Genomic DNA, 72,089 nt, shown 5'->3' with positions numbered 1-72,089 from the left:
GCCCTTGAGAAGGTGGTGGTGAGCCACCTTCTTGAACTGATGCAACCTGTCTGAATTTGTAGCGTATATTTTATAGTATTCCTCATCCATAGTCTCCATAGGGTGAATTTCCCCCATGCTGCTTTTGGGGTCTTTCACATGGCTATGACCAACCGAAGAAGTACATCTGTAATTTTATGAATATGCTGATTGCATGTAAGCCATTGCTCTGATGTGGACCTTGAAAAATCCTTTTCCTCCTGATAGGGATAATTGTAGCCTCTCCCTTAATTCTGCAGTGAAGTGTCAACCTAGACTATGTGCTCAGAATTCTGCAATGGGTTTTTTAACCCGTGAGGTAGAATTTTAAGGTCCCCCACCAGCGGGTTTGCAGGTGGGTTTACGGGGGAGAGAGACTGTATGGATGGTCTTCCTATCCCCTCCCACCTACCTTGGCCTGTCTGCAATTTTACGGTGGGATGGGTGAGCTTAGGCCTGCCCGTCTGCCCTTGCCCCCATTGATGCCCTTAACTGGGCAACCAGTGACCTCTTAAAGGCTGATTTGCGTCCACCCTAATTTTGAGGCAGGCAGGAGGAGTTCAGGAGCTGGGGGGGAGCTAGAAAATCGGCCTGCCCTGGGCTTCAGGCAGGAGTGGGGGTCGTGCCTCCTTTAGCAGTTTCCTTACCACATTGGGTGCACCTTCACAAAGTCTGCCCCTGCAGGAATTCCCTCCCCCACACCCCAGCTTCTTCATCAATACCTGCGCCCTTCTCTCTCCTCATTTCCCCAGGCTTCACCTCCCGTCCCCACAGTGAGAGCACCCACACATACCTGACCTGAATTCTGGGTCTTTGGGTGGAATTTTTACAGACCCATGGCAGTGGGGGTGGGACCATAAAATGTGACAATCCGTTCAAAACCCTATTGGGCAGAATTTTCTGGTCGGCAGGTGGGTGCAATCGGCCCCTGACTGCGATTTCACGCTGGCTGGCCAGCGTGAAGCACTCGCTAAATTGCTCAGCGCTACCAGGGTGGGGACAAGAGGATGGTGGGCGCTGACTTAAGCGCGGGTGTGGGCGACCGTGGAATGAAAGTTCCCTGAAGGCAGAGAGCTGCCCCAGGGAGCTGAAGACTTCAAAAGTATTAAATAAATGTTTTAAAATCAGAACAAAAATGTCCAAGCATCATAAACAGTCACCTGATCATATGCATTCTAAAAATCCTGTCCATAGACTTTTTAAAATTTAATAACAGAAACGTCATCCTGCCCTTGGATGAGGTTTCATGAAAAATGCGAAGGCCAGCTGGCCAATTTGCCCACCCGCCAATTGTAAGGTTGGATACACCATGAAAAAGCGGGGACAATTACAACTTTAATAGACTAAATTGCCCTCTTAATTGTTGGTGGGCGCGCTTCTGACTCTTGTGCATGCCTGCCAACTGAAATATTGTTGCGCAAGTGTGGGATGACGTTGGGACACTTACTCAACGTCATTATGTGCTATTTTACGCTCGAGCAGGTCGGCTGCATGCCTGCATGCTGACCTGAAAATTCTGCCCATCGACTTTGGCAGGAGCATAAAATCTCATTGGCATAAAGTTCCGCCCTTTGATTCTGGGAGCTGCTTGTAGTCCCAGTCTTGGCCACTGCTGCTATTGCCACTGTTGGGCCTACAGAACTGCTGGCCAATCAGGTGTCCTAGCAGGTTTCTGAGGCAAGCCTCTTCCCCCAAGTGAGATGCAGAATTCCCTACTCCACCCACTTTTGGGCAAAATTTTTACCTCTGCTCAACTGCAAAAAGACGTGCGTTGACGTTGGGTGAGCGTCAACGCACAGTCGTGCGATATTTCGGTCGGTGAGCACATTTCCAGGTTGGCAGCACACCCACCAACAATTAAAAGGCCTGTTAAGGCCATTGACAAGGTAATTTAAAAAATTTTTGCTGCCTGATCAACCTAGTGGTTGGCGGCAGGCGAAAAGGCCAAATTGCCTTTGCACCTTTTAGGAAGCTTCATCCGCGGGCCAGATGAGGTTTCCTAAAGCAAATAAAAATAAAATAAAAATGTTTCAACTTAATCAATAATCTGTCCCTGATCATGTGACAGAGTCACATGAGCAGGGACGTGTTTTATAACATTTTTTATTTCTTTATTATATTTTTTTAAAAGCTCTTCATCTCAAGTGCGCACTCATGTGCATGCGTGAAGTGCGCACTCATGTGTATGCGTGAAGTGCGCACTCATGTGCATGCGTGAAGTTTGTGCTCACCCTACTTGCCCTCCTCCCCCCGCACACACAGGTAATGCTGCCACTCATGTTTCACGCTGGGTGGGCCTTAATTGGGCTGCCAGTGTGAAATTGCCTTCCCGACTGTCCCCGACTGCTTCCATCAAGCCCGCCCAACAAGGGCTAAATTCTGCTCTATGTGTTAAATAGCTGAGAGGCAGTCACTATTGGCAGGGATGCATTTTGCACTGACTCTTTGGATGGCGTGGCGGGAAACCTAGCCATCTGAAAAATCCTGCCCCATGGAGTTCTAATTCAGAGACAAGAGAAGGTGACTGGTAGTGCTCTTCCCTCCACCCCTGCCCCATGACACCAACCCTCCTCCCCCCATCCCATGACTACCACCAACTCCACAGATCTGTAATGGAGACTCAGCTGTATCCATATTTATAAATGGCTTAGGAATAAAGAGATATGAATTCAATTTTGTGGACCAGATCAAGTTAGGTACATAGTGTTGATAGAAGGGAAAGGTTCCATCGTTAATAGATTAAGTGAGAAAAATAGATCAGAGTATTTTCTAAATGGTGAGAAACTTCCAATTGGGCAGAGAGTTTTAGGGGCCCAAACACAGAAATCTTTGAAAGCTGGTGGACAGGTACAAAAATAAAATGAAAAAGGCTGAGAACACTGGCCTTTATCTCGAAATGGCTGGAAAATGAAGGGTTGAAAGTTATGTTGCAATTTGGTAAAGTTACTGTTAGCCTCCATTTAAATTTTTGCATTCAATTCTGGGCACCATGCCTTAAGAAGGATATTTTAGATTTGGAGGGGTGCAGCACACATTCACCAGACTAGAGTTAAAAGGGTTAAATAATGAGGACAGGAAGCATAGGCTAGGCTTGTATCCCCTTAACATGTGATCTAAAGTAGGCAGAACAAGTAAAATAACAAATGTAAATGAGAGTAGGGAGAGAGGAAAGTATAAAAATTAGGGCACAATATATTTTATACAGTTTCTCCTGCTTTGAATTTACTGTTCCTTTAAAATGTTAGGTTTTGGGCTGTATCCTTTAGAGTTTCTGCAGTGTGATTTTTTTTAAACTGTTTTTTAATTTAACCAGGCTAATTTTGCAGACTAGGAGTTTTTATTCACCACAAAGATTAATGGATGGAAAATACCGAAGAGCTCAATGACCTCCAACTTCAAACTCTTGGACTCAAAATCATAAAATACACCATCACAGAAACAATAGTAACTTGCTTTGATAAAGGGTCTTGAATGTAGTAAAATGGCCCAGGGCAATTCATAGGAGTTTTATCAAATAAAATTTGATACCAAGCCACAAAAAGAGATATTAGGGCACAGGACCAAAAGCTTTGTCATAGAGGTAAGTTTTAAAGAGCGACTTAAAGGAGGAAAAAGAGTGGTAGAGGGACTGAGAGATTTAGCAAAAGATTTCCAGAGTTTAGTGCCTAGGCAACTGAAGGCATGGCTTCCAATGGTACAGCAATAAATATCAGGGAAGTGAGGGAAGCCAGAATTGGGGGAGTGCAGATATCTTGGAGGATTGTAGGTCTGGAGCAGGTCACAGAGATTGAGTTGGGTGATGCCATGAATAGATTTGAACATAAAGTTGAGAGTTTTAAACTTGAGATGTTGCTGGGCCAGGAACAACTGCAGGGCTGATGAGGAAATGGCATTTGGTGCAAGTTCAGATAAAGACAACCGAGTTTTGGATGATCTCTAGTTTCTGGATGGTACACAATAGGAAGCCAGCCAAGACAGTACTAACATAGTCAAGTCTGGGGGTAACAAGGCATGGATGAGGGTTTTAGCAGCAGATGAGTTGAAGTGGAATGGAGACAGGAACTTACTGAGGTGGAAGTAGGTGGTCTTGATAGTGGAGAAGATATGGGGTCAGAAGTTCAGCTCAGGGTCAAAGAGTGTTCTGAAATTGCAAACAGTCTCATCCAACCCCAGCAGTGTCCAACAGGAGGCATGGTCACTATAGGGAATGGGCACAAAATTGGATGGTTCACAAAACCAAGCACGGGGATTGTAATGCTTTTTCCCCTGCACCCAAGCAAAGTGATGCAGGTAGCACACAAACATCATGCTGCCTGACCATTATGGTGATAGTGGCATACATTCCTTTGTGGAGCACTTTGCTGAGTGGCTGCACACCTCAGCAGGGGAGCATAAGTTTGAGCAAGGCTAGTACCACTTAAAGCTAGCCTGCACTACTTAATGGCAGACTATGGGCGGAATTGTCCCAGACTTGCACTAAATATGGAGCTGGAAATAAGCAGCCTGGAAGACCCATCACAGCGCTTAGCCACAACCTCCACCAGTGCAGAGACACACACAGTACTGGGGCCTCGACCTAGAGCAAGCTCAGGTTCACAATCTAGCGGTCACCGCATGAACATGGGTGCTGGAGTGAAAAACGATGCTTTACCCGCCGGCCATAGTGATGGATTTTCACGCCCTATCGTCCCCTTCTCGGCACGTCCTGCCTCATTAATAATGCATTCATGGGAAACATGCCAGATTGCTGGATTTGATGGCGCGACGTGACCTCAGCGCATCCTTGTTCTGGGTGCACTACCACACAACCCACTTCATGTCTACAGACCAGGACTGCTCTAGGCGACAAATGGCCCAGAAAACAAAGGAGGTGGCAGCCCCCAAATTTGGTGATGCCCCTCTGAGGTGGCTACTGTACAACAGCAGAGGCATGCCGCAATGTTCTCTAACCCTGCTTTGGCTGAAGGATGTCCACCAGAGTCACCAATCCAGCCTGGGAGACAATGGCAGTGGCGGTGTGGATGTGAGGTCCAGAGGATATGAGGCTTCTGGAGATTTGAGGGCATGTGTGAGAGTTAGTGGTGTTGTCCCTTGAAATGTGAGATCCCTGTGGATGTGTGTTGGGTTTGTGAGTGTGAGTTGAGAGTGATGAGGTGGATGACTTACCCTGGTGGGACAGATGAGATCACTCATCCTTTTCCTGCACGGGATGGCTGGCGTGCTCTGTGCTCCTGTGTCGCTGACCGCCACTGCCACTCCTTCCCAGGCTGGATTTGTGACTCTGGTGGACATCCTGCAGCCAGAGCAGGGGTAGAGAACATTGCGGCAGGCCTCCACTGTTGTGAGGCCTAGATGTGTTCTGGGCTGGCATGTCTTCCTGCTGGCGTAATGGTAAATCCGGCTGTGCCTTCATGCCAACGTGAAACTGATTTCTGCCCCTCATGCTGAATTGCACCACCTGTCCTGCCATGACGCCCAACGCCAACAGGACCAGATGATTCCACCCTATGTATCTTAAAGAGGAGGTACATTCTACTGCAAAATGGGATAAAACTGGTTACAAAAGAGCTGCAGACCTGTAAGAATGTACAGAAATGGCACAAAAGACTGTGCCCCAAAGTTCTTGAATCTAACTCTGAAAGCCTTGGTGCAGGAGAGGCTTGGTGGAGAGAGGTTCTTTTCCTATGGGGGCTAGGAGGCACTCCAGACAGAAACTGCAAAGGCAGTGGGAGATTTTACAGTCAATACCAGCAATCTAGACCCAAAGACCGAAGGCAGAATTTTCTACCTGTTGTCGGGTGGGCCCGACCCAATCTCCGGCGGGCGGGGAGCCAATTCCCGCCGAAGAAGCGGGCCCCGCCACCATTTTATGTGGGTGGGCCAATTAAGGCCTGCCCAACATGACGTCCAGTGGGAAGCGCTATGCACTTCCTGTGCGGGTAGGGTGATTCCCCAAAAGCGAGAGTGCACTCTTTCATGCATGCACACAAAAGAGCGCACATCTCTCTGAGGCTAAGTGCTGCCTCAGGGAGATCACTGACACTTTGAAAAATATTAAAAATAGAAAAAAATCATTCCTTAACATGTCCCCCTCATGTGAGATGGGACATGTTCATAATTTACATAATAAGTTTATTAAACTTTTTAAAACATTGCATGAAACCTCATCCCGCCAGTGAATGAGGTTTCATGTTTTTTCTATTTGCCGCCGGGGCTCTTGGCCTGCCCATGCTTAAGGTTGGACGGGCAAGTCCTTTAATTGTATAATTGATCCTGTCAATGGCCTCAATTGGCCATTGACAGGTCGGCCGGCCCGCAGCTTATTTCACTGCCTTCCTGAAAATTTAAGTGGGGCGCGGTGACATCGGGGGCTCTGCCTGACACCATCCTGCATCATTTTACACTTCAGTGAGTATGCCCCGCCCCCTGCTCACCGACGGCAAAATTCTGCCCTTAGGTTCAGTGTTGAAAGAAGTTTAATGACTTCACATGACTGGTAAAGGTCCATAAATGCATCTTCAAATGCCATATCCTACCTACTGCACCACTAGCCTTACACATTACATTCACTAAAGCCCCATTCACTCGCATACCAACAATCTTTAACCATAACTCAAATCTAACAGTCATAGCCTCACCACCTTCACACACCATTGCCAGCTGCACAACTCTATCTCACAGCTGGCACAAACAGTCAGCTATTCAATTGCAGCAGGCACATCACCCAAAAACGTGGCACCACCATCCCTGACACACTGCCCACACTTTTGCAGAGCAAAGTGGAATATATCAAAGGCAGTAACAGCTGTGGAGACAGGCATGGCTGCATATGCTCACCCTCATGGAGGAGACAGTGTTGGAAGTAATTGGCTTGGCCAACAACAGGGCTAAAATCATCAAGATTCAAATCCTGCCTAATCCACATTCTCACATCCACTTCACCTTCATCCCACAGTATGACCATGCACCTCTTGCTATCCTCACTTCTCTCAGCCCAACCTTCCCCTTGTGCCTTAATGCTTTCAGATACCCAAATACAACCTGGTCATCCAGTGATGTCTGAGGCTGAAGGAGAACATACCTAGCAGGAAGAAATACTGTCACTTGATCTGACTATTCGTAATGGTTCGATGGAGTGGACAGGTTTCAACAAGAAACAACTAAACTTTATTATAGAGAGCTTTTCAGGTGCTACAAGCTCGATCAGGGTTCTCATCAGGAAGCCTCAGCCCTCTAGATTGCCAGCATTTAGACTCACTGGTCGGAGCCTTAACAGAAGATCACTTAACCCCTGATAGACAATAGGGAGGGCTATAACCTCAGTTATCACATTTCCTCCCCTTTTAGCTTTTTACAAATGCTACTAACAGGAAAACATTGGAACATCCAACAACATATACATATATAAAATTTCAGGTGATTAGAGATTAAGTCTCTAAGGTGCTCTCCTTAAACGTCTAGAGTGGCGTAGCTCTATCGCTTGAGGTTCCTCAACAGGATCGACAGCATCTAGAACTGCAGCATGAGACACATCATCGGAACTTGGCAGTTCAGGGTTTGGGAACTCTACAGAGACATTGGGCGTGTCTATCCTAGGTCGATCAGTCACCTCAGGAATTGACAGTTTGACATTAATCACAGGCAGAATAGTTGGTTATTGGAATGTCTCTCTGGCACAAATAATATCTACGTGCTTACGGATGATTCTGTCTCCCAGTTGTATTTGGAAATATAATGGACCAGTCTACCAGTCTCTGAGACAATGGTTCCAGGATCCCAACAGGGCCCACTGCCGAAATTTCACACAAATACCATGTCACCTACAGTGAATGTGCGAGCTTTGCTATATTTGTGGTGATTCAGTTTTTGCTTACTCTGATTACGCTCTATCTTCCCCATTAAATTTGGAAACAACAGGCTGAACAGTGTACGTAGACAGCGTTTCACCAATAATTTAGACGGTGTTAAACCCATAGATGAATGTGCTGTTGTACGATAACTGTAAAGAAAGAGGGAAAGTCTAGATTCCAGAGTGCCTTCCAATAGCTTTCTCATACCCAACTTAAAAGTTTGTACTGCCCTCTCGGCATTCGATGAAGGATGGTAAAACTTGGTCGAGCACTGTCTCCACAGTCAGCAACAACAGAAGTTGCCTGTTCTGGCTCCCCTAAATCCGTGGGAGTGTTCTGATCAACCTTTGTTCGATTACATATCAATTATGTTGGACCATTCTTGGGTACCATGTTTTTGATAATTGTAGGTGCACATTCAAAATGGATGGTTGTATATGAAGTCGTCACCAATGTCAAACACAACCATAGAGAAGCAACGTCACAGTTTCAGCATAAATGGCCTACCTGACATTGTTGTTTCAGATAATGTCACCACTTTTACCAGCACAGAGTTTCAGGAGTTTATGGATCTGAATGGAATCAGACATATTAAAACAGTTTTCAAAATCTCCATCAATGCCTGGCCACCATAAATAGCTTCACACAAGCATTTTCATTTTTGATATGCCCAGAAAGACACTATGGAATTCTGTCAAGAGCGGCTCTCTGCCTTGTGGTGGGAATACCACAACAAAATTCCACCTTGCCAGCTCAATTCCATCTGTCTGACATGGCATGGTCTCAATTCCTCAGATACAGGCAAGTCTGGCTATTCTTTTAAGACAAAGTCTCTGACTTTTGATAATATTGGATCTCTGTTCGTCCAATTACTAATTTGTTTTGCACACACAGGCGAAGAATCTAAAAAGTTCAATAATATCACTAATTCCTGCGGAGTGGGAGTATGCACACTTCTATCTGTTAATGGGAGACAACTGAGTGCATCTGCATTTGCAATGTGTAGACCAGGCCGGTATATAAAAGTATATACTTTTGTATACAGATCATGTCAGAACTCATTGTTGTATCCTTGCTGATGCTTTTGGTGGGATGGCCTTGTCCTCGCTGAATAAACCCATCAATGGTTTACGGTCTGACACAATGGTGAAATGACCAGCACGCAGGTACTGATGGAATTTCTTCACTCCGAATACAACCAATAAACTTTCCTTTTCTAGCTGGAAATAACCCTTCTCGGCAGTGGAGAAGTTTCTAGAGACATAGCCAAAGGGCCTTTCTAATCCATTTTCTATTTTATGGGGTAACACAGCTCCCACTCTGGAGGGAGAGGCATCACATGTTAATGACAGCTCTATTGGCAGATCATAATCTACCAATAGATGCAACAAATGCAACAATTCCTTTGCTCTCACATAGGCTTCTTCCTGTTGTAGCTCCCAAAACCAAGGATGGTTCTTTTTTAGTAACGAATGTAATGGTGCCAACACAGTTGATGATTTGGTAAGAAGTGGCTGTAATAGTTGATCATGGAATAGTTGAGCACTTGAGTTCTGTTACATTGAATGATGATGGCACATCTTTTATTGCCTGAACTTTGTCTTTGACTGGGTGCAGTCCCATGGCATCCACCCTGTGGCCTAGATAAGTCACTTCTGGTGCCTGAAATGTGCACCTTTCCTTCTTTAATCGTACGATGGCTTCCATGAATCTCCTTAGCACCTCCTCCAGGTTGGTCAAGTGTTATGTCTCCATTAACCTCGTGATGAGGACATCATCTAGATATACAATTACTCGTGGGAGTCTTTGCAAAGGCTATCCAATGTTCTCTGAAAGATAGCACACATTGACAAGACCCTGAAGGATAGACGGGTGCACTGATGGAAACCCTTGTGTGTGTTAATGGTTACGTACTCCTTTGATGTGCTATCGAGCTCTACTTGCTGGTAAGCATGGCTCATATCCAATTTCGTATAGGACTTGCCTCCAGCCAGTTTGGCACATAAGTTGTCTATCCTTGGGATAGGGGATTTGTCTAGTTTGGCTGCCTTATTAGCAGTCAATTTATAGTCTCCACAGATACGTATGATGCAGTTGGGCTTAACCACTGGAGCTATGGGCACCACCAATTCCGAGAATTGAACAGGTTGGATAATGCCCAGCTTTCATAATCAGCGCAGCTCCTCGTCAACCTTTTCTTTCAATGTATAAGGCACAGGTCTTGCCTTAGAGAGGCAAGGTGTCACCTGTGGCTCTGCATGTATCTTGGCCTGCATGCCTTTTAACTTCCCTAGTTCATCCTGAAAAAAATCATGTTGTATTTTCTTACAAGTTCTGGAACTCCATCAGATTTGAGGTGAAATATCTCAGATCATTTGAGCTTGTTATAGCCAGTCTCAGCCTAAAAGGCTGGGTCCTTCTCCTTCCACAATTATTACAGGTAGCTGGGCTGTCTATTGCCTGTAAGAAAATGATACTTTGGCAGTGCCGTTTACCTGAATGGATTCTCCCGTGTTTGTCTTTAATTTAGCAGTTGTTTACACCAGGCTTATTGGCTGTTTAACTTCATTAAGGTACCTGAAAGTGTGCTCTCCCACTACCGTAGTTGAGGCACCCATATCCATCTCCATGATTACTGGCTTCTCATTATTTGGATTGTTACATTGATAGGTTTGGTTTTCACAGCAGTTGCATTATACAGGGAGTAAGTGTCGGTGTCAGCAGCTTCAGTCTCTGCTGAATTCTTTAATTCAATCATGTTGGTTTGCTGTTTTACAGGCTGCTTCAGCTTTGACTGGCATTGCCTTAGCACTTGACCTTTCTTATGACAGTAATGACAATTTGCCTTCCACTCCGTGGTCACCTCCACATCTATAACAACTTAATCTCGAAGTCGTTACTGAAGCATTTCTACCAGACTTTTTCAAGTTTTTCACAGAGGACATTGCATCTCACTTTGATGCTGTGGGTCTGGTTTTCAGGCCACGGTCAGCGGTAGCTTCCTGCCCAGCATGAAGTACGGCACCATGTTCTTTGTGTTGCAAAGCCTGCGAGTCTCTCGCAGCACTTTCCCTGGCAAGCGAGATTGCTAAGGTGCGCTTAAAGTCGTGTTGACTTCAGTGAGTAAACAGAGCTGTATGGCATCGTCTTTAACTCCACAAACTAATCGGTCCCGCAGCATATAATTTAACACATCCCCGAAGTTAACTGCTTGGGTTTCACTACATAGATTGCCATGGACTCTCCCGGTGCCCCAACTCTGGGATTAAATTTAAAACATTGCATTATTATGGATGGCTTTGGCTGAAAATGTGTTTTCATGAAGTCCACTAATTCACTATAGGACTTAGAATTGGGCACTCGGGGCCATCAGGTTGTGAATGGGGTTGTATGTTTTACTGCCACATGTACTCGAGAGGGTTGCTTTCTCCTTTTCCTCTGCGGTAATTTTGTTCGCAACAACATAAAATCTGAGGAGCTCTACATACTGCCTCCAGTCTTCCATAGTCGTGTCATATGGATCGATTCTGCCAAAGAGTGGCAGGCTTGGTGAGTAGTCTTTTTTTTCTTAAAATTCGATGTATTCACAGTAATAGGGTGAGGCACGGAGTCGGAGCTAATTTTACCCTCGTTGCCAAATGTAACAACTTGACGAAGCAGACAGGTTTCAACAAGAAATAACTAAACTTTATTATAGAGAGATTTTCAGGTGCTAGACGCTCGATCAGGACTCTCGTCAGGAAGCCCCATTCCCCTGATTGTTAGCGCTTAAGGCTCACGAGGAGCCTTAACAGAACATCACATGACCCCGATAGACAGCAGGAGGGGCCATACCTTCAGTTACCGCACTCTTTTAGCCCCCAGTTCAGATACTGGACTGCACGTACTTTAAAGCAGGGGTTCTCCAACTATACTTATTTTGAGTAATCCCTTCCAGAGCCACCAGCTGACGGTGTACCACTACCACTTTACAGGCTTAATATTTTAACTCCTTTAATGCTCAAGCATTTTACAAATTGTACAACTTATAATACATATATACAACTTAAAAAATGGTTTAATAGTAATACTGTCAATTAATGTGACTAATGAGGTTGTTTATTGGAGCATACACACATGACATTTGGATTGATAGGTGATCGTTTGATTTGAAAATGATGCAATCTTTGATTTAATTCCAGTAAGCGATGAAAATCTACTTTCAAACAGGTGATTTGTAGCAAATGGTATCAAAACCATAACAGCTCGCTCAGACAATTCAGGGATCTCTGCTCACTTTTGAATCCAAAACTCCACCAACTAGTTTTGCTGGAACCAATGGCCTGAATTTTACCTTTGGCAGGTGGCCGCAATTGGCGGGCCTGGGACCAGTCAGGAAATGGGCCCTCAATCGCGATTGGCCCCTGACAACTATTTCACGTTGGCTAGCCAATTAACAGGCTACCGGTGTGAAACGTGCACTGAAAAGCTCAGTGCTGCCGGGATGGGAGCGGAAGAGGGAGGGCGATGACGGTTCTAAGGGCGCAGGTGAGCACTGCGAGAGAGCTCCCTGAAGGCAGACAGCTGACTCAGGGAGCTGCAGGCCTGAAAATGCTAAAATAAAGGTTTAAAAAGCTGCAAAAAAATGTCCATGTATCACAACTGATCACTAAAAACATGGCTGATAAAAATGCTGTTCACAGACATTTATTTTTATTTTATTTCATAATGGAAATTTCACCCCATCCTTGGATGAGGTTTGATGAGAAATGCAAAGGCTGCATGGCTGATTCGCCCATCCACCAACCGTAAGGTTGGACGGACCTCGAGGAATCAGAGACAATTACACCATTAATGGGCTTAATTGTCCTCTTAATTGTCGGCAGGCGCACTTCTGACTTTTGCACACGTCCGGGGAGCAAAATATCAGGTGAGTTGCAATGACATCGGGTGCGCACCCACCTGCCCACCGGCAGGATGTAAAATTCAGCCCAATATCCCCAGTAAGCTGTCTGTACACTTGTAGTGGTACACAGGCAGCTAGTAACTCTGGAAAGGATTACTCAATAAGCAGTTAGGGAACCCCCACCTTAAAATGCACGCAATGCAAAAAACGTTTAAGAGGATCGCACTTTGGAAAAATTGTTAACAAAAACAACATTTTAAAGGGAACTTTGGTTGGGACAAAACCTTGAGTGTGTTGTCAAGTGAGATGCCCAGGATGTTGTAGAAACATTTGTGAAAGGCTAGCACATCCAGCAATTTGTGTTTGACTGTGTTTAGGACAGAGATCCCCAGCCAGTTTCACTGAAATGTAGGATGACAAACCCGAGAATTTGACCTGTATTTATTATTAATAATTAAGGCGCCAGTCTAATTTTGACAAAAACAAAATACTGCGGATGCTGGAAATCTGAAACAAAAACAAAAATTGCTGGAAAAACTCAGCAGGCCTGACAGCATCTGTGGAGAGGAAGACAGAGTTAACGTTTCAAGTCCGTCTGACTCTTCATCAAAACTGATTTTGATTAATGCTTCCTATTTGACATTTCCTAGAAATATTTCTAGATACCACAATGTTCAATAACGTGAATGTTTTTTTCCTCCAGAAAAAAACTTCCCCATGTCAGTTTTAGTCACTGTATTTCCCTGGCAGGGTGTGTGAGACTGTTGGACAATGCTGGTCTGGGCTTGTATTCAGGGAAGCTGGCGTAAAATTAGATGCACATGGACAGCCCATTTCGAACATGGATGTGCTGGCTGCCTTGTCCCTTCCTCCTCCTGAGGTCATTGCCGAATCTGCGGTGCCAAGGGCCCTCATGATTACCAGCTTCTGGAGGATGCAGCAAAACATCATGAATGGGGATACTAGCTCTGGCAATTACTTAAGGGCTGCTCCAGAGCAGCTGAGGCAGCAGAACCTTTCCCTCGGCACTCCAAACATCTGCTCCGTGATTTTTCTGTGACAGCATGGCTCTCATGGTATGAGTGGTTGGGTTGTGGAGGAAACTCATCAGCCTGGTGTTGAGTTCATAGCCCTTGCCCAGCAGCCACTGTCAGGTTTGGTGTGGTGGATGAGAGATTGCTGGAACAAATAGACTGAAGCACGCTGAATAGATCATGACTGCTGCCAGGATAGCAGACGTTCGCCAGCGAGATGTACCAAGTGTGCATGGTCATGCCAACTGCACCTTTAGTGAGATATGGCAGCTGCAAAAACACCTGTGTGCAATTTATGGCACCCTGCACCATGTGGAAGCCCAATAGCCTGGAAAGTGCCACACATTTGCTCCTTCTGCTCCTCTTTGTTCAGAGATTGCACATTGAAACCTCCTCTCTTTCAACTCTTGGGTGCAGCAGCGGATAGTCAACCGTGAGATGTTAACAGTGTCACCTGTTTCATTTTGGAAAGATCCTGTGACATAGAAATTGAGGTCCATGGTCACCATCATTGCTACTGGCAGCATTGTCACCACATAGCTCTGAGGCTTCAGGTCTGCTCCCAAGAGTTGACAGAGTTTGTAATTTGCAGATGCTAAGCACAGTTTTCCTAATTTAGGTGGATAGGAACCTTATGTGGGTAAAACTTCCAGCTGAGAGCCTTTTTCTCCCTCCCTCTGTGATCAGCTTTTCTTCTTTGCTGTCTCTACAGCATCTCCCTTGCAAGCTGCAACACAATACGACTATGACACCCACGCCTGGTAATAAATGATCTTCCCAGAGCCCTGGATATAGCAACCAATGCCTTCCCCACGTGCAGCACCAACAATTCCTCCACCACCTGTGGTGTTTGTCAACATTCAGCAACTCCCGCAAATGCCCAGCACTTTCACAAACTCAAACAGAGCCAGTAGAAAGTAATGAACAAATAACCTGCAAGTTGGATGATGCTAGTGAGTAAAGCATTGGTGGCAGAGTGGGGGTGTGGTGGGTCCTTCATGCTGCTGAATGCATGTTCAGCTGTGTGTGTTTAAGAAACAACATTAACTAGGGCAGCACGGTTCAAAATGACAGGTCTGGTGTCAAATCAGCAGGATACGCTGACTGAAATCATGACCTGCTGTTTCTGAATACCTACAGCGCGCACACACATCACCCACGTTTAAGCCCTCACCAAGATTGTGTGCAGTGCAGACTGCTCCAGGAGTGACTACAAGTGATATAGATACCATTTTTCTTCCAAATCAGCCAAAGTTTGCAACCAATTACTTTGGTCTTCCCAATATTTTATTTGGAGTAAATACAAGTATAATTTCTTGAAGTAGTTCATCCCAGCTGGTAGTTAGAATCTCTTGCATATACTGACACGCATAGATTTGCTGCCAAACTGGTAATGGGAAAATGAGTTTCCAATGTGATGATTGTACATGTTTTAGCATACATCTGGCCCATGTTATTATTGAATATGAGCCAATGGGATCATTCAACAAGTTCTATCAATCTTTGTTTTCAACATGTACTTTAAAGTGTAAATAGTTGTTATAGCCTTGAGAAAACTGGAGTAGGAAAATGTTTTAATGACAGTTTCCTCATGGGAAGCAGCCAAATATGTTAACCCAAAGTTACTAGCTGCGCTCAAACCAAAAGCAGAGAAGACATGAAAAATAAATATAATTATGATCACAGGATATATTTGCTTCTTATTGCTTCAGGTTAAGTGAATGGCAAAAAGCTGTGACAACTGGATTTCAACATAGGGAAATATGATGTCATCCAATTTTGTTGTACAAAGGATTGAACGGGGGACTTTCTAAATGATAGAAACAGACGAAGCCCAAAGTAACTTTCAGTTCCAGGCACACGGGTTATTAAAATGTCACAAATAGGAACAGAAAGATGGAATGATGGCCTTTGTATCTAGAGGACTAGAACAAAAGGGGTGACAAGTAATGCTGCAGCAAGACAAAGCTTTGGTCAGGTCACACTTGGATTACTGTGAGCAGTTCTGCGCACCACACCTTAGGAGTGATATGATAGCCTTGGAAGAAGTACAGTGTAGATTTACCAGAATGATAACAGGACTCCAAGGGTTAAATTGTGAGGAGAGATTACACAAACCAAGATTGTATTCTTTGAAATTTAGAAGGGTGAGAGGGTGATTTGATCCAAGCTTCCTGGATATTAAGTGGAGCAGATAGGATAGATAGAGAGAAACTAATCCTGCTGGGAAGCGTTGGACTAAGGGGCAAAGTCTAAAAAATGGTCATGCCTTTCAAATGTGGTGTTGGGCTTACGTTAAATAGCCACAACCTGGGTCTTTGGCCAGGGTTTTGCAGACCCACCATGACAGGACCCACCATAGGGTTTACAGCAGCCCAGCCCGAACAATCCCGGTGGTGGGCAGGGTTAGAAAATCCCACCCTTTGTGCGCAGAAATTCACCCTGGGGGTCTGAGGTAATCACTGTCTTTTGTTCTGAAAAGACCCATTCAGGTCAAGAAATCTCTGGATACGGGTGTTAATACTTAGCTTGGAATGTGCCCTAAGTTTGTCCTTCCAAAACAGTGTGGCATTTAAACCCAAAAATCAAGCCAGGTGACTCCTGGAGGCCACCTTTTCTAACATTTTAACATCCATTTTTAAAAGAAAAGTTAGTTCCAGTAGATTCCAAACTGATTACAGTTCATGTTGTAAAAGTTGTGGATAGGACATGCCTCTACTGGGCATGACAGTCACCATTACTGGGCTTAGTTTTATATTCCAGGTGAACTAAAATTCCACCAGCCGCTGTGATGGGATATCAACTCAAAATCCCAGAGCACTAGCCTGGGTCTCTGGATTATTAGTCTAGTGACATTTCCACTACACCACTGCCTTCCCCAGATCAAGATTGATTAGGACACCCTGGATATAACTCCACTGCTCTTCTTTGAAATAGTGTCATGGGATCTTTTACATCCTTCTGAGCAGACAGGTAGGGTCAAAGTTAAAAAGCTCATTTGAAGCACAGCATCTTTGACAGTGTGCTAACCCTGTAAGATTTTGTAAGAAGGCACCCCTGACTTCTGAGTGGTCCGAATCGCTCCCACTCCCTGGGTTCTAGACCTTGGACTTATTTGGGGGTTGTGACAAAGTGCAGCAGACAACTGGTTTTAGGGCAAGAAAAAAACTGGGTTTATTGAAGTCACAAATGAACTTATAACATTAGGATACACTGAGGTTATGCAGACCTACAAAGTACATTTAGTTAAAAATGGGGAACACATGGCATAATGAAGGAAAATCACGCTACTAACCCCCTTACCCTTGTCCCACCCCCAAAATCTAAATAAATTGAACTAGGAGAGGTCAGGGATCATGCTCACCAACCAGGGTTCCTTGACAGTTTGAAATCCAGCCAGGTAAGCCGTTGCAGTTCTGGGGTACGCTCTTTGTGTCCTCTGGGGCCTGCCATCCCCACGTGGTCCTGGTCTGTGGAATCTGCGAAGAATCTTCAGTTGGGTGGAGGGCACGGTTGTGGGTGGTCGATCTTCGTGGAGGGCTGCGGTTGCGGCCTTGTTGTCTTCGGTTGAGCCTGCCAGCCCGTGCCCCTCGCCGTGATATTGCCTGCGGGCCTGCAAACCTCCAGGTCTCCTCCCTCCGCTTGGCTCAGCTCCCTCTCCCTGCTTAAACTCTGCTTCAACCGCTCCAAAACTGCTCACCCTCCTCCCCCTCATAACTGGTGGCCCAGTTATACTGTTTTTCGAATTTCTTATCTTAATCCAAATCAAGGTTAGTTCTTTGTCTGATTTTGGTGGGCTTCTTCAGGTGATTGTTGTCTCAATGTTTTTAATGGTCTCACATGATGTTTATCGTTGTCTTCCTGTCCCCATAACTAGTCTTGAACTGAAAGCCATTTTTATGTGGAGTATTGATGGGTTTGCATAATTGCATTGATTGCTACCTTCCTGCCTTAGTAGTTAGTAGCAATTATTTATGCAAGATTTTGATGGGCTTTAGTTTTATCATGTAAGATGAAATCTTTCTCTGGGTTGATTGTTTTAAAGGGAAAAATGCGTGTTCTGTCTCCTCTCATTGTCTGGTTACAGGCAACAATCCACACTGCACTCAACAAGCCCGGGTATGTCCAGTCCCAGGCCTTCATGGGCCTAGCCTCCTGTCTGCAGGTTCTACACTTAACTCAGCTGTTGGGTCCTCTGCCATAAAAGTTCAAAAATCATATCCTTGGTGATGATATGAAAAATGTGGGAATTTTGAGAACCCTTTAGATAGTAAAAGTTTAGAACTCTCTTCTGCAAAATTTAATTGATGCCAGATCAATTTTTAATTTTAAACCTAAGCTTAATAAAAGTTTGTCAACCAAAGGTATTAAGGGATATGGGAAAAGGTGGGTATATGGAGTTTGGCCACATGTCAGCCATGATCTCATTGAATGGCTGAACAGACTTGAGAGGTTTCTATTCTTCTTCCTATGTTCTCTCTTTATACAAAGTTTTTTGTTGAGGTAAAGGTTTAGAAATGTGCAAAGCAAAGGTTTGTAATGGGGAGGAGAGAAAATTAAGTAATTGAATATGAGGCATTAGGTTCACACCAATGGTTCCCCAGATGGGAAATTTGTGGTTTCAGACAGCCCATCAAAAAGTGACACAGGGGGAAAACGAATAGAAGAAATCAATTAGACATTGAGCCATCCAACATGTACGTTGTTTGGGAGGTGTTGATAGAGGACGTATGCAGCAAGTTCTCTATCTTCGCTCATTTGTAATCATTCTCATCCAATTGTGCATTTTGTGTTTTCTGTCTTTTGTACCTCACATTTTCGTGCATCCAACCGTTTTTTTAAAGAAACAAAGTATATAAAGATTGAGCAAAAATAGCAGTATATATCTGAAATTGTTTGCTAACAGTCATTGCCAATTTGCACAAAAATAGCATTGCTATCTCTTTAGCTCTATAATTTCCAAACCAGGAATACAAATTCAGGGACACTAAACAGGGGAAAAAGTGTAACTGTAAGTGCAGTCATCTCACCAATTAGCTTAAATGTGAAGCAGCAGATTCAGTCAGTCTGTGTCTCATGTATGATTAACTCACCATTTGAAAAGCATTGTTAATAATTAATATTGTTGAAAAAATAATCTTGCAGTTATGTAGTGTGTTGCACAATCTCAGGGTCCCCCATATTGCTTTACAATTAGTTACTTTTGAGTTGTTGTGGCTGTCTTAATATAGGACAGCCAATTTATACATGGCCAGTTTCACAAATAGCCATGAGAGAAATGACCAGAAAATTTGTGATGTTGGTTGAGGGATAAATATTGGTCAGGAAATCAGGAAAACTTGGTTGCTCCTCTTCAAATAATCCCATATGGGATCTTTTATGTCCACTTTAGAGAGTGGATGAGGCCTTGAGTGTTCCATCCAAAAATTGCATCTTCCTCAGTACTGCACTGCAGTGTCAGTCTAAATTTTATTCTCAAGTCTCTAGAGTGACTCTGGACACTAACATGACAGCACTACAACTGAGTGAAAACCTGAGGTGAGAATCCCACTGAACCACCAAAGCATGCATTTTTATTCTGTCCAGTTGATTAATAAATTATGCTTTTTACATCTTTGCCAGTCATTGTGAGGAACTCTCTTTTACTTGATTTACATTCACTGGGGAAGGAAGGGTAGCAAAGTAGCATACTGGGAAAAATATATATTTATTGAAATAAGATTTCACAACTGGAAGCACTTATGTAGTGTGGCCTGTGTTATTCTACTATGCAATTGTACATCATGGGATGAATTTTAGTAGCATAGACATTTTGTAATATAGGGCGTAATTTATATTATCTGGAAGCCACCTGTTTCAATGGTGGAGCTTCTAGTTTTTAAAACATTTTAAATATTTGTGTTCATACGTTCCAAAAATGAAACCAGAGAGCAATGAATTGAGGAAAGGAAACCTAGTTAGTTTTAATTGTGGCATGTCCTGAAATAAAATGATGGACCAACAGAAAAGGTCTGAACTCTCAAAGAAAGAAAATGCACCATATTTATACAAAGCTGTAAATCTTTTAAATTCTACTGACGAGAGCTTTCCTCCATACTGACACTTGTGCATTGAAATGGTTTTAGGACATTTATGCAGATCTTTCATACCCTCAGTTTCCCAATGCTCTGCAAAGTCAATTTCTATGCAGTAAGCTTCCGCAAATAATGATGAGATATATGATTTGCTTTTGGTGATGTGGGTTGAGGGATAAATGTTTGCCAGGACCACTCCACCCTGCTCTCTTGCCCACATGTCTGTCCTTGGCTTGCTGCATTGTTCCAGTGAAGCTCAACGCAAACTGGAGGAACAGCACCTCATCTTCCGACTAGGCACTTTACAGCCTTCCGGACTGAATATTGAATTCCACAACTTTAGATCTTGAACTCCCTCCTCCATCCCCACCCCCTTTCCGTTTCTTCCCCCTCCCTTTTGTCTTTTCCAATAATTTATATAGATTTTTCTTTTCCCACCTATTTCCAATATTTTTAAATCTATACCTTTTATGCCCTGTTAGTCTTATTTCACCCCAGCCCCCCACTAGAGCTGTACCTTGTGTGTCCTGCCATCCATTCTTAATTAGCACATTCTCTTAGGTAATATCACCACCTTCAACACCTCTTTGTTCTTTTGTCTATGACATCTTTTGATTATCTGCTCCTATCACTGCTTGCTTGTCCCTACAACCACACTGCCCCCCACCTTAAACCAGCTTATATATTACCCCTCTCCTAATTTTACTCAGTTCTGTTGAAGGGTCATGAAGGGTCATGAAACATCAACTTTATTCTTCTCCACCGATGCTGCCAGACCTGCTGAGTTTTTCCAGGTAATTCTGTTTTTGTTCCACTCTCTTGCAGTTCTTTGCACCGCATCATTGAATTGTTCACATCCAATAGAACAAGGATTCTATTTAACAATCAATCTGAAAGACAACACGAATCTAACCATACAGCACTCATTCAACGCCACATTGAAGCATCAGCATAGATTATGTGCTCAGCTCAGCAGTAGCTAGAGCTCAAACTCACAAACTTCTCAATCAAGGGTAAGAGCGCTACCAGTGTGGCAAGCTGAAACTTGATAAAGTACCATTGTACTTGAACCGTAATATATTTGCCTAAGAGCTAAATAAACCTTACAAATTATCATCAAAGAACCTGGACAGAATTAATGTTCTATGATAGAATGTGTTGTATTTTTCAGAATAATTTATGAAATAATATAATTTGGACCAAGGAAAATAGATGTCTCTGCAAGTGACTTCATTATTTTTATATATTGTCAGTCTGTATTTTAGGATGAAATGGAATGCAATATCACTGCTCAGGCCAGTTATTCAAGTGTATGATTAAGTTCAAAGCCTTTCTTCAGTTATCAACTTATTTTTTTAATAGAAAAACAATGCGTTTAAACTTCAAATCTATTCACTATTGTATTTGATGTAAGTTGAAAATTGTTTAAAATAGGTTAAATGAAAAGTAGGATAAAGGAAGGGGGGAATCAAGAAGTAGGATTATTCCTCAGGATCATACTCTGTAAATTTTTGAGTTGTTCCACAGTGATGCATTAGACTAGAGCAATGGATTTCAGTTTCCATCATGACTCTACAGTGGATGTCATTTTTGTCTGTTTTCTGCATGTCCGGAATGGGGGAATAACTTGCACAGTTAAGTGGCTGACTTTCATTATTTAACATAGTAATGGTCAGTTCTTGCAGCTGAATTCCAATCGAGTGATTTGTGTTCAATCAGCAGAAAAATATTTCTGCTTTTGGAAATGTCTGTTCAATTAATAAGATAGGAGGGAAAGAGGTGTTTCTGGAAAGGGAAAGATTTGCTCAGCTTGGGCCTACATTTCCTAATTTCTGTGTTGGGTGATTTGGCATAAGATGCTGGTTTTAAGATTCACTATTAGCTTTGAAGGGATATCAGAAGTGTCATTTCGCCTGCCATCTGAGAAATAATTCTGAAATGTCCAAAATTTATCACGAGGAATGTATGTTCTTGCAGTCAATGAACTATTCAAGGGTATACTATTGTGTTTGTTCTTTCCAAAGATGTATCTGTATTAATTCTACTTGGTTTCAAAAGCAGCTCAATTTTACACCACCCTAATAAATGATAAAGGAGAGTATCTTTAAGCTGTTACGCTGCTGATGATTTCCTGTGTTCAGGGCACCCACATCTATATCTTGTTAAAAATCTTACATATAGTGTTAAAAATCTTACATATAGATATCCTGTCCATATATATTTCCTCTTCTACATTACAACAGTGATTAACCTTCATTGACTGTAAAGTGTTTTTAAACATCCTGAAAGCTGCTTTATGAATCAACCTTTGAAATAGCCACGTAGATATTTGTAATTGGAATTTCCTACATAAACAATGTTCGTGAATGACTACTAGTGTTTTTGTTTACAAAAAAGTCTGCCATTTTATTCTCAGAAACTTTACAATATCAAAAAAAAACTTTAAAAAAAATATTTTTAAAAATTTAAGATAATGACATTTATCCATTTAATTGACTTTTAGTGCCTTCCTTAAAGTTTTGATTTCAAAAGCCTAGAGTTCAATTGGAAATTTTTACCGCAGGAAAATTGTTCCGAGCTTCTAACCACATTAGTGGATTCTGAGCATGTGCAGTTTATGGAATTTCTCAGCTTACAGGAGTTGAATGGCCTCTTTGCTCTGTGAGTTTGTGAAGATTTCTGTTGCACTTTTCCCATAAATGAATCTGAGAGAAAGTGAACACTGAATTGTCAATGCTTTTTAGAGTGTTTGAAGAAGGCTTTAAAATGCTCTACCACACAAACATTTTTCCCTCCGGATTCACTCATGGGCTGCCTGCTTCCTCTGCTGTGATGGTTCTTCCAAGCTGCTTATTTCCACCTCTTCACTGGAGGAGCTGTCCTCTCAGCTGCAGATGAGGACATGGATGGAGCTGAGGGACCAGTTGGTTGAGGGTGTCAGCCCTTTGGCAGAGCTCCCTGTGAACCAAAGTAGAGATACTTAGTGCATGGCAGCAGAGTCAAAAGCAGGAGAGAGGGCACTCACAGTTGTGTTGAGAGATGGATGATGTGGTGCCCGATCCTCAGGTGGGTGTTCACTGCCGACCTCACCATCACCGCAGGCCCGGTTCATGTCCTCACCAGTCAGTGCGATGATACGCTCTTCAAAGTGAGCGAGGGGCCTAATGTGGGCCACTCCACCCCAGGTCTGGGACCTCTCCCTGTTGGTGTGAGCAGGCTTCTTCTGTATGGAAAACAGATGGAGAGAGTGTGAACAGGACACATGGTACTGCATGGAACGTTTGTGTGGTGAACAGAGCAATGGATAGGATGAGGACAAGAGCTCGAGAGATTATGAGCTTGATGGAGATGTGAGGGTGTGCGTGAGAGTTAGTGGTGTTGTCCTTTGAGGTGTGAGATCCCTGTGGATGTGTGATGGATTTATGAGTGTGTGAGTTGAGAATGATAAGAAGGGTGAGTTACCCTGGCGGAACGGATGAGACCATTCATCCTCTTGCGGCACTGGGTGGCTGTACTCTTTTGCAGAGTATTGGCACTGATCACCACTGCCACTGCCTGTCAAGCCCAGTTGGCCATGCTGCTGCCATCCTGCAGCCAGAGCGGGCGCTAAAGGACACCATGGTGGGCCTCCGTGGCATCTAAATGGCATTCCAGTGACGCGTCGCTAACCCCGGCGGCTGCAGTCTTTATGCCTTTCATGGACGTCTTCTCTGCAGCAATCATGGGCTGGAAGCCCTGAGCTGTGGTGCGGGTGGCTGGACTTTAAATATGGTGCCAGATGTGATGAAGCAGTAAGGTGATGGTGGGTGGGCAAGGTGAATGAGAGCCCATCCGTCATCGAAGCGGCATGTTTCTTGGGAATGCATAAATAATGTGGCAGGTTTGGGATGATATGACAACAGGTTGATGATGGGAAAAGTGGTGGTTGGGTTACCTGAGGGCACAAGAGAATGTGAATGTATTTTGGGTGGTGGGGAGGCTAATAGGTAAAGCCAAGGCAAAATGATTAACCCTGATTGTTTCGAAGGGACCAATAGCACATTGAGCTCCTTTCTATTGGGTCCTGTTCCCTACAATGCTGTTACACCCAGGTATCGCTTATAGGTTAGTTCTGCTTTTCTTCTACCATTACAGTTTATTGCAATTAACCTCTGCTCCAGTCCCAACTGCCAGAACCCAGTGACTCTCAATACTCCTTCAGGACTTCCTGTCAGTGCTTAGAAAAGCCTAAACTGCACCTCTAGATTTCCATGATCCCAGGGCTACCTCAATGCTCTTGAATTCTGAGACCTGTTTAATGGTCCAAGAATATTAAAATTAAAGTCATATTAAAATCTTGTTCAGTTAACACAGAAATTTAATTCATATCATCAATTCCAATATCATGGCTTAACTGCGGCTACTAACCCCAACCTCCCATTCCGCCCGCGATCTTTTATACCAAGCTGAGTAAACATTGTTTTCGAAGTACTCAAAATGTGAAACAAGGGCAATGTGGGCTAATGTAATACAAAAAAACTTGTATGTTAACATTTAAGAATTTAATAATTAGGTATTTAAGAATACATTAAAAACAGTTTGGTGCACTGCCAGCAATGGCTATGATGAATGCCTCGGTTATAATGAGACATCCAGTGGGTGTAATTGCTGTCATTTTAACACTTGACACAATTCAATAATTTTTCAAAGCTAAGCTTGCAATTATTAACAGAGAGGTGAAAATTAATATTCAGCTTCACATCCCATATTACTGTTGATTGTTTCACCACTTTTTAAAAGACAAATGCCTTAAAGAAGGAAATAAGAATGATAAATCAAAAAGTTTTAGGGTAATTAGTGATCTTAATTAAAAATAGAATGCAAAAGTAATAGTAATAATTTACTTTCTTGTTTATCCTAGTTGTTGCCTGCCTGTTGGACTTACTTGTAGATAGTGCAGTATAGCAAGATAGATAATTGAATGATTATGGAGAGTGTCTCAGCCAGAAGGCAGGAAGGATAAAAGTATATATATAACTATGTCAACCCAGCCACTTTATAAAATTATTATTTTTATTTTAAAAATGGACCAAGCTTTACCCTGACTAGCCATGACTCATACCAGAGGAATTTCTAACCTTCAGAAACCAACAGGGCCTTGTTATCTTTAAAGAGGTGCTAATGCTGTCGGTGATGGCCGACAATCAAATTCCAAAGAAATGCACTAACCTCCTTTGCATTTCTGAGGCAGAGCTCCAGCCAAAAGAGACGGTATGTCTACAAAGGACAAAAGGGACCCTGACTCTTCTATTAAACACCTCAAGATTCCAGACCTGGGAAAATAAATCCTTTGACCAAGATCCAGGAGAAGAAGTGGGAGGTATTTCACATGACCTTCCCCATGCTGCTAGAACCTGTAATATTGCCCTGTGGAACTGAACCCAGGCAATCTACCATTTTATCATCCAGCAGGTAGCAGCAGAAAGAGATCTGTCCAGGTAAAATCTGTCCTGACCCTCATCAACATTGTGTACTACTGGAACATTGGAACTTCTGTACCAGTGCCTCAGGGCTAATTCATATCTATGTGCCTTCTCTCATTATGGAAGTCCTCATTTCTGGAAAGTCGGATCACCCTGCAACAGTTTCAGCCTGCTAACCTCTGAAGGACTTGTGATTCTGCACTCTAGGTTCATGTGAAAACATAACTTTTATTTTTATCATTGTCACCCTGTATCCCTTTCTTTCCTTTATCCATCTTTTATTGTATGAGTGCAAAAAGGGCAGATGTTGCGAACACCTTTTCCTGTGGTTTGTGTGTAAAATAGACCAACCCTCTTATTTTACCTTATTTTGAGTTTGCTGTGGGGTTATTAATACAGGATTGGATCACTCCAAACTGAAGGGTTGTGGAAAACACGCCACCACTTACAAAGGGGGTGAAATAAAAAAAAGTGCCTTTCTGTTTATGGATGGATAGTGAGTGCAGAAATCAGGGCTATTTAAATTAATCCCCCTCCTGTCTTTAATAATAGGCAAATAATTTATGACCACAAATATTGTATATACTGTTGTAACCAAGTACAGGTATGAAGTTTATTTTAATTAAAAAGCTTGGGAACTTAAGGGCCATTGCTAAAATGTATATGTGTTTAGTATTTTGACAGCAAGTGGGTGGTGAGGTGGATACAGGTACAGTTCTAGAAACATTGTAGTGGGAAGTTCTTGGACCCACTGGGGCAGGCCTCAAGATTCAAGAGCACTGATAGTCCTGAGATCTTGGAAAAATGGGCATGCAGTCTAGTATTTTATGAGCACTGACAGGAGGTCCTGGAGCCCATCAGCCATGTCTTGGAAAGGAATGAACAACATAAGAACTTTTACGAGCAGAAAAGATCATTAGGATCTACATGCCTATTACTTTTTGAAAGATCAGTCCACTTACCCACCTTCTCACCACATCCCTCCAATCTGTTTCTCTCCTGAAAAGCATCTAATTGTCTCTTGAAATATTTATGCTCTCTTCTTCAATGGCCTTCCCTGATAATTTATTCAACAACTCTACTCCTTTTTGGATGAGAGTTCTGCCTGACTGTCCTTTGAACCTCTAATTTTAAATGCTTCCAATTTTTTAAATCTCGTGTTCCACAGTATTTGAACATTTTGCAACAGTGAAAAGGTTTGTCTTGATCAAGCTGTGAATTATCTTCATTATATTGAAATTTTATTAGGTCAGAAAGTTGAGCATATCATTGATCTTTTGGTGACTTGCTGTAAGCTGTCTGATTATTGGTCAATGTATTACTCAGCAGGAAGATTTAAGGATGGTAGGACATTATGTGGCAGATATTCCTCTTCCTGCAATTGGGCATATTTTATTACCCAGACACCATTCATAGAAGAGAATTAGGAAGGAAGTATCATGCATTGATAAGAGAACCAATCTAATTTCCTGTCTGGTTGGATGTATTCCTGGACATCTGATAGCATAGCATATGGAAATGTTGCTGCAATTTACCTTACAAAGATTGGGTCCCCTGTAATTGAATATATTTACTTTTTAGTTACACATCAGCAGCTGTTGTGTGAGAAGGTCAGAGAATAAGGAGGCCATCAAGGGGTGAGAGAGAGGAGGAAAAGTGGGGCATGCATAGGGTGGAAGCTGAGGGGATTGGAAGAGGGGGAGGCTGAAGGGTGGGGGAAAGGGAACCTGGGAACAAGTGAATGGGAATCTGGGTGCAAGGGTAAGGAGGGGAATCCAAGGGCAGGGGAGAGGGTGGGAAGATTACGGCATGGGAGGGTGGGGGGAGGTGGGGGATGGAGAGGAGAGAGAGGGAAAGCCAGGGGTTGAGTGGGGAGGGGCCAGAAGTGGAGAGGGGGGAACCCTAGGTGGTGGTTGGGGGGTGGTGGGGTGGTGGGTAACGGGTGGTGGAGGGAGTAGCTGAAGTTAGGGAAAAGGAGAAATCTGAAGGGTTGGGGGGCTGGTGGATTGGAGGGGGGGTGGGTGCGATATGGATGGAAGCTGGAAATCAGGAAATGACAGACTTGTTAGATAGTTGCCTTGTAATGGCCTTCACAGAGGAAGATGAGGATAAGTGGCCAGATTGATGAGGAAAATTAAAGAAAATCAAAGGGAGGGACTTGATTTAATAGAAGTTAAAAAAAATTATATGGAGAAAATAATAAAACTGCAGATTGACAAATTTCCAGAACCTTATGGTCTCTGGCAAGAAAATTTAAAGGTATTGAAATCATAGATGCTTGTGTCATGACCTTCCAAAACACTCTCAATTGTCAATGTCTCGCCACTCTTTAAGAAGGGTTAGAAAGTTAAAGGCCCAGGTTTTGTATTCAGTGGTGAACGAACAGCGCTTGCCTTTTGTTACACTTATTCCTGCCCACAGACCTTATGTGCTCAGCATACAAGGTCATTGGGAGTCTATGCAATGAGGCATCCTCTACAGCACTTTTTGAGCAGCATTTGGAATCCTTTATGATAAAGTGCGATCATGTGGGACAATGAATAATGAAGCTTTTGGGGAACAAGAAATGTAAGGTGGCACTGAAAGTTAGCATGTTGGCATGGAAAGAGATGTCAAATGTTCTGAGTGCTGAGTGTTTTGTGCTACAAACAGTGGAACAGAGCCACAAAAGATTGAATGATTTAATACAATTCACTAGGGTTTGTGCAGATTTATTTTCAGAAATTTTAAAATTAAGACTTTTTTCATGTCCTTATCATTACTGATAAAATGGATAATTCTTGCTGTTCTTTTATTGTTGGTGTAATGTTTTGTATTAAATATTTATATTTCTTTAATGATTGTATTATAAATGTTGCTGCTCATGTTGCTGCTGTACCTAAGTCATTTGTAACTGTTAGAAATTTGCTACAACTGTTTAGAAAATGATTAGTTGCCTCAATATCTATTTAAAGTTTTGCATTAAGCACCTCAATGCTTATGTAAATTTTTGTAATAACTATCTCAGTTCTTCTTAGAAGTCTTGCACTTAGTATTTGCTACTTCTGTAAAAGCTCACTGTTCCAATTTCAAACTTACCCATTCTAAAGTGTGCTTTACTGGACACAGAAAAGGAGTGGAGGAGGCATCTTAACAGTTTCATCACTGCCTAAATACATAAGCCACTAACAGGTCCTCGAAGAGCTCCGTATAATGTAACCTGGTGAATGCAGTTCCTCATAGAGTTCTGTGTAATGTAACATGGTGAATGCAGTTCCTCGCAGAGTTCTGTGTAATGTAACCTGGTGAATGCAGTTCCTCAAAGAGCTCTGTGTGATGTAACCTGGTGAATGCAGTTCCTTAAAGAGCTCTGTGTGATGTAACCTGGTGAAAGCAGTTCCTTGAAAAGTTCTGTGTAATGTAACCTGGTGAATGCAGTTCCTCACAGAGTTCTATGTGACGTAACCTGGTGAATGCAGTTCCTCACAGAGATCTGTGTGATGTAACTTGGTGAATGCAGTTCCTCACAGAGCTCTGTGTAATCTAACCTGGTGAATGCAGTTCCTCACAGAGCTCTGTGTAATCTAACCTGGTGAATGCAGTTCCTCACAGAGCTCTGTGTAACGTAATCAGGTGAATGCAGTTCCTCACAGAGCTCTGTGTAACGTAATCAGGTGAATGCAGTTCCTCGCAGAGCTCTGGTTAATGTAACCTGGGGCAGAATTTTTCGCTCGGCGTGCAGGTACGTATCCAACCCATTCGAGCATGAAATAACACGTGATGACATCAGGTGAGCATCCCGGTGTCATTGCGCACTTGCGCGACATTTCAGTTGGCAAGCATGTGTGAAAGTCGGCAGCTTGCTCACCAACAATTAAGAGGCTGTTAAGGCTGTTAACGTTGTAATTGATGGAGATTTTTCGTTGTCTGTCCATTGTTACAGTTGGCGGGTGGGCGAATTGGCCAGGTGGCCTTTGTCTTTTTGAGAAAACCTCATCCAAGGTTTCCAATATTACAAAAAATGTTTGGACAGAATTTTCATCATCCATATGTGCAGATGACTGATTCTGTTGTATGGACAATTTTTCCAGCATTTCAAAATCTTTACCTATTGCATTTGAGTTCTTCAGCTCCTTGAGGTAGCTCTCTGCCTTCAGGACGCTTTCATTCTGTGATTCCCCCATGCCCGCACTGACTCCAGCGCTCATCCTCCTCCTGCCCCAACCCAGCAGCGCTGAACATTTCAGAATGCCTTTCATGCTGGCTGGCTGTTAATTGGCCAGCCAGAGTGAAATCACGGTCGAGGGCCAATCGCGGTTGGTGGTCCATTCCCCAGCTGCTCCCAGACCTGCCAATCACAGGCTCTTGCCAAACTGAAAGTCCTGCCCCTGGTCAATGCCGTTTCTCACAGAACTCTGAGTAATGTGCATGGTCAATGCAGGTACTCCCAGCACACTTGTTAATGACTACAACTGCTTACATAGCGCCATAATGTAATAAAATATCCCAGGCAGAATTTGACACTGTGCCACTCAAGATGACATTAGGGCAGATAGACAAAAGCTTAAAGAAGGAATGAAAGGTAAGGAGATGGAGGGATTTAGGGAGGGAATTCCAGAGCTTAAGATGTTGGCAAATGAAGGCATGGCCACCAGAGGTGGAGTGATTAACATTGTGAATACTCAGGAGGCCAACATTAGATGTATGCAGATATCTTGGAGGGTTATGGGGCTGGAGGAAATTACAGAAAAGGGACCATGGAGGTATTTGGAAACAAGCATGATGATTTTAAAATTGAGGTATTACTAAAACCAGGAGCCAACATGGACCAGCAAGCACAGGAGTGATGGTTAATGGGACTTGGTGTGGGTAAAGACAGAGGTAGCTGAGTTTTGGATGATCCCAGGTTTGCACATCACTTTTCATCTCTATCTGATCGAAATGGCCCATATGCCTAATATTTGAATTCTGTGGTTACCTTAGTGGCCCTTCCAAGGCACTACAGAACTTTAAATCTAGTTGAAGGTCATCTTTTAATATTTTGCAGAGGTGGGAGATTGCCTCCTTGCTAAAGAGTGATCCCTCACACACAGCTCTTCTAACATAATTTCAAAAGACAGCCTCTCACTATACAATCTCTGGGGTGGGTAATCGTTCCTCCTGATGATTCTCCTTTGTCGTTCCTTGTGCCATTCTCCAATTCTGGTCATTACATAGATAAACAATAAGATCCCACATGGAGAAGACAATTTTTCCCCCAAAGGCCCCTGCAAACATTTCTGGGACCATGATGTAAATGTAAAATAAACTGAAAAAAATAACAGTCTCAAAAGCGTGCTTAATGCAAGTTTCTACCATCTAAAAATCTTTTGTCTGACTCCACATTAAATTATGTGCAAACTTCGAACAGTGGCAAGAAAGGTACTTTGCATCTTTTCAGATAAGCTGGTGCATATACTGGGTACCTAGGGGGTAATTACTGCCACGTCTCTCAACCAGATAATTATGGAAGAGCAGGGCAACTCTGTCAATAACTTTGATTTCAGCATTTTACTGAACATATATGGTCACAGACGTTGTGGTCTAATTTACTCCTTAATTATGGTAAGTGCTGAAAGCCTTGCTGTTATTCCCACCGCAAAATCTGCCGTAAACTAGGAAACTAGAGGCTTACTAGTATTAACATCTATTGTGGGAAAGTTACTAGAATTTGTTAGAGACAGAGTGACAAGAACTGATCAGAGAGAGCCAGGATGGATTTGTAAAGATAAATCATGTCTAACAAACCTAGCAGTATTTTTTTGAGGAGGTCACTAATGTGGTGGTAAAGGTGAGTATCTGGATGTTATTTACATGGACTTCGATACATTTGGTAAGGCTCAATAAGACACAGCTAACAAAAATGAGATAATTTGGAATTAGAGGTTACTCGGAGAGGCAGGGATTAATCAAAGACAGTCAACCTGGCTTTGTTAAGGGGAGGTCATGTCTGACCAATTTGATTGAATTAATTGAAGAGGTGACCAGGTGTGTAGATGAGGGTGATGCATTTGATGTAGTCTAATTGGACTTCAGCAAGGCTTTTGATAAGATCCCATATGGGAGACTGATAACAAAGGTAAGAGCCCATGGGATCCAAGGCCATTTGGTAAATTGGTTCCAGAATTGGCTGAGTGGCAGGAAGCAGAGGGTGATGGTCGAGGGTTTTGTGACTGGATGCCTGTGTCCAGTGGGGAACCACAGTGATCTGTGTTGGATCCCTTGCTGTTTGTGGTATATATATATATAAATGATTTAGACTTGAATTTAGGAGGATTAATCAGTGAGTTCACGGATGACACGAAAATTGATGGAGTGGTAAATAGTGAGGAAGGTAGCCTTAGATCACAGGAGCTATAGAAGTGCTGGTTAGATGGGCTGATCAGTGGCAAATGGAATTTAATCCGGATAAGTGTGAGGTGAAGCACTTGGGCAGCACAAACAAGACACAGGAATACACAATGAATACTATGACCCTGGGAAGTACCGAGGATCAGAGGGACCTTGGTGTCATGTCCACCGGTCCCTTAAGGTAACGGGACAGGTAGATAAGGTGGTTAAGAAGTCATATAGGATACTTGCTTTTATTGTCCGAGGCATAGAATATAAGAGCGGGGAGGGAACTGAATAAAATGCTGGTTAGGCCGCAGCTAAAGTATTGCATGCAGTTCTGGAATCCACATTATAGGAAGGATGTGATTGCACTAGACAGAGTGCAGAGGAGACTTACCAGAATGTTGGAGTGTTTTAGTTATGAGGAAAGATTGGATACACTGGGGTTATTTTCCCTGGAGCAGAGGGGATTGAGGGGGGACATGATTGAGTTGTATAAAATTATGAGAGGCATAGAAAGGGTAGACAGGAAGGAACTTTTCCCCTTGGTAGAGGGATAAATAACCGGGGGCATAGATTTTAAGTAAGGAACAGGAGGTTTAGAGGGGATGTGAGGAAGAATTTTTTTCACCCTGAGGGTGGTGGGAATCTGGAACTCACTGCCTGAAAGGGTGGTAGAGGCAGAAACCTTAATAACATTTAAGAAGTATCTGGATGTGCATTTGCGATGCCATGACATACAAGGCTATGGGATTAGAATAGTTAGGTACTTGTTTGACTGGCACTGACTCAATGGGTCAAAGGGCCTTTTCTGTGCTGTAGACCTCTATGACTCTATGAAGGTAATCTATTGACATGGGTAGGAAGTTGGTTAGGAGACAGGAGACAAGGAAGTAGGCTTAATAGATATGTGCTTAAATTGGCTGTTTGTGACTAGTTGTGCCCTATTCTCTTTACTGGAGCTTTAGTGTTTCACTCAATTTACGCATGACTTAGATGAAAGAATAGAGAGCCATATGTTTAAGTTTGCTGACATGCAGTTGGGTGGCATAGCAAATAGAATAAATGGGAGCAAAGGTTGCAAAAGGATATTGATAAAGCACATAACAAAACTGTGGCAAATGTAGTTCAATATGATGTCATCCAATTTGGACCTAAGAAATATAGATGGGGAGGCAGTGGCATAGTGGTATTGTCACTGGACTACTAATCCAGAGGCCAGGGTAGTGCTCTTTGGGACCCAGGTTTGAATCTCACTACAGCAGATGATGAAATTTAAATTCAATAAAAAAAACATGGAATTAAAAGTCTAATGACCCATCTGGCATACCTGGCCTACATGTGACTCCAGATCCAAAGCAATGTGGTGGACTCTTAAATGGCCTAGCAAGCCACTCAGCTGTATCCAACTGCTAAAAAGCCAATAAAAAAAACAAAACTGGATAGAACAACAGCAAACACTGCCCTGCTGACCCTGTAAAGCCCTCTGAACTTCGGGGAGAGCTGTCTCACATGCAACAGTGTGACATTGTCTGTAACCTATGATCCCTGGGTATGTCCTGTCCCACCAGCAGGACAGACTCAGCACAGTGGTACAGAGTTGGGAGGAAGTTGCCTAGGGAGTCAACATTGTCTCCAGGCTCCATTAAGTCTCATGGCATCAGGTCAAACATGGGCAAGGAAACTTCCTGCTGATTATACATACTCCACCGCCAACACCCCCCAATCCCTGCCAGCTGATGAATCAGTGTTCCTCCGTGTTGAACACCACTTGCAGGAATCACTGAGGGTGGGAAGGGCATGGAATGTACCCTGGGTGGGGAACTTCAATGTCCATCATCAAGAGTGGCTCGGTAACAGCACCACAGATCGAGCTGGCCGAGTCCTAAAGGACATAGATGCTAGATAGGGTCTGTGATAGGTGGTGAGGGTGTCAACAAGAGGGAAAGACAAACTTGACCTCAACCTCACCAACTTGCCTGCTGCAGATGCATCAGTATCGGTAAGAGTGACCACCGCACAATCATTGTGGAGACAAAGTCTTGTCTTCACATTGAGGATATCCTCCATCATGTTGTGTGGCACTACCACCATGCTGAATGGGATGGATTTCAAACAGATCTAGCAATTCAAGACTGGGCAACTATGAGGCGCTGTGGGCCATCAGCAGCAGCAGAATTGTACTCAGCCACAATCTGTAATCTCATGGCCGGCATATCCCCTACTCTACCATTACCACCAAGCCAGGGGATCAACCTTGGTTCAATGAAGAGTGCAGGAGGGTATGCCAGGAGCAGCACTAAAAATGAGGTGTCAACGTGGTGAAGCTACAACACAGGACTACTTGCATGCCAAACAGCAGAAGCAGTAATTGATAGACAGAGCTCAGTGAATCAACAACCAACAGATCAGATCTAAACTCTGTAGTCCCGCCACATCCAATTGGGAATGGTGGTGCAAATTAAACAACTAACTGGAAGAGGAGGATCCACCAATATCCCCATCCTCAATGATGGAGAAGCCCAGCACAGCAGTGCAAAAGATAAGGCTGAAGCATTTGCAACAATCTTCAGCTAGAAGTCCAAGTGGATGATCCATCTCGGCCTCTTCCGGAGATCCCCAGCATCACAGATGCCAGGTTTCAGCCAATTCGATTCACCCCATGTGATATCAAGAAATGGCTGAAGGTACTGGAACTGCAAAGGCTATGGGCCCTGACAATATTCCGGCAACAGTACTGAAGACATGTGCTCCAGAACTTGCCGCACTCCTAGCCAAGCAGTTCCAGTACAGCTACAACACTGGCATCTACCCAGCAAAGTGGAAAATTGCCCAGGTATGTCCTGTACACAAAAAGCAGGACAAATCCAACCCAGCCAATTACCACTCCATCAGCCTACTCGCGATCATCAATAAAGTAATGGAAGGGGTCATCAACAGTGCTATCAAGCAGCACTTGCTTGGCAATAAGCTGCTCACTGACACCCAGTTTGGGTTCCGCCAGGGTCACTCAGCACCTGGCCTTATTACAGCCTTGGTCTAAATATAGACAAAAGAGCTGAACTCCAGAGGTGAGGGAAGAGTGATTGCCCTTGACATCAAGGCAACATTTGACCGAGTGTAGCATCAAGGAACCCTAACAAAACTGGAGTCAATGGGAATCAGAGGGAGAACTCTCCACTTTTTGGAGTCATACCTAGCAAAAAGGAAGATGGTTGTAGTTGTTTAAGGTTAATCATCTGAGTTCCAGGACATCATTGCATGAGTTCCTCAGGGTAGTGTCTTAGGCCCAACCATCTTTAGCTGCTTCATCAATGACTTTACTTCCATCATATGGTCAAAAATGGGGTTGTTTGCTGATGATTGCACAATGTTCAGCATCATTTAAAAATCCTTAGATACTGAAACAGTACATGTCCAAATACAGCAAGACCTGGACAATATCCAAGCTTGGGCTGAGAAGCGGAAAGTAAGATTCGCACCACACAAGGGCCAGGCAATGACCATCTCCAACAAGAGAGAATCTAACCATTGCCCCTGACATTCAATGGCATTACCATCGCTGAATCCCCCCTATGAATATCTTGGGTGTTTCCATTGACCAGAAACTGAACTGGACAAGCCATATAAATACTGTGGCTAAAAGAGGTCAGAGAATCAGGGCGCAAGTCAGGTGTGTAATGGAATACTTTCCACTTGCCTGGTTGAGTGCAGCTCCAAAAACAGTCAAGAAACTTGACAACATCCAAGACCAAGCAGCCCGCTTGATTGGCACCCCATTCACAAACATTCAGTCCCTCCACCACAGACGCACAGTGGCAGCAGTATGTACTGTTTACAAGATACACTGCAAGAACTCTTAGGCAGCACCTTCCAAACCCACAACTACTACCATCTAGGACAAGGGCAGCAGACAGATGGGAACACCACCATCTGGAAGTTCCCCTCCAAGCCACTCAGCATCCTGACTTGGACCACATTGCTGTTGCTTCACTGTTGCTGGGTCAAAATCCTGGATCTCCCTCCCTAACAGCACTGTGGGTGTACCTATACCACATGGACTGCAGCGGTTCAAGAAGGCAGTTTACCATTGCCTTCTCAAGTGCAATTAGGGATTGGCAACATATGCTGGCCTAGCTAGCGATGCCCATATCCTGTAAATGAAATTTTAAAAAATATATAGCATCTTTCACGACCACCAGACATCTCAAAGCATTTTAAAGCTTCAAATGAAATACTTTTGAAATGTACCTAAGTTTTTTGTGTGGGAAATGCAGCAGCCAATTTGATAATGACAATTTCATAATTTTTTTTGGGAGATGAATATTGGCCAGGGCACCAGGGATAACTCTCCCGTGCTTCTTTGAAATAGTGCCATGTGATCTTTTACATCCACCTGAGCGGGCAGATGGGGCTTCGGTTTAAACATCTTGACTAACAGATGGCACCTCCAACACCTCCTCAGAACCACAATGGAGTGTCAGCCTGGATTTTGCAAATAATGAGAAGCTAGGAATTGTGGAGGAGGTGGAGGGATACTGTTGCCTTCTCAAAGACAATTAGGAATGGGCAATAAATGCTGGCCTTGCCAGTGACATCCACATCCGATGAATGAATAAATAAAAGAATATTTGGAATCCAAGTACAGAAACCACTAAAAGTCAGTGGAACCGGTATAAAAGATAATTAAAAAACTGATGGAATTTTGCCCTTTATCCCAGGAGATACAAAGGAGTGGAAATTATGTCAGTTAAATAAAACTTTGGTTCGATCCCAACTAGAATACAGTTTAGTTTTGGACACTGCATGTCAGGAAGGATATTTTGGCCTTTGAGTGGGTGCAATGCAGATTCACTAAACTGATACCGGACCTAAAGGAAATAAATTATGAGGTCAGTTTGCATAGACTAGGCTTGCATTCTTTGAGTATAAAAGGGTGATATAATTGAAATGCTTTCTTCAGGTGATCGAAGAGTTTGATAGGGTATATCGAGAAAAAGTACCTCCTTCAGTGTGGGAGTTCAGAACAAGGGTCATAATATTAAAATTGGAGCTCGGTCATTCAGTGGTGATGTCAGGAAGCATTTTTCCACACAAACGGAAACAAACGGATATCTCCCTAAAAAGCTCTTGAGGTTAGTTCAATTGAAAACCGGGATTAATAACCCTGCTTAACAAAAATCTATCGAAGGTAATGGGACCAAGAAGTTAAGATATAGATCAGCCATGATCTAATTGAATGGGAGAACTGTCTTAAGGGGCTGAATAGCTCAAGGGGCTGAATGGCCTACTTCTATTCCCATGTTCCTACAAGTGCTATGAGTAGCCATATATTTGAAAGCATTAACTGGTCCGAGGATATGAGATGAAAACTAGATGATCCATCACATTAGTTGCCCTAGAGCGTGCAATCTTGACTATTATGCTAAAAGTAGCCAAAACTGGCTATCCAAAAGTAAATAAATGTTGGCTTTATGAGTCATTAATGCAGACTATGTACACATAGCCCTAAAGCAGCATTGCATAACTTATGAACTAGTTTTCTGCTGTCATGGTGGCATTAGTTAAGTATCTCAGGGAATTGTGTTACATTAATTTGGGTAAGAACAGGTCACTGAGTGTAACAAGAAGCCCATTAACAGATAGATACTTCCATGAATTTACTATGCACAGATGAGCCATAAGGCTCCTGTCACAATACTCATTGTTATCTGTCAAATTTTGGACTCGATATTTTGCAATGGCACACGTTACTACTTGCTGTCAAACAGCATTCTGATTATTATAAGAGTACAACAGGGAAGTCATGTTTTTTGTGGTTGTTCATTTCCAGAAAATACTTTTGGTAAACGCTGTGTACTCATGTAATATACTATTAGAGGGTTAAATGCTAGAACAGCTACATAATGGCCCGGATCATCCGAGCAACAGCAATGACCGTCATCCGATTGCCGCTTCGTTTGCAAATTCCCCAGACCTGATGCTGCTTCGCATTTCTTCCAGGACCCATTCCACGTCTGGCTTTCCCAGAAATGCACAATGCAGAGTCCCTCAGGGAACTCCGTCAAAGTAGAGTTAGGGGATAGGGCACACTTTTTTTAACAGCACCTAGCTGCTGTATGGTGAGTTTAAAGGTCCAGTTTGAACATTAGTGAATGGATAAATGCGTGAGGTGGCAGATGGGTAGGGTGTGTGAGATAGTAGTTGGGTGAGATGGCCGTTGGGTGAATAGGTAGTCAGGTCAGGTCAAGGGGTAGTCGGGTGGTCATTGGGTTGGATCATGTGGTTAGTCAGGTCAGGGAGGTAGTCAGGTGCTGGGGTGGGGGGCAGTGCTACTCAGGTCAGGTCCAGAGGGGTAGTCAGGCAAGTGTTTGGATGGGGTCAGTTGTGTAATTATCCATGTGTTAGAGTAGGTTTAAGCCTAACATTTCCCGGGTAACTATTCAGGTAAGTACCGCAGACTCCCCAAAGTCTGACTCTGACTCAACGTTGGAGATATTCGTGAAGGATTCTGGGGAACAGGGGAATTATTCATCAGAAGTTTAAGTTTCCTAGGCAATACCCATGTAGGTCCTGCATCAGGACTTCCACAGGGTCCTGATGCGCATCTTTAGTCATCCAGTCTTTTGACAATCCAGAGACCAGAACATCTGGCCCAATACCTTATTAAAATAACTCATTTATGTACTATTTCCACCAAAATTTTATTAAGCAAGGTGCCTGCAAGGAATCTACCCTGATGCATTACACCTTCACATCTGTAATACAAGTTTGCAATCCATAAGAATCATAGTTTGCTCATTTTGCCATTGAACAATGTGGGATAGGGACATAGGAACAGGAAATGTAAATCTTAGACGTATGATTAACCTACCATCAGCCATTGTTTGTGGAAGAGTTCCAATCTATCACAAATCTTTGTTAGTAAAAGTGTCTCCTAACTTAACTCCTGAAATCTCCAGCTCTAATACTTGGGCTTTGTTCCCTGGTCCTAGATTCTGCAACCAGCAGAAATAGTTTCTCTCCAGCTACCCTATCCATTCCCCTTTTTTTTGAAATCTTTGATCAAATCAGCTCTTAATCTTCTAAATTCTAGGGAACTTTTACCTTAGGTCATGTAATCTCTCCTTGTAATTTAACTGAATCCGGAGATCATTCTAGTAAACCTATGCTGCACTACCTCTATCCTCAATATATCCTTCCTAACGTCTGGTGCCCAGAGCTGCTCACAATACTCCCAGGCATGGTCTAACCAGGAGATTGTGTGGCTGTGACACAATTTCTACCTCTTTGCATTGCAGTCCTTTAGATATAAAATCCAGAATTCCATTTACCTTTTTGATTATTTTCTATATTGCCCATGATACTTTAATGATCTATGTATCTAACTTCATACATGTCTTTAGACTTCCACCATTTAGCTTTCCACCATTTAGCAAGAGCTCTGATCTATCCTTGTTAGAAATTAAGTGGACGAACTCACCTTTGACTACTAATTTTAAAATTGATGACTCAAAATTTATCGTACAGCAGTATCGTTAAGATATGTCATTGCTAATAAATGAAATTCTAATCACCATGTTTTTTTTGCTATTATTACAATAAGTATCATTTTTTGACACCTTAAACAGTATCAAACTAATGGCCCTCTATCAAATTGAAATAGTAAACTGTTCTCAAAGCATTAACTTTTGAATTTTAAAACATCTTCGGATAGAGATACTTATAATAGCAAAAAAAAATGTTTTTTGTGGGTTAAGAATTTAGTATAGCTATTATTCTCAATTTAGGAGTTCAAGAAGTTGGCTTGTGCTATCCAGAAAGCTGGGCAGGCAGCTTTTAACACTTTTAAGACTCCCAAAAATGTTTTAAGACAGAGTGGAAAATAAATAAAACCCCATTTAACTAGCTGTCAATGCCTTGATAAACAAACTGAATATTCTACTTTTATGTATCACTCAGACCTAATCCTGTATGATCATCCTTAAGAACTGTGAATGTTAACAACCTTGGTTTCATTTCATCTCTCATACTATGAGCTTCAGTAATTTTAATCCAATTCCTTGTAAAGATTACAAGGCATACATTTATGACAAAACTGCCCATAATTTGGTACTAATTGATATCAAGCTGACATCCCTGAAACAGCACAAAATAGCTGCTATTGCAAATGTAAATTTGATATGAAAGATAAAGCTAGGCCTAGATTTATCAATGGTATTACACAAATGAAGTGTTTGGCATAGAGTGTGATGTCAGGAAGAAAAATACCTGGGGGAGAATTTTCACCTGTGGGGGTGGGAGGGTTGCTGATTGGCTGCATGCGGCCATTTTACGCAGGCAGGCCAATTGAGGCCCGCTGGAAGCACTGAACACTCGCTGGTCGGGCAGGGGAGGAGGCTAAGTGAGGGCCTGTGCTCGCGCGAAAGAGCACAGAAATCTCCCTGAGGCACAGAGCTGCTTCAGGGGGTTTAATTTCATTATTTAAATTTTTCATGAAGAGAAAAAAATAATTTTCAGACATGCCCCCTCATGTGACAGTTTCACATGAGCTGGGACATGTCAATGAATTTTAATTTAAAAAATTGATTTGATTTATAAACCCTTCACGAAATCTCATCCTGCCCGTGGATGAGGTTTCATGATAGATGCTAAGGCCACCTGGGCTCTTTACCTGCCCGTCAATCTTAAGGTTGGAAGGGCAGTTCTGTTAATCTTTTAAATTAGTTATTAAATGGCCTTTGACAGTTCGCCGGGCAGCCAACTCTGGTGCAGGCCCGCCGAAATGAAGATTGGAATGACGCATAGTGTCGGGCTGCACGCCTGATGTCGCCATGCGTCATTTTACACGTTGGGGAGCGGAGCACACCCTCGCATGCAGACCCGAAGATTCTGGCACTAGTAATATTGGTCATGTTTTTACTTTTCCATAAATTCTTCCCTTGGGCTTGATTGATTCTGCTGTCTTAGCAAATTGCTTGTGAGTATAACTTTATATTAAGTATGTCGTTAGTTCAGCTGATTTAGGAATAAGGAGTTATTTCTTCAAGGAGAGAAAGTAATGGTCACTTAGATTCAGCTGAAGTGGGCATGATAACATCTTCATGACAAAAACAACTGTTTTTGATTTGCTAATCTTAACTTCGAAACTAATAATCTGGTGCACTTTATTTTCTATTAAAGTATCCTCAGTAATACAACGAAAATATGGGATGTTAGAGTTTTAATGAATTATTTTGTTGCCCAACAGCTATATCAAAAATCTCACAAGTATTCATTTCAGATGTATGTTTATTTATTTTTACACAAGATAGATTGAAGCATAAAATCTGTGGTCTTTCCACCATACAGTATGTCTGGCAGGAGTTTGACGTAAGGACCAGAAACCAGGCTGGAACCCAGACAATCCGGGTCCTGTCCAATTCCTCCAGTTCCCATGGAGATTTGTTTGGCTTGGATAGAAGTTCTTTCCTAAAGAAGGAAAACCACACCAGTAGCATGTGGGGTTGAGGAAGGGCATGAATGTCCTCGTCCTTGGCCTGGAAATCATAGTTGGATGTAGAGTACGTCAAGATATTGGCCAGTGCAGCCCATCTGAGGGTTCAGGCCTGGATTCCCAAAAGCTTAGAAAAACTTCAGCCTTTTCTGGCATCCACTATTATATTTTAATGATGCAACCTTCACTGGACTGTATTCTCTAGTGGGTCCAGTACTAAAGGTTCCCAGTGAGAGCATCCAGTTACAGAGACATATTCCACATGGATAGTGAAGGCCATTTTCCTTCTCAAACTGCTCCTAAAATGGCTGCATTCCTTTGATTATGCACCTCTAATAAGACCTTGGACAAATAGCCTACCACCCCTTGCAGATATTTTGATTAAATCTACCCCTGCTTCCAATGTGATGGGAGTTAACTAAGCCACTGTAGCCCCTCCACCCATATATACATAGATTCCATATGCAATGTTCCACGTTGTGCTGGACTCATTTCCAGGATCAGCTGCTTTCATATTTAATAATCCCTTTTTGAAGATAAACACATGAGTGAAAAAGACACAATGATGATTAAAGCAGATATAAAAAAATCACAGTCCTGTATGTACTGTGCACCAACTCAAGACCACGTTCAAAACATGGAATTCACCATGATGCGAAATGTAAGGATGGACCAAAGTGTCAATTATCCAAAAAAGGTAATTATGTCTTCCACTGAAAAGCTTCACACACACAGGTGTATATCTAAAATTCAAACAAATACCACTCACCATTTTGCAGCCATTAGTTTTAGTCATATGCTCCCTGACTACATGAAACTCTGCACCGGCAGTGTTGAAAACAAAAACTGAAACCGCAAGTCATTGTATGCTGAGTAATCAAGGCCAATTTTGTCAGATAACTTGTTAGCTTTCCAGTCACGTCACCAACTTTAACCAACAAGCATGTCTTCTGCTTGATACCACTGGAGAGAGATTTATAACATCAAAGGATATATTTTCCTCCTTTCACTAATATTAGTGTAAACAACAACTTGCATTGATAACATATCCCTGGTTTGGATTCAAGCTTTTTTTCCTAACACGAGAGAATGGAAGTAAAAAAATCCCAAATGATTGAGAGATTTAATGCACAGCTTTTCAGAACAAGTGTAACAAAAATAGTATTATGCAGTTTTCTTCCCCTTTTCCTTGTTTGCTTTCCTTTTCTGCTTTAGTGACTTCAGTTCTGTCATTTCTGCCAATGTTCTGTACACCCACACGATCTAAGAAAACAGCAGAAAGTGGTTAAATTCTGGAAAAAAATATGCAGATTTTTAGGCAACTGCAAACTGTAAAACAAGTGGAAATGAACTCCTACCACAATGATCATTGTGTTCAGTAAAAGTGGAGTTGAGAAGACAAGTGAAATGAACATCCCATTGGAGTCAAAGTACTGGTACATGGAAAATAATCTGGAAAAAAAAATTTCAACCTGAACTTTTGTCTAAAAGTACAAGGACAAGGAAGTTCATTGTATTTTACTACCAATTTGAAAAAAACAAATAAGAATTACAACTAAAACAGAAAGAACAAAATAAATGTTTGAAACAAGTATTCAGTGCTTGGAGCCACATTTTTTCCAAAAGAACAAGATTAATGAAAATTCTTCAGTTAATATATGCTGTTAAACTAAAATTTTACCATTTATAACAATTAGATAGAAGTTCTAATAATGCTAGTTTGGATTTATTTTGATTTTTTAATGAAATACTAGATTCAAGTTGAGCTGCTTACAAATGGCAGTTTAGAATTGCAATCGTGAAATGGGCAATTCAGTCCACCGAGTCTAAGCTGGTGTCTATCCTCTACCCAAGCAGTACTCCTAATGCTATGTTCACCCTGTTCCTTAATTTCTTTATTCCTCTTTCAATCAATCACTTATCTAATCTATTCTTAAATGTTGTCATGGTTGACATGGCCTCTGCTTCAATCTTTAACTCTGGTAGTGCATTCCATAGTCTCACAGCTCCCTATACAAAAATGCTTTCCTGTTCTCCATGGTAAATCTATTGCATTTAATCTTATAGTCTAGTTGACTTATTCTAGATTTGCCCATCATTGGAAACAGTTTATTTTTATCTGCTCTGTCTCAAACCTTTAAAATTTTAAAACATCTCTGTTGAGACACCCCGTAATCTCCTCTGTTCAAATAAGCACAGTCCCAAGTCTTTGTGACTGTCTTCTTATTTGTATTTCTTCATACCAGGCAGCATCCCAGTAAATCTACATTATATCCTTTATTTTGCCCCAATGTCCTTAATTTAGCGTGGACCTCAAAGTACTCTGCCTCGGAACATAAGGTTTTAAATAGATTCACCATTATGTCTCGGCTTTTATATTCTACATCCCTCACCATAAAACTGTTTCCCGTTACCACCTTTATGGTCTTATTCATTTGAATGAAGATATTTTATTACCTGAACCTCCCAAATCAATCTGCTCTTCATCCACCTTCCTTCCAAAGTATAACTGTAAGTTTGTTTTTATAACTGAAAAATGAATCACTTCAGAATCACTGACATTGAATTCCATCTGACACTTTCTTGTCTCTTCTGCCATTTTATCAATATCCCCTTGTAAATTTCTTTGGTCCATTTACTACTACTATTTTAATATCATCTGCAAGACATTGCTCTCCCTAGCTCCATCTACAATATAAAATATAAAAAAGTAGTTGGTGAAAATGGAGTCAGAACCAGTTTTGAAATCCATACACTGCTCTTACACCAAATTTTGCTTTTCGAATACAATACAGATTAAACAATATAGATAACTAAATATACTTCACAATTCACAGCTTTCAAAACCATGCAGCTTGTAGGGCTACATTCAACTGAGCACAGAACTATTCGATCACTACTTAATTAACACATTAGATTTGATTTCTTCTATGGCAAACTATCAGTGACTTTTTGAAAGGTATATCTAAAATGTCTAGATCTAAGAAATGAATGAAATAATACTGCCATAATATGCTGCTTAGGAAGTTTAGATAATAGTTTTAATGTCATAAGTATTTCCAATGCCTTTACCTCCAGTTCATTGCTGCCATTTCATTAATATATTCTGCACAGTATACCAACACAACTGCAATAAAAAGAAAATAACATGATAACAATTAGTGAGGGATGAACATTACACTATCAAGTTCAAAATACTTAGTTTGTATGAACAACTTCTCAGCAATAGATATTGCGATATTTAAATAGCTCAAATAATTTAAAATTTAGGTTTTCAGAATTTGCCATTTAAAAAAATAATCTTTAAGTAAGCTACACACACTTTGTCCATTATATTAGTGTGAAGTTAATATGGGAGGCATACCAGCTTCAGACTGCACATGTAGACTCAAACCATTAGTACAAACCCAGAACAGAAGTTATTGTTTTGGTCCTTGGTTTCAGATAGCTTCTGACTCCCCAAAGCCTGTCCATAATCTATAAGGCACAAGTCAGAAGTGTGATGGAATACTCTCCATTTGCTTGGATGAGTGCAACACTCAAGAAAGCAGCTCACTGCCATCTTCGCAAGGCAATTAGGGATGGGCAATAAATGCTGGCCTAGCCAGCGACATCCACATCACATGAATGAATAAAAAAAACATGAAAATACAGGAAACAAGGTAACTTCAAGGACACTTTCACCTTATTCCTAGCATTTTTTGTTGTTGTGGGGGATGAATGGAAGGTATGAAAATCATGGGGAAGAATTTTCCCCCCATTTGAGGGGTGGGGGGGGGCCACAGGAGAGGACACGCCTCCAATCGGCACCCCTGATAGGGGCGCGCTGCCATTTTACATGGCAGGCCAATTAAGGCCCACCCAGCATGACGTCCACCAGGAAGTGCTATGCACTCCCTGTGCGGGCAGGGAGTAATTCCCTCAGCCGAGAGTATGCTCTTTTGCGCATGCGCACGAAAGAGCCTGACCTCCCTGAGGCTAAGTGCTGCCTCAGGGAGATTGACTTCAAATTCAAAAACGGTACATGCAGAGAAATGAAATTTCCCTTATATGTCCCCTCATGTGACACTGTCACATGAGTTGGGACATGTCCATCACTTTTAAGTAAACTTCTTTTAAATTTTAAAAAACTTACATGAAACCTCATCCCGCCGATGGATGAGGTTTCATGCTTTTTCTGAAGCCCGCCAGGGCTCCTGGTCTGCCTGCCAACCTTAAGGGCAGGTCCATTAACTAGTCTAATTACTTGTTAAATGGCCTAAATTAGCCGTTGACAGGTTGGCGGGTACACGGCTGATTCGGCTGCACCCCCGCCAACCTGAAAATTGAAATGACGTTGGGAGTTCTGCCTGATGTCATCTGCGTCATTTTACGTGTCGGTGAGCGGGCCCCCATCACCCCCGCTCGCCAACCTCAATATCCTGCCCATGGAAATAATTGGAAATCAAGATAATTATTTAATTCAATGTTTGTAAATTATGTTAATTTACTTTTATTTTCTCTCACACTGGGCGCACACAATAATAATTTTGCCACAAGTTTTTTTTTCTCCCACTGCTAAAGACTGACTTGGCATTCATGTGAAGTTGTTCTGCTTTGCAGTAACACTACCATTCTGATGTAAACAATTTGTGTGTGGCCAAGGTGAATGATACCTTGCGAATGCCGAGTAGTAAAAGTAATCCATGTTGGACCAGGTAGGTCAATTCATAAATTAGAAGCAGAGTGATGTTAGCAACATTACCCCTGATTTTGACACAGTTTTTATAGGCGAGAGTACAGCCTATCAGATTTCCTGAAAATGATCAGTTTTCTTTTAAATTTTTTAAGGTTTGGACACTTTGAAATGGAACATCTGCAGTTCTGAATGATAAGTTTTCAATACTTCTTAATTCTAAACCTTGGAATGGAACAAATAGTGTTTTCATAATCCCTGTAATGCAACCCTGCACTCACCTTTAAGTAAAACACATTTGCACACAATTCCAGTCAGGATTGCAAAGTTTCATCCAGTATAGTTGTTTACTTTGGAAGGATGAAAATTATAAATGAACTCAGTCCTGAGATGCAAAAGCCAATAATAAAGCAGAATCTGGGTCAGATATGCAATTTAGTGGTACTTTATACCTTAACTGAATTAATGTAAAGGATAACATTAAAACAAACTGCAATCACATATCAGCCTACCTTGATGAATGCAAATTTAAACAGAAATTACTTGTTTTTAAAATTTTTTTTCTAAATTGTTCATCTGACTAAAAAATAAGAGGCCCTAACCACTGACACGATGATATCATGCCATTTACCTGATGAGAATATCAGCAAACACCACTTACTGTAATCAAAGAATATTAAAAAAAACCTGTGGATTAGGTGTCAAACTTATGATGCATTGGAACCACAAGCCATAGCTGTGGTTGACCCACCAATGTCCATGTATCAACATCCTGCATCATCTCCCATTTTACCCGCTTTTGCAAACAGCTCTGTATTATCTTCCATTAAAATCCATTGTAATTGTAACAGAGCATCCATATCCAACCTCCATTTTTAGCTAAAGGACTCACACAATCCCATCAATACTAAATTACATGTTATCTTTAAAATTTAAATAAAATTACCTCAAAAACCAAAATATACCCGCACCATGACCTCTAAGCTTGTATTCCTTTTGAAATGTGAATAAATATTCAAATGTTTGCAAATGTACTTTGTCCCTTGCTTATTCAAGTATTTATTCAGAGTGATGGTGTATCAGGGATTAATTGTGTACTTCCACAGCAGTCATTAGTTCCATCGAGGCTCCCAGCATAAACAGACCGGATAAAGATAACAGTGTCATGTTTCATTTTAGTTATGGTGCAGCTCTACACCTTGCCTATGAAGTATTGCTGGAAAATAGAATTCTAACTTAAAACCAATTATTTTATCAGTTTTTAAATGAGTTGCAGAGTGGTGTTACCTTTATTTAAGATCTCACATATTATAAATAATTACAACATAGATGATTGTGTGCTCATTGGCAAATAACTAGCAGTCCAAAGTTTTGGTTATCACTCAAGTAGAGCCCCAAAATGAGTCTATGAGATAGCAGACTCTAGGCTGAATCGAAACTCAGAAGCATGAATCCACTAAACCACCATCATCAGTAATGAATCTTGCTACAAAACGTTTACATCTGTTTACAGTAAATCCATAATTTGTATACTAATGGTCAAGATTTGCAATGCCAGCATATTTGACAGTGTAAAAAGTGCTTGACCAAAGGAAATAGCTCAATGATAATTATGATAAGTGCTCTTCACTATATCTCACATCACATGCACCACTTATAGTTTCCAGTTAAACAGAAAGTTCATATACAACAAAATATAATCTCTGTAATTAGTTTACATCAACACATTTCCTGATTCAAAAAAAAGCTTTATAAGAAACATACTTGGAAAAAAAAGTTCACAACCAACTGCATGCAGATTTGGAACAAAAACAGTCACTTAAACTGTAACAAACTAGGGAATTTCTGAATAACTCAAGGATATGATAGAGACAGTTGTTGAATGGGGATTTTAATAAGTGATAGGAAAGCAAGACAGGACAATAAAAGCATCACGAGGTTGCAGACGGTCAAGGCCAGTGGGAAGATGCTGATTGTAAAATTTATCAGCATTTCACAGCTTTATACATATCATTTCATAAAGAACCATGAAGATTATAAATAGCTATTAAATTGCATTACATTTATCTATGCCAAAGGCTTGTCTATATTTGGACCTATAGATCCTGTGGACACCTGGTGGTCAATACCAATTGGTCGGGATTCCCTCCACCCAGCTTCGAATCACATTGGCTCTATTTCTTCATAATACTGATCATGGTACTAAATATAGGTGTGTAGGTGTGAATTAAAGGTAAGAAATTTAGATTAAGTTAAATAGATTGCTTAGTTTTTTTTCAATTAATTTACTGTCTCGTAACATTGTTCCATTATTTAACAGGTTATATGTACTTCCACATTTGCTGCAATAGATTTACACAACATTTACAAGTCACCACACTGACCTCTAGTGGCAATAACCATACCACAATGACAAGAATTAATGCAAACTTTGCACCAGTTAATGCAAAGCTTCAAAGGGGTCGAGCAGTTTGGCCTACAGCACCATTTTCAATGTTTCCAATTCACACAAATTATACAAAACTTTTTGCTTTCCCTACTTGCATATCCACCACATATTCTGTAAGCCTTGCACATTAGTAACGGTGGTCAAAGGTATTATAATAGACCATTAATGTTAATATGCTAGATTGTGTGGGTATCACTAACTCAAAAAATTTCAAAAGTAACAAGAATATGTTATTGAAGATGGAGCAACATTACTCACGGTGAAGCTCTTAGTAGTTGTTACTTATTTTAGTACTGCAAGCTTGTTAGGATAAAACCAAAAAGTTTTTTCTAACATTTTTTGGCCTGCTACTTCCAATGACCAAGTGATAGATCTTTTAAGAACTTTAACTGATGTTAGCCAGGTGTCACCTCAGTACAAGCCACAGCCAAACTGCCCCAGTCATGGTCAAAATCAATACAATGCCAGGTGCTCTGCAATTTATTTACAGAAAAATAGGGAGGGATTAGGGACGTGCAGAAAGTCTGTGACAGATGGAATGGTCAGTAAACCATGATCCAAGTCAGAATAGTGAGGAAGGGAAAGAATACATTTTGAAAACAAACTAGCACAACAACTGTCTCCAATCATGCAAGGCAGATTCTGATTTTAAGCACCCCTACTGTACAATATAAAAGTCATTTGCATTTCTGCCAAATGATATAACAACAATAAAGACGAAGTATTTCAAAACATGTTGAGCAAGCATGTATGTTAAAAAAAGTAAGTTGGCCTCCTAAGTCTTCTGGTGTGCTTGTTTCGGAATGGCCAAGTTGGTACCACAAATAAGAGTAGATCAGCAGATAATTCTTAGGTAGAACACATTCTATTTACTTACAAAGGAACTCAGCAACTCCATTGGTGTGCTTTTAACTCAAACCTTGTCTCTACATTACAGATTCTAACTATAGACTACTGAGGTAGACCACGCTGCTCTTCTATTGGATACTAAGATCGTGATCTTCCATTATAACATTTTTCCTTAAGATATATTACACATCAGATTACTACACACGAAAAGGTGTAAACAGAATTATATGCAGCAAATATATGCTAAATCTATTTTAGAGCTTCAAAACAAGTGTTTTATCAGGCCTTAAGTTCTGACTAAATGCTCAATGTATCCTTAATCTTATGTTTTACACACCAATACAAACATAAAAACAACTTACTCATAAAAAGGAAATGAGCAATCTGGAACTTGTAGAATTTAATTGTCGTCAAGGTGAGTAGAAAGCAAAGAGCATGAAAAGCTAGCAGCCCAATCAGCCATGGCTCTGACCACTGAATCTGTAATGCAAAGAAAACAGGGAAGGGAATATTTATGAAATAAACCATCTTAATCACTTTCATTAAAAAGACTTCTGATATGAACCTTTAGACATTTTCACTAAGTTAATCTCTCAATTAAAAGATCTTTGGGTGGACTTTGCAATGTGATCCTCTCGGCACATAGTTACGTACAACATGGGTCACACATAGGGGGATGTAAATCAGTGTGCCCAAAGTGCCAGCCCATCACACAGGACTCTGCACCAGAGGGGTATAATATACCCTGTTTTCTACAAAATTATATTTTGCCTTCAACTACCCAACTGTGTTGCCACACTCTGTTAAGAAACAGGCAAGGAACCATTTGGCTCAATGATAGCAAGCTCAATCTGGAGTTAGAACTTTGAGAGTTCAAGGCCCACTCTAGGAATTCACCTAAAATTTTACACAAGACTGCAGTGTGCCGCAAGTCAACAGATTAACTGTCACAATTGCCTATGTAACAGGTGACTACACCAAAAATTGTTGCCTTCAAAGCAATTTGCAATATACTGAGGGCACAGAAGATAGGTATATACAAGTTCCTCTATCTCATTCCCAAGTTGTTATCCACTGTTGTATATTCAGTAACATTCCATATAAAATATTGAAACTGCATCATTATATTTTTAAAAATCCTATCTTGTTTGTTAGCAGGATGGTAAATTTGATCAGTGGCAAACCTCATAACTGAATCACTCGTTTTGACAAGCAGTGATAAAGTGTATATGAACATACATATGAATTGGAGTAGGCCACTCTGCCCTCTCAAGCCTGCTCTGCCATTCAATAAGATCATGGCTGATCTGATTGTAACCTCAACACCACATATCCAATGGACACAATACACCATAGATAAAACTGCTAATGATGTCGCTGACTCTGTGAAGCCTTTAAAATAGAAAGCTAATATTTTCTCATATACACTGTTGGAACATGCATTCTTCAGCCACAGATTATCATTTAACAAATATTTCCTAATATGAATATTATTGGTTCCCCAAAAGGCAGACAACCAATGGTATAATGGTTATGTTGCAGGAATAGCAACATTAAATAGCCTGGAGACACAGGTCAAATTTCACCCCAGCAGCTGGGAATTTTAAATTCAGCTACTTAAATAAATCTGGAATTAAAAGCTAAGATCAATAATTGAAACAATGAAACTACCAGATTATTGTAAAAGCCAAACAGGTTCACTAAAGCCTTTAGGGAAGGAAATCTACATCCTTACCTGGTCTGGCCTATATGTGACACTTAATCACTCTCTGAAATGGCCTAGCAAAGCACTTGGTCGTATCAAAAAAAATGCAAGCTCTGTGAGCATTCCTTCACTCTCACAGAATGTAGCCGTTCAAGAAGGTGACTCACCATCATCACCTTAAGGGCAATTAGGGACAGGCAATAAATGGTCCTGCCAGTGATTTCACATCCAGTGAATAAATAAATTAAAGGGGCTCACTGTTCACCCTGCAGCTTACTTCTTAAGCCATTTGTGTCAAGCCTAATTTCTACAGAAGTTGGCTTTTACAAAAAGCACAAATAAAAAGCAATAATATAACACCGAAGTTGTATTAGCCTGCATGTTGTAGGAATGTGCAGCAGCATTTGTGAGGGAGATATAATTGTCATAGTGTTATTGGAATTTATTGTTAAGTACAGTAATAGCATTTTTAAAAATTTGCTCATGGGATGTGGGCATTGGTGGCTAGCATTGCTCTTGTTCATTTTTAAAAGTCAACCACATTGCAGATTTCCTTCCCTAAAGGGCATTAGTGAACCAAGTGGATCAACATCACTACATCAACATCAACCATCATTAGACTTTTAATTCCAGATATTTACTGAATTCAAATTCTGCTGCAGTGGGATTCGAACCCAGGTCCCCAGAGCATCACCCTGGGTCTCTGAATTACCAGTCCAGTGACAATACCACTACACCATTGCCTCCTCGGTGTGTGATTTAATGAAGGCTTTGATGTATTAGACGATAACCTAGATTTGAAATGTTAAGTAACTAGATATAGGTCTGAAGAGAATATTTGCATTTTTAATCCAGACTAGATTGTTTTCAAAAGGGGAGTGAAATGTGTCGCTTAGCCAGGTGAAGCTCAAAAACAGTGTGTATTTTTTCCCAAAGATTACTGGTAAAATTAGTGCTATGAGATTTTTTTTATTATCAGAGAGGTAAAGTCCAAAGACAGTGAAACAATTGGAATTTGCATTCAAAGGGGAAAATATGCATAAAGAAGTGAAGATTGTGTAAGGGGAAGCATTTTAAGATCTAGCAAGTGTGAGAAGCCTTCAGCATCTAAGCCTCAAGCTGCTGCCTACATAGAACTGAAGTTAAGGAAACTCACTTTGAATTGGATTGTTCAGGGTATCATGTATCTTTGCCTGGGTCTTTTAAAATCTGTGTGTCTTACTGTTGACTTAATGAAACTAGAAATTAGATTAATTAGGTGATTCAGTAATTTGTAGATTTATGTATTTATTTAAAATCATTTATTCTATTAATAAAGGTTTAATGTAATTTTGTAAGAAACCTAAACGACTTGGTAGCCTTATTATTACTGAATTCAAGTATACAAATTACAAAAAGTTGTGGCAGTAGTTTCAAGTTTCTGGCTGGGATTTGAGCAGCTCAGCATTTACCATTGGCTGTGCCATAACAAAATTCCTTGATTGGGTTGGAGCTAGTGAATCTTAAGGTTAAGAGCATGAGAAGCATTTTGAATTCGAGAGTTGGTTATTTTAAGTGGTGAGACTGCAATATGGCTTTGGCTGTTGCTAAGACTTGTTTGGGAGTTGAAGCTATAACTTTGGCTGGTTTACAAAAGGTAACTGAAGTTAAATTAATGGAATTGGTGGATACGTTACAATTGGGACTAGCTGCAGGGAAAGAGAAAGCTGACATAATTGAGGGTATAGCACAGCATTTAAAGTTGGAAGTGATACCTGACACAAGTGAGTCACAGCTGGAGGTAGTGAGACTTCAGTTAGAAATGAAGAAGCTTGAACTTGAACAAGGAAAGGAAATGAAAAAAATTGAGTTAGAGGCAGCACGAAAGGAAAGGTCATTTCAAAGGGAGCAAGCACAAAGGCAGGAGAAAGAAAGGAAGCTGGAACTAGAATTTCAGGCAAGAGAGAAGGATAGAGAGAGAGAGTCAAGGGAAAGAGAAAAGGAAAGAGAAAGGGCATACCAGCTTAAAAGGTAGGAAGTTAAAAAGGAGATCTCAGATTCTGAGGAAAGCTCTGATGATGAATAAACCTTTACACTAAAACCCAGTGGGAAGATGTTTAAATTCGTACAAGCTCTTTCAAAGTTTGAGGAAAAAGCTGTGGAAGCATTATTTCATTTGAGAAGATAGCTAAACAGATGAGAAGATAAACAGGAAATTATTGTTACAATCCAGGTTGGTGGGTAGAGCACATGAGGTTTATGCTTCACTGTCAGTGAACTATGATGTGGTTTTAAAAAACGGCTATTTTGAGTGCAAACGAGTGGGTTCCTGAGGTATACAGGCAGGAATTTAGGAATATGAGAAAACAGCATGGGCAAATTTATACTGAGTTTCAAAGAATAAAACAAAGTAATTTTGACCGGTGGATACAGGCATTAAAGATAGAAACAACATATGCAGCTCTAAGAGAGGTAGTTCTTTTGGAAGAATTTAAAGATTCAATTCCTTTGATGCTGAGAACTCATGTGGAGGAACAGAGGGCTGAAACAGTAAGACAAGCAGCAGAGATAACTGATTACTACGATTTAGTTCATAGAGCTAAACCTTCTTTCATCACCTTTTTAAATCAGAAAAGGATAGTAAGTGGGAAGGTAAAAGCGGAGTCAGGGAAGAGGAGTAGTTGGAAATTCCCAGGAAGTTTTCCTGCAGAATAAAAAAGGTGCTGAAGGAAATGTGAAATTCAAAAATTGAGATGTTTTCATTGTAATTAAGGTGGACATATGAAATCTGTGTGCTGGAAGTTGCAGGGAAAATCTGTTGGAATTACAGGGGTGCAGAAAAGTTATGGAAGTAAAAGTACTGTGGGTTCTGAGGTTCAGGTACAGGAAAAACCAGTGGCTTGTGTACAGGTAAAGTAAAGAGCATCAGTGATAGATAAAGAAGTGGGAACGTGTTCACAATTTACCCAAGATAATTCTGAGGAGTAGGTTGCAGAAATGTTTGAAGATTGTGAGTGAAGCGAAAGTCTTTCCCTGTGCTCAGGATGGAGTAGGTAAAAATGTTAAAATTTTCAGCAGCAAAAGGGCTAGCCAATCCTTAATGTTGTGGGATAGTGACATTTGTTGTTCAGAGGGAGCATTGAAGGAACAGGTGATAATAAGTGGGGTTCACAGAGATGCTAAACTTATTCCATTGTGGAAGGTAAATTTAAAGAGTAAATGGAAAATAGGTGAGGCGATTGTTGGAGTGGTGGAAAAATTGTCCATTGCAGGGGTTCAATTTATTCTGGGTAATGATAGCTGGATCACAGATGTAGGTGATGCCTGTGGTAGTTCAGCAGCCTGTAGAAGTGTTTTCAACAGAAGTGTTACAGAGAGAGCATCCTGGAATGTTTCCAGATTGTGTGATAATGAGATCACAGGCTCACAGGTTGCAAGAAGAAGAACAGGAAGTTAAAAGGTAGGGAGAAGGTATGGAAATCCAATTAGCTGACACGGTGTTTGATAAGGTTGTTCAAGAAGAAAGACTGGAAGACAATTCAGCTGAAGTGTTTAGCTCAAGGCAGATAGTGAAGTTACAGAAAAAGGATTTGCAAATACAATATTTATATCAGACAGCATACTGAGAAACAGGCAAAATGTATTCCAGAATGTTATTACCTTAAGGGTAACGTTTTAATGAGAAAATTGAGGCCTTATCATGCTTCAGCAAATGAAAGCTGGAAGGAAGTGCATCAGATTGTAATACCATTTGGATACAGAAATGAGCTTCTGAGGATACCCAATGGGGGACATGTAGGAATTAGAAAGACACAGGTGAAGATATAAAAACATTTTTATTGGCCTGGATTGCATAGGGATGTAGTCAAATTTTGTAGAACATGTCGCACATGCCAGGTGATAGGGAAACCACAAGCCGTAAATAAACCGGCACCATTTATTCCAATTCCATCATTTGAAGAACCTTCTACTAGCGTCATGATTGATTGTGTAGAACCCCTCCATAAGGCTAATAGTGGAAATCAGTACTTAGTGACAATAATGGATGTGTCTACCAGGTTTCTTGATGCAATACCTTTGAGAAATATACGACAAAGAAAATTGGGGAAGAGTTAACTATTTTTTTTACAAGATATGTTGGTTTACCTAAAGACTTCTGTTGAAAACACTTATACAGGCTGCTGAACTACCACAGGCATCACCTACATCTGTGATCCAGCTATCATTATCCAGAATAAATTGAACCCCTACAATCAGATCAGGGTTCAAATTTCATGTCCCATCTGTTTAAGGAAGTAATGAACAGTTTGAGGATAAAACAATTTAAGTCAACAGCTTACTATCCTGAATCACAAGGGGCTTTGGAAAGATGCCATCAAACTCTAAAAACTATGATGAAGATGTATAGTCAGGATTATACATAGGATTGGGGTAGGGGAATTCCATTCTTGTTATTTGCTATTAGGGATGCTCCTAATGCATCAGTTGATTTTGTCCTTTTGAACTAGTTTATGGTCATGAGATAAGAGGACCGATCAAATTGATTCATGAGAAATTGGTTGGTCAAAATTCAGAAACTACTCTTTTGGATTACGTATCAAACTTCAGAGAGAAATTGGACAGAGCGTGTGAGTTGGCTCGTGAAAGGTATCACAGCAAGTGATGAAAATGAAAGCAGACAGGAAAGTTACAGCGTATAGTTTTGTTGCTGGGGAGAAAGTGCTACCTCTGTTACCAGAACAGGGTGACTCATTAAATGCAAAATTTAGTGGGCCTTAAAGGATTGAAAAGAAATTGAGTGAAGTGAATTATTCAATAAATACTCCAAGTAGAAGAAAGAAGCAGAAGGGTGTGTCATGTAAATGTGCTTAAAAGGTACCTTGACAGGGAAGAGGACCAAACTGAGGTATTAGTGGTGATAGATAATGTGAAATAGAAATGCAGGATTCTAAAACTGATTTTCCTCTAATCAAACTGGATAATGACAGGGTGCTTGAAAATTTAAATGTAATACTGAGTTACCTTTCAAACAAGTGTCCAAGTGATTTGGAGAAGCTATTGAGGTCACACAAAGATATTTGTGGAAATAAGTTGGGAAGGACAAATTTATGTATACATGATGAATGTGCAGAAGTTTCATCTTCGCTAAGGCAATATCCTTATAGATTAAATCTGGCAAAGCTATCAAAAGTACAGAAAGAAATCGAATTCGTGCTTCAAAATAATGTCATTGAGTCTAGTTGCAGTAACTGGAATTCGCCTATTGTGCTGGTACCGAAACCGGATGGAACACAAAGACTGTGTGTGGACTATCGAATGGTGAATGCAGTAACTAAAGCGGATTCATATCTTATACCACGGGTTGGAAGCTTGTATTGAGAAAGTGGCACAATCAAATTTATCACGAAGATTGGCTTGCTAAAAGGATACTAGCAAGTTCCATTATAGGAGACAGCAAAGGAGATATTGGCTTTTGTGATGCCAGATGGACTATATTAGTTTAAAGTCATGCCATTTGGTGTGAAAAATGCACCTGCAACATTCCAAAGACTGAAAGTAATTGCAGGTCTGAGCAATTGTGCTGTTTATACAGGCAACTTGATAGTTTTCAGTCAGATGTGGAAGCAGCATTTATAACATCCAGAAGAATTACTTTCTCGATTGCAAAGAGCTAATTTGCTGGTGAACTTGGCTAAAAGTAAATTTGCAAAAGTGCCAGTTACGTATCTAGGCCATACCGTTGGACATGGTAAGGTGGCTCCGAGAGATGTGAATGTTAAGGCTATCGGGGATTTCACCGTGCATACAACAAAACGAGAATTTTTCAGATTTCTGGGCATGTGAGTTTTATTGTAAATTTTTTAAACCAAACTTTAGCAGTGTGCTTGCACCATTGACTGAACTATTAAAAAAAGAACAAGTTTCAGTGGACACAGGAGTTTCAGAAGGCATTTGACAGTTTGAAAACGGTATTAACTACAGCACCAGTTTTGGCATTACCCAATTATGCCAAGCAATTTAAGTTGGTCATTGACACAAGTGATTTAGGCATTGGGGCTGTACTGTTACAGGAAGATGGCACTGGAATTTAAAAACCCAAAGGGTATTTTTCACAAAAGTTGAATGTGCAACAGAGAAGATATTCAATGATCGAAAAGGAGACTTTGGGTCTGGTGTTAGCATTACAGAATTTTGAAATTTGTATTGCAAACAATTCGTCAGAAAAAACTGTTTATACAGACCACAATTCAGAGCCCTGAAGAAGGGTCATACAGACTCGAAACATCAACTTTGTTTCTCTCTCTACAGATGCTGTCAGACCAGCTGAGTTTTTCCAGGATTTTCTGTTTTTGTTTCAGATTTCCAGCATCTGCAGTATTTTGCTTTTATCTATGGAATCTTTTATGTTGACCGGAGTGAAGATTGGGCTTCAGTTTAACATCTCAACTGAAACATGGCACACACAAGGGTGCATCACTTCCTCAATTATGCACAGGAGTATTAGCCTGAATTAAGCAGTCAAGTCCCTAGAATACAACTAGGCCGTCACCCCAGAGCGAATGCTGATACCTATATTCACACTTGGGCGTTGAAACCAGGACTTCTGAACTCAGGCATCAGTGCTATCAACTAACTGCTGGGTGACCAACTGACCCTTGTTTTCTGGATTGACTCATATCTAAGTCAACTGTCTTGTGCTGCATGGGCACTGTTTGTCCTGTAAGTCACACCCATAAATTTAATGCAGGCATGGTACCTGCTCTCCTCCTGTTTGTGCGCTCTCACAGCTCCGCCGGAACCACCCCCCCTCCCTCTCACAGCTCCGTCGGAACCCCACCGACTTTAACAGCTCTGGTAACACATCTACTCCTCGCACGTACCCAATGGGAGGCTGTCTCTTAATTTTCTCTAAGAGTTGCTCATCCTGTGGCACACTTACACAGAATGGCAAAAGTTCATAACTGAAGTGAAGACATAGAGAATAAACATTTTCAGAATAAACATTTTGCAATCTGCCAATCCCTATTGACGGATATCACATCTTTATAACATTTTACTGTATTCATCTAACACCTTGACCCCAAACAGCTCCAACTGCACTACCTCTCCTTCAGCTTTATCAACAATGCCCGGAGCATTTGCGCGGTGACGACATGCGTCTCAGGAAGATGCCATCAGTCGCTCCTAACTCACCTTAACAACACCGACCCGCCCCGACAGAGAAGCCGAGCCGCTACCGCCGGCTCACCGCGGTATCGGGATCGGGACCGAAGCCCGATTCCAGTCATTGAGCCAAACAACTCCCTATTCCACTTACAGACAACAAGACGGTCCAAACACCGGTAATCCGTAGCTTACTGAACTCGTCAATCGGCACCGCCGCTGCTTCCTCTTCCCTGTCCATGTCAGCCTGACAACGGAAGTCCCTAGAGATAGGGCGAGACATCCGGTAATACTCATGATTCAATCATGTCATAGGCTGGGTAGAACGCGTGACATGATTGGTCCATTGCGCTGTCAATCATTTGGGGTGAGTTGTCTAACATAGTAAGCGTACAGCAGGCTATGTATCAAATGGTCTCTGCCTTTCTATCCTTTCAGTTAGCAATCTCACAAGCAACTCTCCAGATCAACTCCATGTTTCTAAAAACAAAAACTGGTCAAACTTTTTAAATGCTGGGTAAGCAATCACTGTCAGGCATGCTAACCTAATAAACTGGAAACATCCAATAAACTCTGTTATGATCCTAGACCAGACCGTTAAGTTTTCGGTAAGATCCAATTAGGGACCAATAACATTTTGTTTAAAGTAGACAAGTTTGAGATACAAGACAATTACTAATAGAATAAAGCCATAAGATTCCTCGGGTTTTGAACAAAAATAAACCTCGCTATAGAAAAATAAAACAATTTACAATATCTATCTTACACACTAGCATTCAGGGTTAATATGAGGTACATATGAATTTAGAAAAACACTGCACAATAAATGACAAATCCAACCAAGACAGAGTTCCTGGATTTCCCAACAATCCACCCAAATGTTTGTAAACACTGTGAGTCAACCAATCTTATTGAAACTCTCTTTTACAAATGATTCCAGTCTTCACCTTTGAAGATTTAACCTGGGAATTCTCTCCAAAAGTTGCTCCAACTCTGCCTCAGAGTTTCAATCTTGTCTCTTGAGATACTATTCACCTGGATTCCTCAATCTGCACTCAAGCACCAACTCAAAAGCACAACTTCAGCTCTTTGACCATGTCGAGCAGAACACCAAGCAAAAAACTGCAGATGCTGGAAATCCAAAACAAAAACAAAAATAAAAATACCTGGAAAAACTCAGCAGGTCTGACAGCATCTGCGGAGAGGAGCACAGTTAACGTTTCGAGTCTGTATGACTCTTCAACAGAACTAAGTAAAAATAGAAGAGAGGTGAAATAGAAGATGGTTTAAGGAGGGGTGGGACAAGTAGAGCTGGATAGAGGGCCAGTGAGAGGTGGAGATTGCCAACAGATGTCATAGACAAAAGGACAAAGAGTGTTCATCGACACCAACACCCATCCAGGACCCTCCACCCCTGCCCATCCCTCTGTCCCCATCCCGTCTTCCAATCCCAGCCCCGGCCGTGTATTCACCATACCCACTGACCTTCCCCTCTCTGATGCTGAACATTCAGTGCTCAGCAAAGGACTCAGTTTCATACCCTTATGCCCTCATCTCAATGAATTTCGGGCTCGGCACGATACTGAACTCTTCTTCCGCCGCCTTCGTCTCCGTGCTCACTTCTTTGGGCAGGAGTCCTCTCCCCGTTCAGCGGATCCTTTTACCCACCTCCAATATTCTCCCCTGGACCCCTCCCTCTGGATTCTTACCTTCTCTTGATCTTTTCGTTGAGAACTGTCGGCGGGACATCAGTCGTCTCAATTTCTCTGCTCCTCTCACCTGTCTCTCTCTGAACTTGCTACACTACGTTCTCTCAGGTCCAACCCTGACATTGTCATCAAACCTGCTGACAAGGGTGGTGCTGTTGTTGTCTGGTGCACTGACCTCTACCTCGCAGAGGCTGAGCGTCAACTTGCAGACACTTCCTCCTACCTCCCCCTGGACCATGACCCCACCATTGAACATCAAGCCATTGTTTTCAGGACTGTTACTGACCTCATCTCCTCTGGAGATCTTCCTTCCACAGCTTCCAACCTCATAGTCTCCCAACCTAGGACGGCCCGCTTCTACCTCCTACCCAAAATCCACAAACAGGATTGTCTCAGCAGACCGATTGTGTCAGCCTGTTCCTGCCCCTCAGAACTCATTTCTTGCTATTTTGACTCCATTGTCTCTCCCCTTGTCCAGTCCCTTCCCACCTACATCCGCGATTCCTCTGACACCTTACATCATATCAACAATTTCCAGTTCCCTGGTCCCAACCACCTCCTTTTCAACATTGACGTCCAATCCCTCTACACCTCCATCCCCCACCAGGATGGTCTGAGGGCTCTCCACTTCTTCCTCGAACAGAAGCCTGAACAATACCCACCACCACTACTCTCCTCTGTCTGGCTGAACTTGTTCCCTCACTGAACAATTCTCCTTAAACTCCTCACTTCCTCCAAATAAAAGGTGTGACAATGGGTATCCGCATGGGCCCCAGTTATGCCTGTCTCTTCATGGGGTGTGTGGAACATTCCTTGTTCCAGTCCTACTCCGGCTCCCTCCCAGAACTCTTTCCCCGGTACATCGATGACTGCTTCAGTGCTGCTTCATGCTCTCGTCTGGACCTGGAAAAATTTATTAATTTTGCTTCCAATTTCCACCCCTCCAGCATTTTCACATGGTCCATCTCTGATATTTCCCTTCCATGACCTCTCTGTCTCAATTTCTGGTGATAGACTGTCCACCAATATTCATTACAAGCCTACAGACTCCCACAGCTACCTTGACTACAGCTCCTCACACCCCGCTTCCTGTAAGGACTCCTTCCCATTCTCTCAGTTCCATCGCCTCCGTTGCATCTGTTCCGATGATGCCACTTTCAAAAACAGTTCCTCTGACAGCTTCCTTAACCAAGGTTTTCCACCCACGGTGCTTGATAGGGCACTCAACCATGTCCGGCCCATCTCCCACGCATCTGCCTTCACACCTTCCTCTCCCTCCCAGAACCATAATAAGGTCTCCCTTGTCCTCACTTATCACCCCACCAACCTCCGCATTCAAAGGATCATCCTCCACCATTTCTGCCAACTCCAGCATGATGCCACCACCAAACACATCTTCCCTTCACCACCACCCCCACCCCGCACCCCCCCCCCCCCACCCCGGTGGCATTCTGCAGGGATCGTTCCCTATGGGACACCCTGGTCCACTCCTCCATCACCCCTTACACCTCAACCCCCTCCCACGGCACCTTCCCATGCAACCGCAGAAGGTGCAACACCTGCACCTCTCCTCACCGTCCAAGGGCCCAAACTCTCCTTTCAAGTGAAGCAGCATTTCACTTGCACTTCCCTCAATTGGGATCATTCGTTGATCCCAATGCAGTTTCCTCTACATTGGAGAGTCCAAACGCAGACTGGGTGACCGCTTTGCAGAACACCTTCGGTCTGCCCGCAAGCATGACCCAGACCTCTCTGTTGCTTGCCATTTCAACACTCCACCCTGCTCTCATGCCCGCATGTCCGTCCTTGGCCTGCTGCATTGTTCCAACAGCACCTCATCTTCCGACTAGGCACTTTACAGCCTTCCAGACTGAATATTGAGTTCAACAATTTTAGATCATGAACTCTCTCCTTCATCCCCACACCCTTTCTGATCCAGTCTTTTTTTCCAATAATTTACATAGATTTTTCTTTTCCCACCTATTTCCATTATTTTTAAATGTATTTCCATCCATTGTTTTATCTATACCTTTTAACCTATTTCGATCACTGCCCCCCACCCCACCCCCACTAGGGCTATCTCTACCTTGCTCGTCCTGCTTTCTACCCTTAATGTTACCTATTAGCACATTCCTTTAGATAATATCACCACCGTCAACACCTCTTTGTCCTTTTGTCTATGACATCTTTTGGCAATCTCCACCTATCACTGGCCCTCTATCTAGCTCTACTTGTCCCACCCCCCTTAAACCAGCTTCTATTTCACCTCTCTTGTATTTTTACTTAGTTCTGTTGAAGAGCCATACGGACTCGAAACGTTAACTGTGTTCCTCTCCACAGATGCTGTCAGACCTGCTGAGTTTTTCCAGGTATTTTTGTTTTTGTTTTGTCAAGCAGAACACTACTGCTCCAAAGGGGTACCTTTGACCCAACTGCTCGCAGCACAAAATCACCAATCTTCTGGCCCCTTGGATGTTCAGGGCTTCTCCTAAGCCCTGTTCACTTAAATCTGTTAACACATCCCATTTCCTTTTTGGAGCCTCTTTGCTTCTCTCTTTTTAACTGAACTTGAACCTCTTTGTGTCCCTGTCCTCTGTCTGGGACTCTTCTTTTGTGACCTCTCCCTGTCCTGTTTTCTTGCACCCTGCCTGGGACACTTGTCTACAATGGTGCTTTGCTCCTGGTCACAGGATATTGTGCCTTTTTCCTTTATGCATAGGTGTGCTGGGCCTAAAGAACTTACACTGCTGAATTGTGCAGCCTGCTCCCAGTCTGTGGAAACTTCAACGTCTGCCAGGATTTGGAGTTCCCAGCATCTGCTCTTGACAAGAAGGTAATTTCATAATCAAGAGAGTTGCTTTAAAAATCATGAGTTATTGTTTCAAACATACACCAATATAGATTGACAGTTGGTTTATGAACTTTAGTGGTGACTTATTTAATCCCCTAAAGGTCAGAGCTCTTATATACAAAACTACATAGAAGCATAGATGGGTACATCACAGAAAGAAGCCATTGGCCCCATTGTGTCTGTGACATACTGCAAGAAGCTAGTCTCTCATCCTTTCCACATGGTCCTGCATTTTTTTCCTTTGGGTGCTTACCCAATTCCCTCCAATCCACTCACTCCATAAAAATGATTTTCCTCATACCGCCATTAGTTCTTTGGTCAATCACTTTAAGTTAGCGTTCTTTGGTTCTCAACCCTTCCACCACTGGGAACAGTCTCTACATACTCTGCCCAGACCTCTCATGGTTCTGAATTTTGAACACATTTCAAATCTCCTCTCAATTTCTCTCTAAGGAGAACAATCCCAGCATCCCCAATCTGTCCATGTAACTGAAGTCCCTCATCCCTGTAGCCACTCTTGTAAATCTTTCTCTGTACTGTCTCTAATACCTTCACATCCTCCTGAAGTCAGTGCCCAGAATTGGACACATTATTGCAGTTGAGGCCGAACTAGTGTTTTATAAAAGCTCATCTTAACTTCCTTGTTTTTGTTTCCTATTCTTTTATTTATAAAGCCCACGAACCCTGTATGCTTTTTAACACTTTCTCAATCTGACCTATTACCTTCAATGATTTCTGCACACATATCCCCAGGGGTAGAATTTTTCCCTCCTCAGGCATGAGAGTAAAATAGTGTGTGATGACGTCAGGCGAGCATCCCGACATCATTGCACACTTGCGATATGTCACTCGGCGGGTGCTGGAGTGGCGCCTGCCATTAATTAACAGGCTACTTAAGGCCCTTAACAATGCAATTGTCTGAGATTTTTCATTGCCCATGTGATTTTCTGCTTGTCACATGGGCAAAACAGGCAGGCGGCCAGCCGACATTTCCTCAAATCCTCATCCAAGGGCATGAAGAAAAGGGTCAGCAGCATTGCCCGTATGAATAGTGAAGAGTATTCAGCTGGTTGCTTACTGGTATTTGGCAGCTTAATCTCTGTTCGGGGCTTCATTCTTCGCATTTCCCGACCTTATTTCAGGACTCATGGCTGTCTTCCAGGCCCCCGGAAGATTCAGACTGCATGGACCCTTCTAGGTATTAGACAGCCTTCCTTTACCCTGGTAATGAGGATTGTGGTCTCAGCTGTGGCAACTCCTTTGAGGAGGAAGAGAGGGGCAGAAGGGAGAGGAGGCCACGTGTGCCCATGCAGCTTCCAGGGGAGGGACCTGTGGCAGGAGAGGCGCAGGCACAAGGGCGCAGGGCCAGCAGTTGGTCCGAGGCAGAAGAGGCTGCAGAAACCACCACTATCCTGCTGCCAGGGTTTACAGGTGGTGATGCAGCTACCTCAACATGTCCGAGGTGCAATGCCGAAGGAGGCTCCGCCTCTCAAGGGAGACTGTCACCTCCTTTGCCAGATGATTAATCCTGAGGTCAGTTCCGACTGTGTGGTTGGACACCCCATGCCAGTAGTTCTGAAGGTCACAATGGCCCTCAACTTATATGCCTCTGGCTCTTTCCAGGGATTGGTGGTGGATCCGTGTGAAGTCTCCCAATCAGTTGCGTGATGTTCAGTTCAGGTGGGTCCTGACCTTTAGTTTTTACTGTATGGACGAGGCCAGTCAAGCTGAGTGAGCCAAAGGCTTTGCAGCAATTGCTGGGTTCCCCCGTGTTCAGGGTGCAATCGACTGCACACATGTGGCCATCAAGTTGCCAGCCGGTCGGCTGGGTGCCTTCGTCACAGGAAGGGATTTTGTGAACAGGCAGATAGTGTGTGACCACTGGATGCAGATTCTGCAAGTCTGTGCAAAGTACCCTGGCAGCTCCCATGACGCATACATCCTTAGACTCTCCCAGGTGCCAAGGCTCTTCAATACTCCAGCCCGACTGCATGGATGACTGCTGAGTGACAAGGGCTATCCATTGAAGTGGTGGCTCATGACGCCATCCAAGAACAGAGGCAGAGAAGCATTACAAGGGTGATGGTAAGGAGGACCATAGATCTTCTCAAGACCTATGCCTGGACCCGTTCAGGGGGTACGCTACAATAACCCCCTGAGTGGGTGTCACTGATCGTGGTTGCAAGCTGCATTCTCCACAATCTGCCACTGGCAAGGGGGTCCCACTGGAGGAAGGGGATCTTGATGCAGTTGCACAGGCCACAAATGATGAGTCCAGTGGTGAGTTGGAAGAGGAGCATGGCGAGGAGAACGCTGAGGGTGTGGAAGCAGAACTCGGTAACATTCAGAGAGACAGGGACACCAGGGACGCCTTGATCCAACGCTCCTTCAGCTAGGCAACAAAGATCAGCTTCAAACACATGCCAGGGCTGCCGCATCTATCCTGGGTGTCTGAAAGGACCCTTTCATTTGAACACTAAGTACCTGTGCAATAAAGTTCAGAGCCACGTACATCCAGCATTACATGCTGGCGTACCCTGTACCAATAAAATAAAAAGGTGAAGCTTATTCAGGCCACGATGACAAAACCAGAGTTATATCATTTTGACAAGTACAGACTATTTACATCTGATTTTCGTCTGATCTTAAGTCCCAGATCAGTATATATTAGTTAAACATAAATTAACATAAACACACCCTTTGACCCGTTCCTCTTGTGTTCATGGTGACTTTAACTTATGCTTGCAAGTGCTACATCTAAGTGCTTCCCCTCTCGCTGGCAGTGGCACTGGAGGCAGCCTGCGTTGGTCCTCTGGCTAGTGAAGCCAGTGGTCTCCCCAGTTGCCGCAGCCTCATCAGATGCCACGTTCACTGGCGGAGGGGCAGAGGAGCTGCTGCTGTCATCTGGAACGCCTGAGAGGAGCCCGCAGAGATGACAGGCAGCTCATCCACCAATGTAAGGTCACTGTGGACCTCCCTGTGGAACCTAGCTGGGAAAGTGGGTGCCTCATCCATCTCTCACATGGACACTGCCCACCTGAGGACAGTGCCGGTGTGAGGGCTTGGAGGTCTGAGCACAACCCCGGCAACACCTCAATCTGTCCCTGGAACTGCATCTCCACAAGAGATGCCAGTCTTTCAATGGAGGAGGCAGTGCGTTTGCCCATGATGGTCAATGCAGTGCTTACACTCCACATGGACTCCTCCATCACAGACCCCATGGCACACATACCCTCATGAATCTCCGCCAGATGCTCCTGCTGGACATCTATCATTTGCTGCCTAGTAAACCACTCCAGAGGCTCATTATCAGCCTTCGACTGAGCATTATCCTGGTCCCCAACAGTCCTCCGACTGCTGGCGCCTTGGGCACTCTCTGCTTCCACCTGCACCTCAAGCAAGTGTGAAGTACCCTCACCAATGTGCAACGAGATACTAGCCATTGATCTAATAACCACCGAGGTGCTGGTATGTATACTGGTGCCTGCTTCAGACAGCGGGTGTGATGCAGGTGACAGTGACACCTAGTGGTCCTTTGGCATCTGGGGTGGCCCTTCAACAACCCAAAAGGGTGAAGAAGGACATGTCATTAATTAAAGTCATCACACTGTTACTGTGCATGCCAAACACCCTGGTGAGACAATGGAGATCTGCATCGTGGTGCTATCGTATTCCAACGATCAATGGGGACGCCGGGTTCGAGGCTCACATCAATGAGAAGACTGCACCAGGATGGTTGCACAATCCGAGAGTGTAACTTCTGTGCACTGCGCTCTTACCTTCATCTGGCAGACCCCCCCCGCTCCCCTCCCCCATCACTTCTCCACACCTGGTTGCGTGGGGATCGTGCTGGCTCTCCAGCTCAAGAGGGTCCTACTTGAACTGGGATAGCAGCAGCAGGTTGGGCAGGCCTCCGCCTGTATGTGAACTCTCTGTTTGGTTATGGCTTGTCTTCTCCTGAAAGGATAGAGGAGCATTGATTAGTCCACTCAGTACCTGCAGCGCCATTGCAGCCTGGCCAACCCCAGCTGAGGAACACCTTGCAGGGCACAACCTACTCATGGCCCTCGAGCCACAAGGTACTCAGTCCAAGCAGCCAGGGCTCACCCTCATGGCCGGCTCCAGCATGAGTGACAGTTGGCTCTCAGACACTAGCACCGCTGAGGTCCACGAGGGGACGGCCGGACCTTAACACTTCTACACACTGACCCCTGTCAACACGGTACCCAACCTTCCTGAGCGCAGCAGGTCATTGAACCTCTTCCGGCACTGCACACATGTGCACTGCACCACATCATCGCTGCTCACCCAGGCTGCCACCTCCTCCAATGCCCTCTTGGTAAGGTGCAGTGGCCTCCTCCTCCTATCTCTGGGGACAAAGGTGTCCCTCCTGGCACCCACCTCCTCCTGCAGGACAGCAAGGCACTCATCAGGGGGCTGAGTGTCCACCCAACCTGCCCTCCTGCCTGCCATGTCTAACTGCACTCGACTCCATAACTTCGACATTGAGACCGCAGAACAGACATTTTCCCACAGCAGCCTTCCAGGGGCTACCTGGGTTGTTTTTAAACTGGCTACCAGGTTGCCATTGGACCCAGTGGCTAACAGACCTCCACCCCTTCTTGGCCCTTCCTGACCTGTGCAGAGCTGTGTTTCACCCAGAACAAGGGACCACAATTTTAAAATTAGAGCAAGGTTATTCAGAAGTGAAATCAAGAAGGACCTTTTCACACAAAGGATAGTGGAAATATAGAATTTTTTTCTCTTAAAAAGAAGTGTATGCTGTGTAAAATAAAATTTTCAAAACTAAGCATAACAGATTTTTATTTGGGAAAGTTAATCAAAGGAAATGGATCAAAGACAGGTAAATGGAGCTGAGGAACAGATCAGGTAGGGTATAATTGAATGGTATAATTGGCTAAAGGGGCTGAATGGCCCACTGGTGTTCCTGTGTTTCTATGCCAGAGACAGCTAAGGCTTTAAGGATTTGCACACAAGAAGAAATGAGTTCCCTGTATCTCTTTTATTGAAAACTTTTAATAATTTTGACAACTTAATTAGATCACCCTTAAATAAAAGGGATAGGGTTGATTCCGTTACTCGGGTTCCTTTCTTCTATTGTGGGAGCAAAATCTTGCCAAATTGTGGTTGAAGTAAAAAGTGGACTCCTTTTGATTTTAGAACCCAGCATTTTGATGTTCTGTTTACATTATAAATATTTTTTGCAGCCCATTGAGAGCTGAATTGCCCAGTCTAAAACTTAACTTGAGTTTAAAATTCACCTCTAACTCTGCTGATTGGTAAGAGCATGAAATGAGAAGATGCAGTCCACCCAGCTTGTATATTTAGAATTCACTCAAATTATTTTCCACTCCATCTTCCCTCCTCCCTTACTGCCAAGACTGCCTCCCTCCACTCTGTTCAACTGTTTGCCTTATTTGTTGAATGTTTTAACCTTGAGGCAAAGTTACATTTGGCTGAGGTGTGCTTGGCTTATTATTAAGTCCTTTGGATTTATCCTATTTCTGCACTGGCATGTTCCCTGTACATGCAATTTATAAGATTAGAAAGTTTAACCTAGAATTAATAACAAATAATAAACCGTCTTACAGTTCAAGAGTCGGTACTTTATGTTTTCAAACTTAAAGTCGTTATGCATATTTTTTCAAACTTTTATTTATATTTTTTCTCTATATCTCAACATGCTTAAACTTTCACCAACTGTACATAGGCTTTCATAGTATGATATAAACCCCACTGTTGATGCTCATGTAGTACAGTGCTCTTGCCATTAAGTGTTGCTATTGCACTTTGAAATAACTTCATTTGCAGCTCAGCACAATATTTGGGAGATAGAAAAAAACAAAGCAAACCAAACCAATCACAGTTCTCTAGGGGCCACCAAAACCAGCAACGGAAATAGAGAAAAAAGGTTTATAAATTTATGGCCCTGACCTCGACAAGGTCCCTGTCCTCTACAATTAAGTTGCATAGGTGGAAATAGAAAAAAAACAAAAAAACTGCGGGTGCTGGAAATCCAAAACAAAAACAGAATTACCTGGAAAAACTCAGCAGAACTAGTTCTGTCGAAGGGTCATGAGGACTCGAAACGTCAACTCTTTTCTTCTCCGCCGATGCTGCCAGACCTGCTGAGTTTTTCCAGGTAATTCTGTTTTTGTTTTGGAAATAGAATACCCTGTTCTGGAAAAAAACAAGTGAACAGGAACAATTGTTAATTTATGCACACAAAAAAAACTGACTATTGAAACCACTTGTTGATTGATATATAACAAGAGTGATTCTGTGTTTTGAGTGACTAGTGTTTTAATTCCGGAGTAGTCCTGTGATTTAAAGTGTTGTTCTTTTGTATTTTTGGTATACGTATCAACCCAGCACATTTTTATGTCAACTGCTAGGATCCGAAGACAATAGAATTTTAGCAATGGCAACTTAGCCCCAAGTTCCTTCCAGAAACGGGATATGATCTGACATTAAATTGCCAGCCTCAAAGCAATACCACAAGGCTGGCTGTGTCACATTAGTATAATAGTGATACATTCTTGATGTTTACACTGGAGAAAAATTGAAGAGAAGTTGTATAGGGATCATTAACTTATTTCTAATTTTTTTGAGCCTAACTTAGGCATGCCTTTTGTGGCATTAGGACAAAAGGGCAAAGAAAAATATCTTACCTCTTAATAAATATAACATATTCAATAAAAATGCTTATATTTACAACAAGTGAAGAGGACACTCAGTAGAGGGCATACCTCCGCCATCCTCTGTTAACTTAATGTTATTTTAATTACGCAGCTCTTCCTTGAGGCTTTCCCTTGCCTAGTAGATGCTCTGTAACTACGAAACTTATAAAAATAAATATTTTATTAAGAGCTTCCATCTCATTGAGGAGGCCTAAAATCAATCTGTAACCAGCAACCTGCTTTGTGAACTCTGCTCACATTTTGAAGGCTGTGACAAATTCTACCACAGCAGCTGAGACAACTCACAACATCCTTTAACATAAAGTCAATTCACTCTATCTCCCACTGTTAACGGATAAGATTCCAGGATCTGGATATGGATCCATGTCCTTACCAAAAACGAATTAGTTCGTCTTTGGGCCACACCATGTCTATGCACCAAGTTTAGTTGAATCCATCCACTTGTTTTTGAGTTATATTGCTTACAGACTAACAGGGGCCCGCCCTCAATGGTGGAGGTAAAAATTTAAAAAATTGCCACATGGTATCCAGCTTAAACCACAGATTCTTAACATTAGAACCAATTCAATGATGCACTCACTTTTAATATTGATCAGTTATATAATGAAACACTTTGGTGCCTAACCTTGATGAAATTACAGAATTATTGAACAAAAACAACAAATTCAGTGCACACCTGCTATTATCAGCAACTGCTTCATTACTTAATTCTGTTATTTTTCTCTTTGGGATCCCATCACTCACATAGCCATTAGTTTTTTTCTACTTTAATTTTTACGGAATCTCCTTCCACAAAATTAGTTGGTGTGTGTATTCTTTCATTCATTCTTTCCCAGACAGAACTGAAGAGAGCATCAGTCATTCTGACATTCCTCTCTGGACAGGATACAAGAAAAAGCTTGTAGCCTGATAACAATCCCTTTCTTATCTGTATCCTTTAAACTCTCTCTCGCTCTCTTTGTCACATGCTTTCTTATCTCTATTTAAATTAATACTGCTGTGGGCATTGCATTTTTGAACTTTTCTCTTGTTCTTTCTCCCTGTATACTTACCAGACTGGAATCAATAGACATTGCAGCATCTTTATTTCAACTTATTCCTTCCCAACATCTTGAAACTGTGCAGTACAAATTCGTTTCCTCATTTTACAGTCTACTGGACTCAACATAAGCCTGAGTTTTCCAGCCCTCTCAAGCTGGCGGGATCTTCCCGGTTCTGCCGATGTGAACGGAGATTTCAATGGCTCGCTGGCCCCGCTGTGGGGATGCTGGAAAATTCCGGTAATAGTGTGCAACAATTTCAGATCATAACCTCTGCTCTCATTTACCAGACCAACAGCTGTTGGTAATAATTCAACTGTTCATGAAATCACTACTGCCTTTCACCTCATCACAGAACTTCAGGTTTTGTCCTTCCCTCCCCTTTCCCAGGTGCAGCTAAACGGAGTCACTGTTATGCAGGTTGGCAGGAGTGTGAGGCATGTCAGAGTAACCATTAAGCAGACCAGGAGGAGTGTTTAGCAGGTCAGGATCACTTGAAGCAGTTTGGGATCACAGTGGAGCAGACTGGGAGGAGTTTGAAACAGGTTTGAATCACTGTGAAATAGACTGGGAGGAGCATGAAACAGGTCACTGAAAAGCAGACCATGAGGAGTATGAAGCAGGTCAGGATCACTGTGAAGCAGACCGGGAATGTGTGAAGTAGGTTAGGATCAATGTGAAGCAGACTGGGAGGAGCACGATGCAGGTTGGGATCACTGTGACGAAGACCAGGGGCAGAGTTTCACGCTGATCAGGCGGGTGCATGCCCGACCCAATTGGACGTAAAATTGTGCAAGGTGACATCAGGTGAACGTCCCAACGTCATCCCGTGTTTGCGTGATATTTCAGTCGGCAGGCGCGCACAAAAGTCGGAAGTGTGCCCGCCAAGAATTAAGAAGGCAATTAAGCCCATTAACGGTGCAATTGACTCCGAATTTTCATGGTGCGTCCAGCCTTACAGCTGGCAGACGGACGAATCAGCCAGGCGGCCTTTACTTTTTTCATGAAACCTCATCCAAGGGCGGGATAAGGTTTCCGTTATGAAGTAAAATAAAAATAAAAGTCTGTGGGCAGCATTTTTATCGCTATATTTTCAGGTGCCTGATTCTGATGCTTGGGCTTTTTTTCTGGCTTTTTGAAACTTTATTTGGTGATTTTTGAATCTGCAACTGCCTGGGACAGCTCTCTGCCTTCATGGAGCTTTCTCTCAGCACTTGCCCATGCCCGCGTTGACGTCACCGCCCGCCCTCTTCCCACCCCCACCCCTGCAGCACCGAGCTTTTAAGTGCACATTTCAAACTGGCTGGCCATTAATTGGCCAGCCAGCATGAAATCACAGTCTGAGGCCAATTGTGGTCAGTGGTCGGTTTCCTGGCTGATCCTGGGACCAGCCAATCACACCCGCCTGCAGAGCTAATAATTCAGGCCCAGGGGAAAAATTTTCTCCCCATCAGGGGGCAGGGGGGGCAGGGTGGGGGGTGTTAGTGGAGTAGGGGGGGGTGTGGTGGTGGTGGAGTATGGGAGTGGGTGGACACGCTTTCGACTGATGCTCCTGATTGGGGGCATGTTGCCATTTTACATGGGCAGGCCAATTAAGGCTTGGAAATGCTATGCGCGTGAAAGAGCACACAGATCTCCCTGAGGCTAAGTGCTGCCTCAGGGAGATCGGCTTGGAATTAAAATTTATAATACAAATGATAAAAAAAATTCCCTGACATGTCCCCTCATGTGACACTGTCACATGAGTGGGGATATGTCCATAAATTTTATTGAAAC

General features: G+C 42.4%; 1 protein-coding gene across 1 annotated transcript; it reads right to left on the bottom strand.

Annotated features, from left to right (window-relative positions):
- Nucleotides 1-40,947: 40,947 nt before the first annotated feature.
- On the bottom strand, nt 40,948-58,250 carry tmem18 (transmembrane protein 18). Its single transcript, XM_041187173.1, has 5 exons — nt 58,146-58,250; nt 49,506-49,623; nt 44,243-44,297; nt 42,529-42,622; nt 40,948-42,433 (listed from the first exon to the last, which is right to left on the bottom strand). The coding sequence occupies exons 1-5, from the start codon at nt 58,230-58,232 to the stop codon at nt 42,335-42,337; spliced, it is 453 nt and encodes a 150-aa protein (XP_041043107.1). The 5' UTR covers nt 58,233-58,250; the 3' UTR covers nt 40,948-42,334.
- Between the last annotated feature and the right edge of the window lie 13,839 nt (nt 58,251-72,089).

The sequence above is a fragment of the Carcharodon carcharias genome, chromosome 5 (assembly GCF_017639515.1).
Source record: "Carcharodon carcharias isolate sCarCar2 chromosome 5, sCarCar2.pri, whole genome shotgun sequence".
In the NCBI taxonomy this organism is placed as follows: domain Eukaryota; kingdom Metazoa; phylum Chordata; class Chondrichthyes; order Lamniformes; family Lamnidae; genus Carcharodon; species Carcharodon carcharias.
The sequence above is the reverse complement of the archived record's forward strand: the minus strand, read 5'-3'. Positions and strand labels throughout refer to the sequence as shown.

What these genes read in the sequence shown, in the direction of transcription:
- tmem18 (XM_041187173.1), bottom strand. Translation starts at nt 58,232, where the DNA reads ATGGACAGGGAAGAGGAAGCAGCGGCGGTGCCGATTGACGAGTTCAGT. An exon ending in ATGGCAGCAATGAACTGGAG is followed by an intron (nt 42,623 to 44,242) that starts GTAAAGGCATTG and finishes TTTTTTTTCCAG; the next exon opens with ATTATTTTCCATGTACCAGT. An exon ending in TGAACACAATGATCATTGTG is followed by an intron (nt 42,434 to 42,528) that starts GTAGGAGTTCAT and finishes CTGTTTTCTTAG; the next exon opens with ATCGTGTGGGTGTACAGAAC.